The sequence below is a fragment of the Hydra viridissima genome, unplaced genomic scaffold (assembly GCF_058129835.1).
Source record: "Hydra viridissima isolate aposymbiotic clone 2 unplaced genomic scaffold, HvirCarnegie_v1 scaffold_1, whole genome shotgun sequence".
Classification (NCBI taxonomy): domain Eukaryota; kingdom Metazoa; phylum Cnidaria; class Hydrozoa; order Anthoathecata; family Hydridae; genus Hydra; species Hydra viridissima.
In genome coordinates, this window is record NW_028324300.1 from 13957884 (window position 1) to 14018831 (window position 60948).

Genomic DNA, 60948 nt, shown 5'->3' on the forward strand with positions numbered 1-60948 from the left:
ACTAAGGTTTATCCAGGTGGAATTATAAAACGCTCACCTATTAACAACACAAAGGGACCACGCCATATGTAAACTTTTGAGTTATTTTCTGGAAAAATGTTACGTCCCGTCGTCGATGACGTTCTGGTAAGCAATCCAAACAGAAAGAGAAAGAAATGGTCCTGATGATTGTTGAAACAAATTTTCTTCATGCAATTTGAACAATTTTCAATTCATAATTATGTAAATTTATTATTTCGCCGTTTTTACAGTTGTACAAAAGCATTTTTTTCAAATAGTATTAAAAAAAAATTGCATCAATATATAATATATACACATCCACAGACACACAGACACGGAAGCACACGCACACACACATACTGTATTTGATTTTTTTTCTTTCTTTTTTTTGAAGCTATAAGTCAAAAAGTCAAACAATTAATAATTGTAATAAATTTTGTGAAAAAAGCAATACTTTATCTGCTTAAAGAATTTTTGATTTCTGTCTCAGAATACCCTTTGTTCCATTTGTTGGTAATACAAGCTTTTTAAACAACATTTGCTAAACTCATTAAATATGCATAAAAAAAAAAAAGGTAGAGTAGATTTTTTACCCCCCCCCCCCCCGGTTGATAATTGCTATGAAAAGGTAGAAAGTAAGGGTCTGCGTATCGTTTCATTTCCATATCGTTTTCATTTCGGTATGATATCGGGAAAAAAAAATCATTGGAATGACGAGAGTTCCAATATACACCGAGATTTAAACTAACTACAATACCGGTTAAAATTTTTATAACGATATTACGTCGTAATCATTCCGATGACACTTTTTTTTCCGATTTCAAATCGGTATGATAACGATATGGAAATGAAACGATACGCAGACCCTTAGTAGAAAGATTGTCGCTTACATTTAGGGTAAAAAGTAAGGATGGGGGCAAAAAAGGTGTTGAAAATAAAGCTACTCTTTCTGCATATACAAAATGTTGAATCAAATTTAATCAAACTTAAAGAAGATTGTACAAATAAGGTTTAAAGGGATTAACAAAAGGGGTTGTAATTAGCATTAAATCGGATCGGACCATCTTGTAACTATATTCATGTTGAAGCATCACCATTTCCCACTAAAAACCAGTTTGTTGTACCGTTGAAGTGTCAACAATATACTTTCTTTGTGCTCTAACCATGTCAAACATTGTGCCAACAAAAACACAATTTTCGGGAAGCGCTGTTTTTTTGTTTTAATGTAAAGAAAAGTGCAGCTGATGGACTTCAATTTTTATGAGAAGTCTACGGGGAACTCTGTCTCTAGAAGCTCTGTCAATAGAAACATGTGAAGACTGGCTCCGAAGTTTTAAAAGTGGAAAAAATTACAACACTGAAAAAGAACGCGAAGGGAGGCCAGTAAATTTTAAAGATGCTAATTTTGAGGCTGATTATTGGAATAAGATTCATGATAAACTCAAGAGGAGTTCGCTTGAAACTTAGGAGTGACTCAATAATTTATTTCAAACTGTCTTAAGGCCATGGATAAGGTGCAAAAACAAGAAAATTGGGTTTTGTATGGACTAAAGCCAAGAAACGTCGAACGCCGTTTTTTCATTAGCGAACAACCGCTCAAATGGTTAAATCAGAAGGTTTTTTTTGCATTGAACTATGAAGCAGGTACGCACTACCTCGTTGGCAGACATGTTAAAAGCTGCAGCTGCAATTGCTTGCTTTAGAGAGTCCACAGAGTTTTGGCTGAACTTGTTTCAATGTGCCCCATTGATGGTTGTCTGATGGATTCAGATCAGGTGAGTTTTCTTCTCAAGCCAACCCTGTATCAAACTTGATGCAAGGGCAGGTACAGAATCTTGGTAAAAGACATAGGGCCTAATTTAAGAATATCTGTCGATCCAAGGTTTCATCAAATTTCTCAGAAGTTCCAGGTAGGCTTCCTTGATGATATTTTGACCCGTCTGGAAGAAATGGGGTGGCATGACATAGCCTTTGCTTGAAACAGCCATGAAGACATGGACAGAGGCTAAAAACTTTGTTTGCCCTATCACTGGGACATCTTCAGGGTCTTAAGCTAACCATTTGCCAATTCTCCTGTTAACTTTGGCATCCACAGTGAATATTTCCTCATCGCTGAAAAATCAGATTCGAACGGCTTGATTGGTGTTGAAAGAAGAGATCACCTAGAAACTCTCTTAGCTTTCATTTCAGTAAACAACAACTGCCTGACTTTCAGGACTTAGGACTTCTACCTGAGGTCTTCATGGGTGGTTTTTCTCATGGTGTCAGGAACCACGTCCCTTAACTTGATAAGTTTCTTGATGGAGATGCTAGGATTGTTTGTAATGATTCTCCTGTTGCTCCATGTTATTCCTGGAGCCTGACTTAAACTCTTCCAAGCATGTTTCTTACAATCTGCACCATCATAAACTATGCTTTTTGGATACCCAAACCACTTAATAATTTCTTGGACTGAGTGCTCGGCAGGAATTAATTACGCCACTACAATCATATTCTTTCGATATGGTGATGAAAGTTGCCAAAAAACATATATTTTCTTAAAAAGCAACTTTGTTTTTGTTTATATTTGAAATTTTGAGGCCCAGAGCAAAACAAAAAAAAAATTTGCGGAAATTTTGAAAAATTCTGGGTTTAAAACGCCCACTCTGTATTAGAGATTAATACTTTGGTATGGTTTTATGCTAAATAACTGTAGCTTGCCAGTGAATGCATATGTGTATGCATGCGTAAAATTGTAGGTTTGTTTTTATACGAGCCAAACAAATAACAACTTGTATGCAGTATTTTATATAATAGTTATGTAGTAATTTTCAGCCTTATAATCAAGTAAAATAAGATGCCGTCCAAGAGACTCTGATATTTAGGGTCTAAATTTTTTTCCCAAATTTAAAAGTCTATATAAATTTTGCTGTCAATCTGAACGTAATAAAACTGAATTGCAGAAGTTTAAATGTAAAAGTGCCTACAAATACGCGAGCGTGTGATAAACGAAGCTTTGTGAAAATACCTAGATAAACGTTTACAAAAGAGTAACCTCGATACGCTTTGAAAAGGTCTCCCTTGATTAATTAACGTTACCCCTCTGCTAGAGGTCTCTGGCTTTCGGTTTCGGCTTTTTATTCGATTGGCATTATTGTATTATTTTATAACTGATATATAAAGTAAATATAAGAAATATATGAGTCTAAATCAAGAAATATAAAAAAAATTACATAACCTTTTAATTTATTGTAAATGGAAGGGCAAGAGTGTCCAAAACGAAAGTTAAGAGGAGACGCAAAAAAGATATCGGATAAGAATATGAGTATATCAATAAAAGCTGAAAAATCATATTTTAGCTGTTTTTCACAGTTAAAGTTAATGAAAATAAAGTTTTTGCTACCAAAGATGAACTTGTAATGGATAACACAAATACAATTTTCGGATTGATACAATAAGTCAGAACAGAAAATGATACCTACATACGAATTCAACAAGGTTAAAATTACCACGAAAAGATTTCAAAATGATACAGTCATGACGCAAAAGTGCTAGGATTGAAAGAAATAAGTCAGAACAGAAAAATGTTATTAAGCACTTCGTATTGTTAACACAAAAACTGAAATAAAATTGTTGGTGAGGTGGCGAAGGGTTTTTTTATTTTACAACTTTAACTACAATAGTTCAATACAAAGCAAAGTATTTTGTAGTTTATTACAGTGGATCAATATAAAAATTCCATAAAACTCAATGTTAAAAAGTTGTGAGGCTATTTCCATTTAGGAAGGAAGAACGTGATGATAAATGATATGGTCAACTGTATATATTTAAAACCGTGTATGTTAAAACCGTGAAACCATCTTAATAGTGATGTAATGTGTTTATCGTTCAATTTTGCAATAAAAAAGTACAGAGAAATCCAAACTTTTAAACTGCTTTAAACAGAAATTGATTTTATGCAATTCATTTTCATTATTCTCTTTCTGTTCTGACTTCTTACCACACTTCTGGCTCTTACTACACTAAAGGCACAACTTTCAATTCTGACATTTTTCCGTACTAGCATCTTTTCTTGAGACATTTTCCCATTCTAACCTGTGTTAGCATTTATAAGTTTTTTATGGTAACCTCCATTAATAGTCTTCAAAAATTTTATTAGCTGTAAGATGCACTTTTATGTTTCAGAAACCAAAATTAAATCAACTCCATCCTTTTTTTTAAAAAACGTTTAAGTTTTAAATAAAACTAATCATTCTTTTATATTGTAAAATTTGTTTTCGAAATCAAATTACAAAAACAGTCTTATGACTGGAATGTTTGAATCAAATCAATTCAAAAACGATTAAATACAGGGTATGTATTTAATTATATTTACTGGAACATTTGTACGGAAGAACATTAAAATAATAGAACATGTAGTGGGAGTCATGAATGCAATAATAAAAACCATTTTTACTCATCTGAATCTTATCTAATGAAATCTAATGAAGTAGCTATTTGTATATTTTTATTCAAAAACCATATTTTAAAAAATTAAGAAAATTTTTCGAATCTTTATAAATTATCTTGTTAAATTATTAAAAATTATAACTTAATTTGTGTTAGTAAAAAAAATTAGCTAATTGTCTTTTTTGTTTTTTATTGTGTTTAATATTAGGCTGCAGTGAAGATCTTAACAAAAAAATTTTTTTGAGTGTTTTAGTTAGCCTGGGTGTTGGAAAGTTGTGAATGGTTATCATAAATTTTAAGTAAAAATATTATTTGTCTATTGTTTCGTCTTGAGGTGCCCCAAGCCTTTTTAAAATTACAAATATTCAGTTTTTTATTTTAGTTTATTAATTTTTGAAATTGTTACAACTTTTTTTTTAGAATTTTAACTGGCCTGGGTGTTGATACTGTTGATTGTTGAATGTTGATTAGCTGTGAATTAATATCTTAAATGTTATGTTAAATTAATATTTGTATACATTGTTATCTTGAGATGCACGCAAAAGTTTAAAAATTGTGAAAATCTAGCTTTTTTGCTCTTTTTTTTTTTATTTAAAAAATGTAGCGCTCGCTAATATTAATATTTTCTCAGCATTTGTGTTTGTGCCTCCATCTGGTGAATCAATTTGAAGTATTGCATATGGCTGACAACAACATTGAATAAATATTATATATTCTATCAATTATTATAAATATAATACAGTTTTGGAATATCAAAGATCGACAATAAGAAAATGCCGACTCAGACTCGAAATCAGAACATTTGTCCTGTATTTGGCAGAAGTAAACGGATGAGTAAAAGTCTTTTACCAACATACGGGGATATTATTAAACACTTTCAACCAGAACAGCTGCAGCCATAGCGTCAGCTGTTCTGGTTGATTTTGGCATTATTAATGAACAAGATTCGTCTGTGGTAATTGATCCAAGCAAAATTCGTCGAGAAAGACAGAAAAATAGGAAAAGTTTGCAAACTGATGCAATAAAAAAAGTTGAAAGGTTGTATTTCGATGACCGAAAAGACAAAACCAGAAATCAATTTATGAAAGGTGATAAACTTCATCAAGTAACAGAAACAGAAGAGCACATTGTGTTAATAAAAGAACCTGATTCGCAATACCTGGGACATATTAAAACATCAGAAGGAACATCACTAAATTTAACAAACAAGAATGTGGAATTTTTAGATAAAAATGAGATTGATACAAGTGCATTGGTAGCAATAGGTTGTGATGGTACCAATGTTAACACTGGATGTTGTGGTGGCGTTATTAGACTGATTGAAGTACATTTTAAGGAGTCGATGTACTGGTTTGTATGTTTACTACACATGAATGAATAACCGCTCAGGCATCTCATGATACATCTAGATGGCGTTACACAAGGACCAAATTCATTTTCTGGTCCAATCGGACCAGAAAATGAATTTGGTCCATGTGTAAAAGAATGCGACATGCCAGTAGTAACCTTTCAACCCATTGAAGGTAATGTTTTGCCAAACATTGATCCAAACGAACTGAGCACAGATCAGAAGTACCTACTTGAAATATTTCAAGCAATCAATAGTGGCCAATGCAGTAGCAATTTGGGCAACCGTAAACCAGGACCAATTTGCCATTCTTGCTGGTTAACAACCGCCAATTGGATTCTTTGATTGTATATTTCAAAAGAATGTCCAGACAAACACTTGATAGCACTTGTAACATACATAGTCAAAGTGTATGCACCTATATGGTTTGAAATAAAGTCAAAACCGTCATGTACAGATGGGAGTCATCATCTTTTTCAGATGATTCATTATACCAGATACTTGTCTACAACTCTGAAGAGAATTGTTGATCCAGTTATACAAAGAAATTCTTATTTTGGTCATCCTGAAAACTTACTGATAGCAATGGCAACAGAAGAAAGACCACACATTCATCAACTAGCTCTAAGACTTGTGCTTGCGGCATGATCCAGCAACAATGAAACAGATACTGAACTTAGAGTGTTTAAGGTGCCGTTGCTAAACTTCGAAGCACAAGATTACACAGAAATAATCAGTTGGTCATCAAACAAACGCACAGAAACGCCAATGTTTCGATACTTTCCATCCAATCAACTTGAAGAAAACATTCGATCTTTAGAAATGTTACAATTTCAATCATTTCCATGCCACACACAGGCCGTTGAACGGGGGGTTAATCTTGTGACAAAAGCGTGTACTACCGTGTGTGAACCCCAGCGTGACGGTTTCATTTGTGCACGAATAGAATCACGTTCAGCCATGAAAGTGTTCAATACAAAGTCAGATTTTAGTTTAATCAAATACCTGTTTATGACTGTTCGACGTTGGTAACATTAAAATAAAGAATTCAAGAGTTAGGGCAGTAACTAAACAAAAGGACAATTGTTATAGTTCTACCACTGCATTTTTTTAACTTTTAAAATTGTGAAGTTTTAAACTACTATGAAAATGTTGATTTTAAAAGTATTAAGGCTTTAAAACTGTTATTTTCAAACTTAATTTTATAATGATAACTTAATTACATAATGCTATTATGGAAAATGGTGTGAAGAACTACTTGTTGCATGCATATTGCATAATGCATAATTGCATATTGCATATATTCCATATATTGCATACAACGCATACCACGCCATACATTATATACGTATAGCGTCACCTAATATAGTTTATGATAATTTGTAACAAAATTTGTTAAACTTATTTGAAGAAAAAAATAGAAAAATTAGAAAAATACCAATATTTGGTGTATTTAAAGTACTTGGGGGCAACTCAAATTCATACTTTTTACAAACAATATTTGTGCATATCATATCTTGTATGATTTGATAACCTGTTTTAGACACAGGCAATAGCATAACAAAATTTAAATATATATATATATATTTCTTTAAAATATCATATTTTACAAAACAATATTAATTTTAAAAGTTTTTGGGGCACCTCAAGATGATATCCTAAAGAACTAATATCTTAAAACAGTGCTTTTAGTATGAGTACACAACTTTTGCACACCCAGACTAACCAAATCTATGAAAAAATTTTTTTCACTGCAGCCTATTTAATATGTCTTTTTAAAATAAGCTCATTTGTAGAAATTGAATGGGTTCAAGTCAGGGGAGCTCGGAGGTCAAACATCTTTAGGCCAGAACTTAGTGTTGTCTCTAGGCCAGTCTGAAGTTAAGATCTTCTGTTGTTGTGAACCTGGTCAACGATGAAATACTTCTCACCTGAAATGTAGATGACTAGAGTTTTTTTCTTTAAAAAATTTGTTCCTTCAGACAAGGAGTATGAAAAAATATTTTTTATAGCTAAAGGTTTTTGCTCCAAAAAGATCTTTGACAACCCTTTTGAAAGTCATCCCTGACAGATTCATTTCTCCGGGAGATCATTGTCTCGTTAACTTTCTTCTTGATGAATACAATTTATTTATATTCCAATTAAAGTTATTTAGAGGGTGCGCACGTTACGATAGCGCTGTTAAGGTATGATTTTTCATTAAAAAAAAGAATCAAATAATAAAATGGCTGCTTTAAGTAAATGAAATTTGCTTTTAAAAAATAGGATTTAATGAAAATGAAAACCAGAAAACATCGCGTATTGGCGCATAGCATTTTTATAGCATAAAAATTTATATTCAAAATTGGGTACTTTTGAAGTATTGTTATCTTGGGTAGCTCCTTTTATCTCCAAATCTTCATGACGACGTGCAGTTTGAGGCGATGCACATGCAACAGTTTCAGAAGGTTTTAGAATCCAACTGTAGATAATCATTAAAGAAGCGTGTTATTTTGTTTGTTTAAGGAAAACAAGTACCGTTCTTCCTACAAGAATGTCTTAAAACATTTTCAGAGTTTTACAAACTGTGAGATTATCTCAATAGTCTCCGAACGTGCGGTCATCCAGTCACAAAACCCGAAGTCGTTCAATGTGCTTCAACTATGCATGAAATTTCCATCAGTTTTTTAATCTCACACGATTCGCATATGCTCAAAAAAACATTCCCTGAGGAACTTTCCCCCGAAGCGGATAATCTGAATGGAGAATGTCTCTAAAGATAATTTAAATAAAAAGTGTAAGCTTGATGAAACAAAAAAGCAGTTATTCTCTTCATGACAAATCTAATTAAAATATTTTCATTTCTCAAAAAATCTCAACATTAGGACGTTTTTAGGTAACTATAGTGAAAGTAAGTTTTAATTTTCGTACCGACGCAAATATAAACTAACGAACGTTAATGAACGTTAATAAAATTAACGAACGTTAACGAACGGTGAACATTGTGAGACAGCCGAAACACATGGTGGACACACGAACAATTGCATGAAAGATAAACCTGCCATACAATTAAAATTTGAAAATAATTTTGGAATTAACGACTAGAAATTCAATTGCATCTCCACCAATAAAATGATAAAAGTTAAAGTTGTAAAGCTCGGCGACAATTCTTCAACATTCTTTTAATGTAACTTCTGTGATAAATGGTAATATTTGAATTATTAAGGCAACAATTCTGAAAGCATAATCGAGACAATAGACAAAAGTTAATCAAAAGATCACTGGTCGAAATAAACACACTAAACGAACTTGTTGAATAAAATTTACTGTCTTGAACAACGTCCGGTTTAAGAATCATCTGCGGACTTATCAAAAAAGGAAAAACCGAGAAAATCTTAAAGAAGTAGAGCAGTAAAAGAAAAAAAAAGTAGAAAGGGAAGAGAAGGGAAATTCCTTGAGCTTTTGAAAATAGCTTCAATATACACTATCGAAAGAAAGTTTTAGGCAGGTTATGACTTTATCCTTTTTAAGATATTACAACATTGAAACTGTTTTTTTTATTTAAATGAATGTCTTCATGGTTTAGTTCTTGATCGAGGTCTTTAATTCTTGATTCTAGTATATCGGGAATTGTTTAGACCATTTCAGCATATTATAATAAACAACAGGCACCTACTAGATTACACTCGAATTATCTTGTTTATTTATAAAATAAACACTTAAACTTGATTATTCAATTAGAAGATCATAGTTAGTTGAAATTAAAATTTTGTGTTGTAAAAAGTGGGTACAAGAAAGCAGTGGCGGACTAAGTAATCTGGGGCTCCTAGGCTAGTGACATATTAAGGGACCCTTGTCCAAAAATTACCTATCTGACAGAAAAAATGGTAATATTTTGATGTGCGTATGTTTATTTTTTAACATACAGCAAAGGTAGGCCTAGGCCTAGGTTGCTAGGGATATACAGTAAGTTTCAACTCATTCTCACTTTTTTTAGTAAACCGTTTGTTCAGTGAATGAATACAAGTTAAATTTAAACAAATTGACACCTATTTTGTGGATGCCGAAGTTGCTTTTCGAAATTTAGCTTTGGAAAAATTGTTGATGATGTTGGAAAAGTTTAAATTGCGTAGTAGATCACTTTCAATCGTCATGAGTGTCAAAAAATTTAATCTTTCATCAGTCATTGTTGTGCGGATCGCATTTTTCACTCGTCCAAGTGCCGAGAATGATCGCTCACCAGTGCAATTGGCAACCATTAGAGTCAGGTATATCCGGAATACAACATTGACGTTTGGAAACGTTTCACAGACACCTGGGGAAGACGCAACTCCGTAACACTGTACTTCAGTGCAGTAGTTGGTGCCTTTCTACTTCACACGTGGAAACGTTCCACCCTGTGTTGAACTATTTAAGAAATAATTGAACTGAATCATTACTTCACTTAGTGAAGGTAATCAAAGACTGATACAGTAGAATCTCTTCAATTCGAATTTTATGGGGAAAAATAAAAGTCCGAATTAGACAGATTTTCGAATTATAGAAAATTGATTTTTCTTGAACACATTTCACGGTGACTTTGCATTTAATCAAATTATGGAGATTTTTAAAATAACGAGTTCGAATTAGAAAGATTATACTGTATTGGTAAATGCAAAAAGCTAGGCAGTTTAAATTTTAAACGAAACACCGCTGCGGTCAAAGTGTTTTACAACGCAATGAAAAATCCCGGACATGACGTTACTCTCATGTCAGTGATCTCAGCAATCTGCATAGAACTGCAGCGTATAATTAATTACAACCAGCACTGCTTAGAAGGTTAGATAGAGGAGCGAATTTACCCGGGGCTCCGGGCTACAATAGCCCCCTGTAATCGCCAAGGGGCCCCACAACTTAGAAACAAGATAATATTTGCATGATTATTGCATATCATCAAAGCCTGAATCTGACTGATAGATTATAGATGATTGACGCACGGGTATGTCATATGCCAAGGGGTCCGTGCACGGGCCCCCTAAAATCACGGGCCCTTAGACTGCAGCCAAGTTAGCCTAAGGAACAGTCCGCCACTGCAAGAAAGGAATTAAGCATGGTTGAAAGAGAAAGAATTCTCGTTTAACACGAAGAGGGTTAATCCAAATTTCAAAAAAATGTAAATTTCAAAGTGTTGTGCACAAATGACATCACAACAACACGAAGTAACTGGTAACAATGCAATTAAAAAACTCATTGAAAGACCTAAAAAAACGAATAAATTTCAAGAAATAAGAAAAATTTTCCATATCGAAGATACGGTTTGAAAATTTGGACTTTTTTTGCCGACTAAATATCCCAAAACTGCCCTTTTGATTCTATATATTTTAAGGACTCCAAAACAATAAATTTTAAAATCCTGGATTAAAATTTAAGGGAGATATTTAGCTTCAAAATTGCCATTGTAAAAGACAGCATGAACTTTTGGTGTGACAGAAACAGTCAGCTTTAGATAATTGCTCTTAAACTCTTGAATCTTTTTCTAAAAGTCTTGAGAGAGTGAGCTCCAAAACAAGAATTAAAAACTTGGAGAAACAAATCTTGAACATGGCAGATGGATGATGCTTCAAATGCCTTATCAGCCAGTGATATTTTCATTAACGTGAAGTAAAATTAGAAGTAAAAATAATTGATTTCGTTAATGTGAATAAAAATTTAAAATTAGGATATATCTGAAGAACGAAAACTGAAATAGAATTGAATATAAGCATCAAAAAACGAAAATAGGAATAGAATTAGGAATTATTACCGAACGAAAATTATTGAATATTAAAAGAAATTTCGATACACTAATTAGTTTTTTTTGACAATTAATTTACAAATTTTGCATACTTGCTTTAAAATTGGCGCACATGTTTGACCATAACGATGATATTTGGAATGATTATAGAATGTATCAATGGACCACAAAACGTGCTTGTCATTACGTTAAGTATAAATTCAATGCGTTCAATCTTTTGTTGTAAAATAAAATAAACATCTAAAGATTCTTAAGAGTTGCAAATTAATAACAGAATAATGAGTTTATCAAGGTTGTTGGCTGGTAGGAAGCGTGACAGTCTTGTATGGAAATTCTTCGTTTACGATGAAAAAAATGACAAATCCACGTGTCTAGTACAGGACATAATTAATGAGAGCGTATGTGGCGCATCTCTTGCCGGAAAAAATTCCAGTAACTTGGTGGCGCACATTCAGAGAATACATAAAGACACACACAAATGTTACGCGGATGAAAAGAAAAAACGAAATGCAGAAAAAATATTTTTGAAACGTAAAATTGATGACAGCAATTCTATATCTTCCCGAAATAGTGGAAAGACAAAAACTCAGACAATAAGAGAGTGCTTTGAACACCGAATCACCGCGTGGCCAACGGAATCAAATGAATATCAATTGCGTCAGGATAGCGTGATTGAAATGATTGTTAATACCAGCTATCCAATGGTATTGCTAGATCAGCCGTCGTTTTGAAAGATGATAAAAACTTTTGACCCAAAATTTAAATTGCTAGGTTATAATTAACACAACTAAATTTTTAAATTATTGTTTTAAATTCATTCAATGCTAAACAATTTTTAAATGTTTGCCTGTAATTATAGTATCATTAATGTAAGACTATAGTAACTAAAAACACAAACTGATGTGCATTAAATTTTAACTGATTTAAATTTTATATTGCAGGGTCTGCAACATTGAACAAGCGGATAAACGAGCGTTTTCTTCTACAATCTGCACAACTGAAAGACTTGATGAATCGTACACGCAAAGTAACAATTTGTCTTGATGGTTGGACGAAGAAGCGTCTCACAGCATCGTTCCTTGGAATATCTGCTTGTTTCTATGACACCACCATTGATAAAGCACGACATGCTTTCCTAAATTTGATAGAACTCCAACATCCCCACACGGGTGAGATGCTTGCCGAATGTTTAAAGAAATGTCTTGACCAGTGGGGTATTAGAGAAAATCAAGTTATGTTGATTGTTTCAGACAACGGGTCTAATATGATTTAAGCCATCAGGCTCTTACAGGAAGTGTATGCAGCTAAAAAATCTGACGAATCTGAATCTTATGAGTTTGAATCTGACGAGTCTGAACATGAAACTGATGAGGAAGAGATCCAGTCTCAGTCAGAACAAACTGATTTATTTCTGCCAGATCATATTCCATATCGTCGAATGCCCTGTATGGCTCACACACTCCAGCTTCTCATAAAACCAGTTTATGAACATTATAGTGCAACCACCTTAGAAATGAGACAAGTTGTATCAAGAATTAGGAAATCAAGTGTGGCAATTGAGAAACTTATTGACAAGTGTGGGAAGTCTGTGATAACTGACTGCACCTCAAAATGGAACAGTACATATCAGATGATTGACCGGCTGTTTAAAATAAAGACATCGGTGAATGAAGTTCTTATAGAAATTGGTACATATTGTTTTATTATTTATGTTATTAGTGTGTATAAATTATTTTCGGAATTTTATTAAGTCTACAAAATTGCGTCTTACCTTATATAAACTAAAAAAACGAAAATGGTTATAAATTGTAAGAAGTTCATTAGTCATTATCATTAAAAAACAAGACAGGGTATATAGTCTTTAAATTAGGTTTACTAATAACACGGAAATACTTTACCCTACCTTTTAAATCACATTGCAACAGTATGGAAAAAAGAGACGTATATCAATGATAATTATTAGTTATTACAATTGTTATCAGTAAACTTTAATTTCAGACGGTTTACTTAAATTTAAGAATCGACACATTCAAAGCATATGAATGGGTTCGTCTTCAAAACATTTATTCACTTTTGGAACCCTTTGCAGTACAAACAGATATACTTCAGACCGATGCCTAGTCTCTTTCACAGGTTCTACCATCTATACTCAATTTGGAATGCTATTTACAAGAATATCCTACCAGCAAGTCTTTGATAGCGAATCTTCTTGGAGATCTACGTCAACGGTTTCAAACAATTCTGCAGCCGGACTCAGATACGTTTAATCCTCTTCCGTCTGCTGCATATTTGTTAGATCCAACCGTTGCTGTCTTTATCCTCACACCGGAAATGGGCACCTTGCTCCATGCAGCAAAGATTTATATAATAAAAGTTTGTGGAGTAGAACAAGAATTATAAGCTGCTGCTGAGTCAAATGGATCTGAATGTGAATTTGCTGCCATAAAGCGCTTTAAGTTCTTGTCAAATAAAATCTTTACAAAAGAAAGAAAAATTTATAACCAAAACAACCTCACTGTTGCAAGTCAGCTGTCAAGGTATTTGGTAGACATAAGCGGTGATGAAGCGCTGCCAAGTAACGGCCTGCTCTTTTGGAAACAAAACAAAAGCAAGTATAGCAAGATTGCAATTTTGGCTGAAGATTTACTGTCCGCCCCAGCATCACAGGCGTTTGTAGAAAGGATATTTTCACTTTGTGGAATTTTAACTGTTGGTCGCCACAATCGAATGAAAAAATCATTAGAGATGAGAATTTTACGAAACTGAACAAAAACTTGTAATTTAAATTCAACCAGATATTTTCTTTCAATTTCTTATTATAACTCAATTGAATCATTGAATGACTATTTTATGACTATTTTTATCCTTTTTTAGATGTTACTAAGGTGGTTACTATGGTTACTAAGTTAAAAAATTGTTTAAATATTTTTCTTGAAATTTATGTATTACATTATTTCTTGAAATAATGATAGGGGAGACCGGGGCTAGTTTTCAGCAGGGGTAAGTTGACGAATTGCGTTTATCTGCAGAGTCTTTTATCAAAAAGTATCAGAAATCTCAGGGAACTTTCCTAATTGACCATTTCATCTTGGGTTCTACGACTAAAACTAATATAAATATTCCAGTCACAATTGATTTACTATTATCAGTCAGGCTGTTTTAGTAGTTGTCGTTTTTCAGGATCTTTAGGCAGTTTATTGAAAAGCTTTTAGGGTTTATTGGCAAAATTTTCACAGGGGAAGCTGGAAAACAAAAAATATCTTTATAAAATTAATTTTTTTTTAAATTTTTATTTCTAACAATATTGAAAAAATTTATTTTTACAAAAAAAATACTTTTGAATTTTTTTACAAAAAAATTTTTTTAGGGGATTTTGTTAGCAGGAACCAAGGTGGGGTGTTTTTTTGTTACCAGGAACAAAGGTGGGGTGTTGTTTTGGCTTCATATTCAAACTACTAACTGCTACTAGCTCATAGAAATAATAAATAATTTTTATACATTTTTACTCACTAATACGTTAATAATCTTTTTTATAGTTTGCGCCAACTTACCCCGGGGTGGGGCAAGTTTTTCTTTTTTTAAGGCCCAGGAAGGAGCCATAAGATTTTTTTTTTAAATGAATGTAACTAGTACAAGTTACCCAAATTCGTAGACTTCAAGACTACACTTTAATTTTTTCAAAAAAAGTATGTCGTTAGGACTACTAATTGCTGTAAAATTTGATAGAAGTAAAATATGAACTGATTTAGTAACTGAAATAAGAACTAAAATGATTAAAATCATAAGAACTGAACTGAAATTAATTTCATCAGAACTGATTCAAAAGAAGTAAAATTAAAATTAGAAATTAAATCAATGCTACAAGAACGAAGTAAAAATGGAAATTGAAATTATATTTAGAACTTAAATATCACTGTTATCAGCCAGGGTTATCTGCTTCAGAGTATCAATTTTTTCAGCAACTTCATGCAATCACTGCCATTTAAGTGACCACCATTGTATGGCTGTAATGGTATATATATTGAAGTCAACCATTCTTTTGTTTAAGGCAAAACTTGAGCCAAGTGCTTAATAAGATGGTTAACATGCCAAGAAGCAAATGAAGTTCTATTGGAGGAAGTTCTTTTGATTTCTTTAGATCACCACCAGATAAAATAAACTTTTGATGTTACTCTCTGATTTTTCCAAATGTTCTGAGTTAGCCACAGTTGTTCAAATTTGTTGACTCAATGTTGCACCAGCAACAAGGATGCTTGCTTTTGTGAGACTGAATTCCACAGATAATATTTGCAAGCTTCATGTCACATAACAGAATCAATTTGTCAATTAGTTCATTAACTTGCATTAGGTCCAAAATCAGTTTGGTATTGCCAAATGTTTCAGGGGTGTTTTCAGAGATTGCTTCAATTATTTGGTTTTTGACACCAGTGCTTTTACCTGTGCAATTTTCACTTGAAGCCAACTTAATTGATATTTTTAATGGACTTTGTTGTTCTGTTTGGTGTTCAGAAATTAGACTCAAACTAGCTTTGAAAAAGGATCCTCCACCATCAAGGCCCAGTTTCACAATGCCCCAGCTCATCAAATCTTTTGAAACTATAATGTTTTCCTTCAGGGTTTTTAATTTGATACAATAAACAATGTCACGAACCTCATTAGAATCTGAAAATTTTACATTGGTAGCAATGAAAAAATCTATTCGATTAGATCCTGCTAATGCAAATTTCTGTTGAAAATTTGGCTCAAGAAGGCGAACTGGACTTATTTGGTTTAAAAAAGATCCAACCTTTTTGATTTTATTGTTTGAAAGCCCAGTACTCTGCTGAACATCAACCATATTTTTTGCTGTCAAAGGGTTTGGAAAGAGTGAATGAGCTGCAGATGTTCCTTAAGAAAGAAAACTAAATCAGTTACTTCACATATAAATTGTATTGCTCAGAATGTACATAATAATAAAATAACTAACCTTTTCTTATCGGAAGAGGTTTGCCATGAGCTTAACCAAGACGAATTGTTCCGCCCGGAGATGTTTCTTTCGATACAATGATATATGAAGCAACTTGTTCTGCACCCACAGAATCTTTCAATGCAAATTGTTTGCACGGCGAGTCGTATCACTGCAATTGTGAGAAATTCCACGAGCAATGATAGACAAGCATTTTGTGCATCGTTTTTCAACTGACTTTTTTTCTTCTTGCAAAGATTTTGATGCAAGACCCTTTTCAAATGGATGCTTTTCTTTGCCTTTCACCTTCGCAATTTGACAAATAATGCAATTACAACATGTTGTAAGTTTTGTTCATTGCTCCACAACAATGCAATCAAAACTGTTGAGTTGTATTGCATTTAAGACATTAACTCCATCACCCATTTTTTCAGGTTGCAACGGCATGTAACACAAATTCCAAGTGGCACTCTTTCATCCTGAAAATTAACATCGGATGAAATCAAGCAATGAATCTCAGAAATGAAATGTTTTGAAATTTCTCTCTCACTTCTCTTCATACAATTAACACACACTGTCCTTCGGCAATCATCATGGTCTTTGAAAAATGCAGGCATTTTTATTTTTTCTAAATATAGCTAAAAATAACAATGATTTCAATACCTATGCCTTATTATTTTTATTTAGTTTGTATGTTTATATTTTTTAGCGTAACATAAAGAAAGTCATGCTAATATTTTTAACTTTTGTTTACGTTTATATATTAAATATATTAAAATTAATTTTTTACTGTTAAACTGTTTATAGTTTCTCTATCATGGCTATCATAAGTTTAGTGCTACATCTTTTTATTTCATTTATGTGCAAATTCTTTGTGCTGAATTTGTCTCCAAGTAAATAGTTTTGTAATCAGTTATGATTGTCTGAAGAGAGTAGGACAAATATATTTGTCCGGAAGGAATTACTTGTGTAGCAATTACTAATGATTATTTTAAAAAAATATTCTGAATGACTGTCCAAATGGAGTTGGTTGTGTCGCAATCGTTGGAGTATGGTAAAAAAACAATCTGTTTTTGCTAACAAATATTTGTAAAGTATCTAAAAAAATGAAAAAATGCAAAGCTAAATATCTCCCTTGGATTTTAATCCAGGATTTTAAAACTTATTGTTTTGGACCCCCAATATATATAGAATCAACCCTCAAAAGGGCAATTTAGTCGGCAAAAAGTCAAAATTTTCAAACCGTGAAGATGCACCGCTAAAAAAATTAGGTCTGTGTATAATCAGAATAACGATGTTAAGATTAGCACTTTCACTGTCAAGGATCGGCTGAAGAAATTTGGCCTGAATGCGTATAACCCCATTTAAAGCATTATTAAGACCATTTGATAAGATAAAAAGGCTACCTTGTGCTAAAAGATGATATCGGGCAAAAAAAATTTGAATATTGATCATTAGAAGAAAGGAAAAGCGTCTTTTAGATGACTCCAAATTCAAAGTTTTTGGTTAAAAACGTCGTATTTTCATGCGAAGATATGCAGGAGAAAGGTATTCAGAAGAATATTTACTTCAAACAGTAAAATGTGGGGGGCTGATCTGTCACCGTTTGGGGATGTTTTGGTGGAGAAAATGTTGGGATCTTAGACAGAATTAAAGGAATAATGACAAAACAAATTCATAAAGAAATTTTTGAACATCAAGTACTATCGTCTGGTAAAAAAATATTTTCGAATCTGCAAGTTTTTATGCATGATCATGATCCGAAACATCCCAGGAAAATCTGCAAAAGATATTTAGAAGATCTTCAAAGCCAGCAAATACTAAAAATAAAGGAGTGGCTACCACAATTACCAGATCTTAATCCGATAGAGTTACTATGGAAAGAACTTGGCAGGAATGTGCGAGAAGAAAAGTGATCTATAAAAACCCTTTGACACTTATTGCTTGTAAAATGTAATGCAATACAACCTGAAAAACTGCGTAAATTGATTGAGCGTAATGCTGAAGATCTATGCAGCTGTTATAAAGAATAAAGGAAGTTATTTTGAAGAATTAAAAGTTTAATTAAAATGTAAGTTAAAAATGGAAATTATTGTAAAAAAAAATGCTTAATAATATTTAATTCTTGTAAATATAACATTTAGAATAAAAATTTATTTCTTAAAGTTCAGTGCTCTTCTCGAACTTTCTGTCGATAGTGTAAGTAAATATTTCTGGCAAGAGTTTCAAAGCTGTGAGGAGAGGACATTTTTGAAGAAGATTTGATTAAGTGTTACTATTTGTATTCGTGAAGTGAAATGAATATATTTTAGGTTAACTTTCCGAAAACTTATTATTATTGTCATTATTATTATTATTGTTGTTATTACTATCATTATTACTATTATTATTATTATTACCATCATTATCATTTTTATTATTATTATTATTATTATTATTATTATCATTATTATTATTATTATTATCATTATTATTAATACTATTATTGTTATTAATATTATTATTATTATTATTACTATTATTATTATTATTATTATTATTATTATTATTATTATTATTATTATTATTATTATTATTATTATTATTATTATTATTATTATTATTATTATTATTATTATTATTATTATTATTATTATTATTATTATTATTATTATTATTATTATTATTATTATTATTATTATTATTATTATTATTATTATTATTATTATTATTATTATTATCATTATTAAACATATTTCGAATTAGGATTATTCGTTTCGTTATATTTGCATTAAGAATGAAGTTGCAGTTCAGGTGGATTTATAAAATTAAGAACAAATGCTTACAAATCTGTTTAGGTCATCACTTAGGCTTACATATGATTTAACACAGAAATTTCAAATGACGAAAAGATAAATATCTGCGTCAATTTATCCGTTTCTAAATTTTTTAAGATTACCATCTAACTCTTTCTAAGATCACCATATTTGTAAATTTTTTGAATAAAAGTGAAAAAGTGATTTGCAGTAGAAATTTTATTTTGTTAAGATAACCGCCATCTTTACTTCTTACTCACAAAAAAATAAAACTTATAAAAAACTTTTACTATTATTGGTTGATGTTGTTACTTGTATTTGCAATCTTTGTTAATGTCAACAATACTTTCCCTTATTTTAGAAATCAATGCTAGTAAATTTTCCCTCGTCTTTTTTTTAATAAACAGGTTTCTGGATTAGACTGTCTAAATATCTTCTAAAAAGCATTTTTCTCTCAATTAATCGATGAATGAATTTGAGACTTTGTCGCTAAAAATCAAACAAAAAAAAAAAAAAAAAAAGGACTTGCCACCTTTTAGGTACTTAAAATGAATCAGTATTCAAATTGGGTTTTCAATCATGATGCTTTAGACCTTCAATCGGAAAATTTCTGCTACAGCAAAATTTTTTATCATATTTGGTTTCTTGAAATGGTTTTGATTGATTGGTTATTGATTACAACTATTTGTCATCAACACCACTGATGTGGGACGAACTAACCTCACCTTCAAGAAATGATCGTAAATTTTGGTCATTTTCTAAATCCCTTTTTAGCAATTTGGTAGATTCATTTCAAAAATTTTAAATATTGATTCTATTTAAATCTTCGTACTCATTTTTGGAGCTAGCAGTGCTGTTTTCGTCCATGTTTTGAAAAAGTCGTAAGACATTTTAGTACTCTAGCCGCCTAATTCATTTATTTTGAATTGAGCCCCACAAATCCTTTTACATTTCCTTCAGTATCTCCCAAAGTGCAGTCCACGCCTCACAGGTGTCAATTTAATTATTAAGGGGTCTATACAAAAAATACGGTTACATAAACTCTCGGTTTACATAAAGTTTATGTTAAACGTATGAAGACTCTTCAATGAACAATTCAATTTTTGAATATTAAAAATTCTGTATATCATTCATACGATGGCATTTTTTTTTGAGTTTTTTTTTTAATGCCATAAATTTTTACTCTATCTTTTAGTTTTAACAACTTTTCTCGTTTTACAAAGTTTTTTTTTTAATGCTATAAATTTTTACTCTATCTTTTAGTTTTAACAACTTTTCTCGTTTTACAAAGTTTTTTTTTTAATGCTATAAATTTTTACTCTATCTTTTAGTTTTAACAACTTTTCTCGTTTTACAAAGTTTTTTTTTTAATGCTATAAATTTTTACTCTATCTTTTAGTTTTAACAAATTTTCTCGTTTTACAAAGTTGCTCATAACTTTCTCTGTTATTATGTGGTTGCAATTGTTAAACTACCATCGCTATGGTTACTATATTTGTTACCATTATTCCAATATCATCTTTTATCATTGTTTTTCGTACTTTAAATTAACTTTTTAAGCTTTTTAAATTAACTTTTTACGGAAAATCTATTTTTTTTTTATATCCTGTTTCAAATTTCTTTCCCTCCACCAAGCTTTAAATTATAAGGCATACAAGTATTAAGAATCTTAGATCTTCAAAAACGGTAACGATCATTTTGGACAAAATCATAATATTGACACATTTGAGTCTTTAACTCTTTTAATCATGTTTATTATTGTGTTTTCAAAGGTGCCCCTTCGTCAACAGCGAGTTTTGTTGAATTATACTAGTCTTTTTTGATCAATGCATCACTAATGCACAATTCTTAACTAAATTTATCAGGATTAAATTGATTAATGAGAATAAATAAACAAAAGTAAGGTTTAGTCTTAACATTCTTCAGATTAACTCCTTCCAATTCATGTTTTAACAACTTATTTATCTGTAGATTTGCGATACAAAAGCTTTTATCGACGTAAATAGTTTAAGTGGGTAAAGTGTAGGTGGATCAATATACAAATATACCCGAACGGTTGCACCAAAAAGGGGTTGATACCAAAAAGTGGTTGGCACCTAAAAGCGGTTGGCACTAAAGAGCGGTTATTACCAAAAAGAAGTTGGTGCCAAAAAAAATATCTAAATATATTATCGTTACATAGTTTGAGTTACTTTTTTTTAAAATGCTTTATAATATAATCTAAAACGTGCAAAACTATTTATTTTTCTGAGCCAATAGAATGTTATATCAATAATGCTGGTATTTATAAAAAAGCTACTATTGTATTTATATAAATATTTTTACATTTATAATATAAAAATTTTTACTTACTGTATACTTTAAAGCTACAAAAATTATATGTTACGTTTATTTATATGGTATAATTTATAATTAAATGTACAATGTGGGTCAAAACCATTCGTTGAAAATGTTTTTTGGATATTAGTTTGGAAAGAATCATCAGCAACAAACTTCATTTAATGCTCAAAAGATTTTTTCAGTTAAGACAATGCTTTGTATCGAAATTTACTTCGTTACTATTTTTCTTTTTACGAAATTTGAACATATCTTTTACTTTTCTAGTTCAAATAGAGCCATAATTATTTTTAGGAATCGATGAATTGTAAATCTATCTTTTAATTTTTGTTAAAGCAGGTTTTCCTCATGAAAACCTCATTCAAATCTTCTTAACTATATATAAATGATTATAAATATTTATAAATGTTTATAAACCTATTTAAATACTTCGATATATATTATAAAACTTAGCAACTTAGTACTAATAGTTTCTTAAGATTTCGGTGCTCCTCCTGGTACAAGTGTCTTATAAAAAAGTTTTTCATTAAAAAAAAAAAACGGGTAGAATTAATATTATGATTTATAAAAGCATACATAGGCTACAGGCGATAAAAATGCTCATTAAAAAACTCATTAAAATCTTCAAATCTCAAAATACGGGTGTCTATCCTCACGTCATGCATCCTGTTGGTAAATAAAAAAATAATTGTTAAATGAGAAATAAAAGTATATAGCTGCCTGCCTTTTTTTTTTTACATTTCGTAATCAACTCATCTAGTTTTGGATTCGTGCTACTTCCCGGTTTAAGCTTTTTTTCTTTAACAAACATATTCAAAATTTTAGAAAGATTCTTTAAAATGGTTGATTTGTCATTTTTTGAACGAAAAACTTTCAAGAAATATTGATAAAAATATTGATAAGCATTACATTGTTTTTGTATTAATAAGAATTAAATTGATAAGCATTATATTAAATTTGTTGTTGTTTATCATATTACAAGTAGTGATTTTATTCTTTAACTGAAAGTCTCAATAGAAAGAAATAGATTCTCAGCCATAATTTCAACACTCGTCATTTCGATACCAATTTTAAATATATAGTTCAGCAATTCAACGAATGCAGTTTTTGCTCTAATTCAAAGATATTACAGTTCAAGCCAGTCAATCAAAATCACGGCTGTTTTGCGTCATTGTTTCTTATCCTTTTGAAGTTTAAAGAAACTATATTTAAATTACAATTAGCTTATAATTATTTAAACTGCTAGGAATTTTGGGATGCTTTTGCCGGCGGCGTACAGCTTCTGAGCCAGCTTTTTAACTTGTTGAATCTGACAGTCCACTTTTCTTAACGTCCCTTTATTTTAGCATCCTTTCTGAGATTTTTTTACACAACTTCTTTAACTGACACCAAGCTGTGAAAATGAATAGTTAAACACAAAAAAATTGATAGCTAAGCCTTACACAGCTTAACAAAAAGTGCGTTTCATTTTTGTTGTTGTTTTAATCAAGGCCTTATTCTAATACTTTTAAATAATTCGGATCAAATGTAAACAATTAATTTGATTTGAAGAAAATTCCATTGCATAATATTAACCAATATATAAGCTTGTAGAATGATTCAGACGTGACATCTTTATAAAAATATAAATTCGATCAGATTATCTCATTGAACTCGCCGAGAGGAACTAAAATCTAATTGGTTTAATTGCCTTTAAATACCCCGTCCTGTCATATTATTTTAAAAGTTGAACGTAACGTTATTTGAAAGTAAGCCATTTAAAATAATAAAAACGATGTGTTTCCCACCAGTGGATCAACAAAGAGACGATGCCTTGGATTCTGATTTTAACAAATCATTTACTGTTGGTCGCTTTCAAGTGCAAATAAAAGAATTGAGATGTGAAAATCATCCACAAACATCTTCTTTATTTGATAGAAAAGATTTTATGCTAAATGGAAGTCATTTGACAAATGGACCCCATAAAAATACACAGCACAGCAAAATTTCAGACTTTTCTAAAAAATTTACAACTAAAAAACATAGCAACACGCTGCCGATTCATTACGAAGATGAAGAACCATCATCGTCAATGATACATTTTGCATCCTCTGCCCACCCTTTTGCTAGTATTCTTAACGAAATTCAAGGTGACACAACAATTTATCGCGGTGGAACCATTCATAAGTTTAACAGCAAATGAAGAACTTTGAATGAAATAATTTGTATAATCAAGTACATGAAACTGCAATATTTTTTATTTCATAAAGAGAGAAAATCAATTATTTAATTGTAAGAAGTGTTAATACTTTAAAATGCATATTTGTAAATTTTTTGAATAAAAGTGATAAAGTGATTTGCAATAGAGATTTTATTTTGTTAATTTAAAAATTCATCATTGAGTAAATATTTTTATCATAGCATAAAGTTAATAAATCATAATGTAAATATATCTACATTGACATATATTTAGATAATGATTATATATATATATATATATATATATATATATATATATATATATATATATATATATATATATATATATATATATATACAATATAAATATTCCGTATCCTCCAGTCTCATGGCAACAAAACAAAAAAAGCAAAAGATGTTCGAAGAACTGCCGTAAAGAAGGTATTACATATGAAGCTTTTTAATTAGAAAATTTTCATCTAAAAAAAAATTAAACAGTTAAATTAGCGTAAAGAGTTATAGTCATTAAATCGAAGTTAAGCAGGATAAATCATACTTGTCACCAAAGGACACTAAAAAAAGGGTTAGCATGATGGAATCTAAAGATTTGCGTTTAGTCATTGTGCAGTTATTTGTGAAGGAGCTGGGTTTGCAATTGTTTTATTGCATTAGAATCAACTATGGCATGCTTTAAATATATTTGTACCAATAAGATGTGTTGTCACTTGCAGCTAATGTGATAAAGCATTACACTTTATGGCTTTGTAATATAAGCCTGGGGATATATTTTTTAATACATTCTTTATAGAAATAGTGAATTTGCTGGTGATGAAAAACATAACAAGTCAAGAAGCTGCTTTGCCCGACTATTTTCTTATCGAAAATCCTATTTTACAAAGTAATATGAATTTTTTAAATGTAATTATTATAATGTATAATAATTTAAATTGTGCAGTGTTTATCAGTAACAGGATTTATTTATAAGGGTTGGTATAGACTATAAATTCGTACAGAATGGTCTACTCAAAAGTCAGCGCTACAGATTGCTATAATTATATTTTGATATTAAAATGAAGTTTGAAAGGGGGTCTTCATCGTACTGTAAGCTGTTTTTGGGCCCATAAACAGTCCGAAAAAATATTTTAACAACAAACAGACAGTATTGGTCAAATAAAATGATGGAGATGAAGTATTAGAGTACAATTGCATTAGAATATGGTATTAGAATACAAAATTCCAGAAAGTCCAATTACATCACCAATTCCGCAATGAGAAAAATACCATTAATCGTGATTGATTTAAAAGATTCATCAAAAATATTTTTGATGAATTTTTTAAATCAGAAGAGTCATCAAAATATTTTTTTTCCAAGTTACTAGTAATCAGAACAAAAAAAAATACCATACGAACCGAGAGGAAGTAATATATCATCGACTCGATGGAAAAACTCTAATTTGAGTAAAAAGAACTAATTTGAGATGTAATCGAATTAAAGCTTTTTACTATATAATATTTTTTAAGTTGACAAAACAATTATATTATTTTTAGAATAATGATATAATTCAAACTACCACTTTATTTTGTAAGATCAAAACAAAGCACAGTAAAAAAAAAAAAAAAAAAAAAAAAAATTTAATCGATTTTATCTCTTAAACACAGGTCAACAAGCAATTCTAAAAGATAGGCTATACAGCATTGTTTGCTGGTTACTGATATTTTTGTTTACTGATCATTATGTAATTTTTTTTTTTTTACCAACGGCAGGGACTCATTTCCCATAGTTATTACTTCTTTATTAGCTTTTCAATATTTGTTATTTGATCCCAACCTGATCTTGTCAAGCAAAAATGTCAATTTGATTACATGGTTTCACCCGAGAAAAAAAACAAACCTTGACTTCGCTAAACGACTTTATATGTCAGTGTAGTTAACGATGTTCGCTCCTTTTAGTCGTGTAAGGGGCGACGTCGGAAGTTTATAAAGAACGTTGGATTTTCTAATCGTACCACAAATCACTAGCTGTATAAGTGAATAATAACAATTTTCGAAGTGTACTAGAGTGAACAATACTGAAAAAGTTGTGCTTAGAGATCATTTTGTTTATTTTTAAAGATATTCTTCTTTTTCAGGTAAAACAAAATCCGTCATAACCCACTTCGTCATAAAAAATTAATATTTTAATTTTTAACAACTTTTTTCCCGGCAATTTTTATTTTAGTGAATTATTTGCCAAAAAAAGTTATGCTCAAAGGAAATGTTCAGTGGTGTAACCGAACATTGATTAAAGCCAGACATGCCTTAAATCACCCGAGGACACAAATGCTATTTTGAAAACAATCATGTCGAGGACGAAATACAATAAAAATAATAGTAGTAATAACGATAATTATAAAGATAACAATAACAATAATAATATTTATGATAATTACAATAATAATAATGTTAATAATAATAATAATGTTCAATAACAACAATAATGTCAATCCAACACAGGTATATATATAAGAGCCTGAGAGAGACTTAGTTGCAGATTCTGTGTTGAACTTGCCACTCTATTTGTCTTGCATTCAAGATTTCGAAGCACCGGAATTTTGATGTAAAAAAAGATTTTTTTTGCATTCCATTTCCATCATCAAAACCCTTAAATCTCGGGCAGGTACTTGAATGGTTGTTGTACTTTTTAGCTTTACTTTTTTTAAGTGAATAATTGGATGGTATCTTACAAATATGAAGTATTTAGCAAAGTTTAATGCATACCTGAGAATTTCATGATATTTTCCCATGTCTTCTTCGAGATTGCACAATTTTAAACAAATGAATCTTATTTAGGAATTCCTATTTAGCTTCAAAGCTCTTTGCTTCAGATTAAACTGTATTTCCACTTTGATAAATCGGCCCGCCAGTTCTCGAATTTTGACGTTGAATTGGTGAACGTAATCTGTGCCCCTTAAGTTTGTTTCATATTTAAACTTTCTTTTAGCAATTCTTTTAGTTGCCCGCACCCAAAGTTTATACCAACTTGCTCAGGAGTTTCACTATTTATATCATATTTCTATGGATAGTCCATTTGATTTTGGCTGAGATATATCTGGTTTTTAAATAATACAAACGAGAAACATAGAGCTTACATAAAAAAAATTACTTAAAAAGAATAGGTTGTGTTCAAATCACACTGAGCTGTTGCGAAGGAGATTGCAAATAATAATTTGTTCATATCTCTGTTTACATAAATGATTGACTACTCAAAGTAAATCATTTATGAAAACAGAATCAAAGATATTGTAAGAGAGCATTAACTTAACGCATAAATTTTTCAAGCTTGCTCATTGATAAGCTTTACTTATGAGATAAATAAGATAGCCTGATTGGATTGGAAAGGCTCGTGCTTCGTGTATTTCACCAATCGAAAGTGTTAACAATAGTATATTAAAAACAAAACAGCTTTTCACGTTAACCATATAAAAGTAATTAAGGCCACCTGTCATTGAAATTACTTTTATACCAACTAAAAGACTGGAATGTTTGGTGTTTACTCGTTTAAAAAAAAAATTGCCTATTACTATAACTCGCAAAACATAAAGAAAATGACAGCTTTTGAGCAGTGACTTTTCATTTAAAACTTTACCAGAGAAATATTGAAATTTTAAATGTTAAAAGAACTTTGAACATAAAAATGGGAAAAGAAATAGACGGGCACAGATTAACTAAATAAAATAAAAAGTTGAGAGATGCGATGAAATGATGGATGCTCTTTAAATCTCCCTTTAAAATAAAAAAAAATTTTTTTGTCGTTAAAAGGAGTTCCTCTTGATTTTTTAACGAAGTTCATTATAAATATAAAAAATTATTACTATAAATTTTATTATAAATATTATTATAAATATAAAAAATTATTACTATAACAAGTAATTTGACGTTTAAAATTAAATTTTTCAAAAAGTGAAGTTAATTGGTTTGTGCACTGAACGGCTCATATCTTGAGTTTGGTCAAAAATCCCAGAACTCCCCTGTCTAACTCTTTTCCAATTTTGGTACTACCTCTCACATCAAATTGAAAAAAAAAAAAAAAAAAAAAGAAAAAGAAAGGGAAAAAAAAAATAAAATATAAAATTTCAAGATGTTTATACTTTAAAAAATTTCAAGACTTTGATACTTTAAAAAATATTAAGATGTTGATTATTTTTAAATTGGATGAAGGCTGAGAAATTTACTAAAACATCACAAAGAACATTCATGGAATGTTTTATATTTGTAGAACCGTTTGTTTTCTGCTTACCTGACCATAAAAAGAGCCACAAATAAAAAAAGAACATGTTAGAAATGAAACTTTATTTTTAGCATTTTGTCACTGTACACAGATCACTTGGTGCCATTATGAATTGTCAGAATTTGTAAGCACTAAATCAAGATATAAATTACGTAAATAGATATTCATTAAACTTTACAGGATCACAATCAATTTATTTTAAATTTAAGACAGTTATTAAAATCTTAGATTTAAATTAAAGATATTATATATCATATTTGCATGAGACACATATTATATTTGTATTATGGATACTTGATTAATATAGCTGCATTTTCAACCAAATAGTCAGAGAGTCAGACTTAAAACGTCTCTTTAGAATAGAATATAAATTGTATTACCTTTGATATAACAAAATTGAGTAGCGCAATAATTTACAATTTTATTTTCCTAGAGACGGTTCATAGCTTGCAGACGAAGTTTCAGTGTCAGAATTTCTTATTTTTCAAAAATACTACTTTAAGAAATTACAAAGTGTAAAGTTATGATTTATAAAATTAGGTTTTAATATCTTAAAAGCGTTTTAAGAATGTCTTAATATCTGAATGTCAACTATTTAATGATCGCTTGAATTGGCAATACTGAAAAGAATATATAAATATGACAACAGATTATAAGACAGCAGGGGTTGTTATTTTGGATTTTTTCGGTATTTTTCAGATCTTTTGGTACAATTCCATAAATTAAATCTTTCAGTTCAAATCTAATGCATAAAGCACACTCTTTTGTTCATACTGACTGTTTTTTATAATATTTGTGCCAGGTTTTTACAGGATCATTAGCATCTGTGATTAGTAGTAGATGTAATTTGCTTCGAGATATACAACAGGTGTAACCCTTTATTCCAACTAAAGACATTGGTTGAGAGCTCTGCGTTCTGCTTCTCAAACATGGGGATATCAGAAAATTTCGTCGGAAATTCTATTTTTTCATATTTATGTTTGTATTAATGTTTCCTATTTTATAGGACTGTCTGGATGTCGTTCGTGTCTCACTAGATATTATGCTTAAAGCGTTGTCTACTCGAAACAGCGATTTTCCTTTTTTTACATTTATAACCGCTCTTTTTGGGATGCATGACGGCGTCTTTTTGGGATGCATGACGGCGTCTTTTTGGGATGCATGATGGCGTCTTTTTGGGATGCATGACGGCTCTTTTTGGGATGCATGATGGCGTCTTTTTGGGATGCATGATAGCGTCTTTATAAATGAGCTTCTCCCGAAGGGTTGATATTTTCCGGTTGAAAGATCAAGTGGCGCATTAAGATTCAAGCATGAACTTTGTGCAAACTCATACCATGAATGTAGCATGTTTCTACCATAAAGCAACTTATCTTCTATCTTACTTTTAGTTTTTGATGTTAATACATTGATTGTTTGAGTTCTTAGGTAAATAGTTTGGTATATATACAAGACTTCCATTCTTATTATATCAACTTTGATTTTTCTGAATAGCTCTAAATCTAAAAGAATAAAAAACTTTAATTCCATTTCTTTTATTCCATTCCATTTTATTCATTTTGGATAAATATGTAGATTTTATTGACTGCTTTTCGAATCATTTTAGTTATAAACATGTGTAGGTCCTTTTCAAGCTCATTATTTAATGGGATAACTACACAATTGTCTACGCCAAAGCCTAAACCTTAACCTGCATCGAGGTTTGCACCGCGGCCCAAACATTTCTCTGCAACTAGTCCTGCCCCCCGGCCAAAACTAGCCCTACCCTTTGACTCAAACTTGTACCAGCTCCAGGACCATTGTTGCCTATTAATACTGAGTGGGTAGCATTTTTCAATAAACTGTATTGTAAGTATATACAAGAATTTGACCCATTTTTTGTCAACAATAAATCAGAGGCTTTAAAAAATCTTAATCTTTTATGATGTTTTAAGAGATAAGCGCTTGTAGAAGATTCTCATATCTCATCATTATTCGTAAATCCTACAACTACAAACAAGTCTGTAGAATTTTGGAATTTAAAAGACCTCGGTGAGATCTTGGTACAATTGCTTGCAATGGTGTTGCTCTCAACAAGGCAGCCTCTTTACTGCACTTAGCGAGTAGGATCATTTCCTCTTAAAGTAAATCCTTAAGATCAAACAACACTTAAGCTGTTATCGGATCCATAGTTAATGAATATTATAGTAACGCATAGTATATTTCAATGTATATATTTTTTCAGTCTTATTGAAAAAATTAATTTAAGTTATAGAAAGTTTGTATTGTGTTAATTAAGTGTCATTTGGTTTACATTAAAGTGTTTTTCTCTCTAAATAAAAATTATCAAGATTACATTAAAGGAAAGTTTCGTTTACATTCTGCAATTATTTATCATTTAAAAGTCCATGCGGAAAAAATGTTTAGCCATTGCTATCAAAAGGGAAAGTTGCTAACACGATGCTGAAACGGCCGTAGTCATGGTACATCATCCACAGCCACATGCGAATGGCACCAAAATTCTAAGTTATCTACAATATATACTTGAACGAAAAAAAGTGCAGCCACGAACGAAGAACGCGAATGAAGAGGCACTAACATAGAAATTAAACACATTATCAATCACTGCCAAAAACTGAACAACTGTTCTAAAGTCAAAACTGCCCATAGCAGCCACAAACAAAGAACACGTAGCACAATGCAGAGAACAAATATGAATTATATCAACATAAAACTTTATTTTGTGTCTGAACCTGTCTCGCAGAGCCTAATATTGAGTAAATTTTCGGATGGATATAAAAATTCTTGCATCACAGGTGGTAGAGGATGATCAAAATCAAGCAAATATTTCTCAATAAATTTGATAATATTGTAACACGCATAATTTTATGAAAATTTTAAATCAAGACTACAATCTGTTAGTAAACAAATATACAATTAGCGCCTGCTTTAATTCATTAAAATCTATTTGATCAATTGCTGAAATAACATCCTTAATGGCCATCGACACATAGCTCCATGTTTTGGTATTTATTAAAAAAAGGCCATAAGTAGTCACATAAGTTTTGTGACTAAGATATCGAAGCCAAAAGTAGATTTATACGGTAGCTTTCTAAATACGTATCTACTTGTAAAAATGTTTACAAAATGTTGAAAATCATTTGAACGATATAGAAGGTTAAATGACATTTCATATCATCATATGATGATATGAAATCGCCGATTCGCTTGATCCATAACTCACAATATTGCGAATATCGCCGATTGCTTGATCCATAACTCACAATATTGTGAGTTATGGATCAAGCAATCGGCGAAATACTTTTAGCTAACTTCCTTGAGGTTTATAACTGTAGAATATATATTGAGATGCAGCTTGTTTATTTTTAAAACATTTTAAAAAAGTATTGCAGATTTGAGTTGTCAATCTTTAATATGAACATATAAAAAATGCAGGCTAACACGGCTTGAAAAAATGTAGGCTTACGCGTTTTACAAGTTTTTTGGCCTTCTGAAATCATTTAAAATGTTTATTTTCCTAGAGACCGTTCAAAGTTTGCAAAAGAAGTTTCAGTGTCAAAATGTTTTATTTTTCAGATTTGTAATTAAAGCCTACATTAAAAAATTGTAAAATGTAAAGTTATGATTTATGAATGTTGAGTTTTAATATCTTAAGCGTGTTTTAAAAATGTCTTAAAATCTGAATGCAAACTATTTAATCATCGTTTGAATTGGCAATAATGAAAAGAATATAAAAACATGACAACAGATTATAAGACAGCGGGGGTTGTTATTTTGGAATTTTTCGGTATTTTTCAGATCTTTTGGTACAATTCCATATATAAAATCTTTCAGTTCAAATTTAATGCGTCAACTTCCTTTTATTATCGATGGACACTTTTCTTCGAAGAATGTAAAGACAACATCTATCTGACCCAAGCTCCATGTATGACTTCTATGTTTCTCGATTATAATGTGAGGTATGAAAAGATCTAAAAAGGGGTTTTAACAGTTCAAAATTGGGACTCGGGACTTTAATGTTTAAAGACGCACAAAACTAAACTTGTACGTAAACTTTAACGAGAATTGCACACATGCTTGTAAATACACATCAATCTTTCGTAGTTAATTTAAATTCATTACAAAATACGATTATTTTCAAGCTGTACATTCTTATCAACTTTGCATGATGAATGGCGCTTGTAAGAGCGTTTAGAATTATTACGGGAATTCTGTCAACTGCCACATTTTTTTCGATCACGAAAGTAAGGAGCTTTCCGTCCCAATTAAATACAATGACATTGAAATCATATTCTTTGAATCTTTCATTAAGATCCTCTGTGTTTTTTCTATTGTACTTTTTCGTATATTTTCATCTCAAGAATAAATCGATACTTTAATATCAGCACGTTTTAAACACCATTTTCGTATCAAATTTTTAATATCAAATTCAAAAGCTGTCACTATACATGCATTAGTCGAACGCAGCAACGAGCATTGTTAACAAAAGTTCATGTCTTCCCCGTTTCTTCGTGGATTTCGAAGCTCCATGCTGTTTCATGTTGTTTCCAAATATTGTTTTTCCATTTTTTGTTCTTTTTCCTATAAAATAAAAACTTCCTGTATTAGCGAATATGCGGCGCAACAAAAAAATATGAGATGTCATACCAAAAACACGAAAGTTTCATAAACCTTTTGCATCAATTAGTTTAATTCAACTTCTTTTTAACCATACATAGAAAATAGACTTCTTTGTATGGCATCCACTTATATGTTATTCATGTCTTGAGACCACTATTGATAAAAAAAAAAAAACTTGCCGCGGGAACTCTTTTTCAAACAAAGGTTCTGAAAGTAAGTATTCCTAAGCTGAAGAATACATCTAATTTGTATGAAAATTCCCATATAGTTTAAGAAAGGGACGAGAAATCGAATGGAATGTGGACCGTTTTAATGCCTATACATAATTGTTTAGTTCTAATCGTTTTAAAACTTTAGAATTGGTTTGTTACAGAAAAATACTTTTTTTTTTATAGGTCCATGTGGAAATGGCAAGTATAGCCTTTCCTCTATATAAAAGAAGTATTTATTTATGTTGGTGTATTATGTGTGAGTGTGTTAGTGAGTCTGTGTGTATGTGTGTGTGTGTGTGTGTGTGTGTGTGTGTGTGTGTGTGTGTGTGTGTGTGTGTGTGTGTGTGTGTGTGTGTGTGTGTGTGTGTGTGTGTGTGTGTGTGTGTGTGTGTGTGTGTGTAAAATCTTTGTTTGTGTGTTTGTATTTATAAAGAAGACCCTTATAGTAAAGATCTTTATAAAAGTTTATTGAACAATTTATGATTAGAATAAAATTACACAGATTTTTTAAAATTTTTTTACAGTTTAACATAATGAATCATAAAAAAAGAAAAACTGAAAGCCAGACTACGGGTAAAGTTAATAAAAAGAAATGCGAGCAGCTGTTAATGCAGTTTTTGATGGCCACACAGTTTATCGTGTATCAGTCTGCAAACCTAACTTTGCAACAATCTCTCAATCCCTCATTTTTTATTTTTCTTAAATAACTCATCCCTCCATTTTTTATTTTTCCAAAAGTTCATTTCAAAGGAAGCATGAAAAATGGCAGTGCACATTTAAATGAATTGTTATTTCTACACAAAGATATTATAAAGAAGTAATTTCGTACTTTAACAACTGAGGAAAAATTGAGCCTCAGTAAACAAATAAAATTTTTGTGTGATTGATTTCTCTTTTTTTTTGCATTAATTTTTTTCTGTTATTGATTTTTTTTTCTGCTAATAAGAGGAATAAATTTGTCGTAAAATTTTTAAAAAAATTAAATGATTTTTAATTTAGACACTGATTAGTAATAGTAATATAGTAATATATATTTGTTACAACAAAAATAATAATAATTGACAAAATACAAATAATAGATTGTCAGATTACAGTTAGTTTTTGTGAAGCTCATATTGCAACTTTTTCTAAGGAAAGCTGCGAGCTGTAGTAACATTAAAGCTTATCGAGGTTCGCTTTAAAACTGTTGACAGTTGGAGAACTAATTACTTTATCTGGTAACATGTTCCATTCCTTGGCAATGCGGTTGTTAAAAAAGTGGAAACGAGCTAAATTGTTGCTGTACTTCTCACGGTGATGAATTTCTCTGTGATTTGCTCTTGGTGGAATTGTGATGAGGGGAAAGTGCCAGTTGACTATGTCGATGTTATTAGTAAGTTTATATTTTTGAATGAGGTCACCTCTTTTACGACGTTCAACTAGAGAAGATAGGCCAAGATGTAAACATCTGGACATGTAGTCTAACTTTTTCAGTTTGTCTGGTACTTTTGTTGTTCTACGCTGTATTAACTCAATAGTTTGTTCATCTTTCACCAAATGGGGGTTCCAGGCCGGAATCTCAAACTCAAGTAAAGGACGAATGTAGGTGCAATAGAGTTGTTTCCATAAAGTAGCATCACGAAATTGGAAAGTGTGTTTTAGGATGCCTAGCATTTGATTTGCTTTGCATGAGGCAATGATGGATTGGGTTTCTACTTTAAGATCATTGGTAATTTGAATTCCCAAGTCACGCTCAGAGGTGGTTGCTTCCAAAGTAGTTCGAGTCGTTATTGAACAAGGGCCTAATTCCTCCATTGAGTACTTGAAAGGAATTAATTTTTTTGACCGAAGTGCATAACCTTGCATTTCTTTGCATTTAACTCCATGAGCCAAGATTAAGTCCAATGAACAATTTGGTCAATATCTGATTGGAGTTGAAGTTGAGCAGCAAGTGAGTTGACAATGCTTAGGATTTTAGTGTCATCAGCGTAGATCTTACAACTGTTTTCTTTGCTTATTACATCCGGCAGATCATTGATGAAAATGACAAATAAAATTGGACCCAAGACTGATCCTTGTGGAACTCCACTTGTCACAGGTAACCAATTCGATTAAGTGTCACCAAGGATGACTCTTTGAAACCTGTTGAGTAGGAAATCTTTTATCCAATTGAGAAGATTGCCTTCAATTCCGTACATTTTTAATTTGTAAAGCATTCGTTGATGTGGGACTTTGTCAAAAGCTTTAGCAAAATCCAGAAATATGACGTCAACTGAATGATTGAATGACTTAAAAACAGTTTTTACACTTTAACGGTATAAATTTGGATTCGGATCAAGTATAAAAAAATAGGATCAAGGGTGCATATATGTAGGATCAAAGGAGCATATTGGTAAGCACCCTCGATCCCAATTGAGTGTCGTAAATTTTTATAATTTTTAACTTATTTTAAATATTTTATTCAGTAAATGATCATTAAATAATAATAAAGAATTAAGTTTGCTATCATGTAATGTCACTTCAGAGGTTGAAGTGAAAACATATATTCATTAAATTGGGTGGATAGATTTTTAGGATCATGGGTGTATACTTTCCCCTTTTCTTATTAACAACAGTCTAATTTTATAACTTACAATATAATTTTATTAAAACACTGAGGTGTTTAAATTTGGAAACGAGAAACGTTAAGGAAAATCAAAAAATTGCATTACTTAATGGTACATAATTGTAACATGTTCCAAATATCCAATTGGTCTATTTTTTCATTTATTTAAATCAATTTAGGGTTTATCCTAGAGAAAAAAAAACAAAAAAATTTTTTCCCTAAAAGAATAAGGACCATCCTATATATATATATATATATATATATATATATATATATATATATATATATATATATATATATATATATATATATATATATATATATATATATATATATATATATATATCGTAGGGTGGTCCTTATTTTCAAAAGTTCATATTTTTTCAAAATTATTTGTAATTTTGTTCAGTTACACCAAAACATTAAAGATACAAAACTTCAGCTCAATCCGATAATATTAACACGTGCCGCATTGGCCTTAAAGTTTCATGCATCTGACTGTCTAACATGCTATGACGAGTCGGCGCAACTAACCACCAAGTGCATTCTGAATTCGCTACAAGCGCGACTACAAGTCTCTTCAAGTCAATTTTGTTTTTACATATTATTTGTTCAATGCAACATTCGTTTTAGTTTCGTACATGAAGTGCATAAGAAAAGACGTGCTATATAAGTAATTGATAAAAGTGCTAAAATGTCCACTTTTCGGAAAAATATTTATCTAGTTGGAGTGATGAAAAATCAAATCTGCTGTAGTAAATTACCATGTAAACGAGATGTTTTGAGTGTACTTTTTTATAACATGAGAGTGGTAAATTTAAATCTTAATGACAGCAGTGCTTTAGTTATTGATGAAGTGGTCGTTTTTTGGAAAAAAGCAAGAATCCCATTCAAAACAGCTCAAACTGTATTTCGAAATTAAAATCTTTGTACGATAATGTCGGAAATTTAGAAAAACCTAAAAATAGAGATACTGAACGGCAGAGAGAAAAAGAAAATGATTTTAAAGAAGATTTAGACAACCTTTTCGATATTGCCACCTTAAATGCGTTAAATGAGATTAAAGTCGCCGAAGATAGAGAATTTTTAATTAAGCAAAAGGAAAAAGGTAGAGTAGATTGTATGTTGGGAGTAGATATCAAACTATTACGTAAGGAAAAGCGGAAAGAAGAACGCACAGCTGCAGAGTTGAAAAGAAAAGAAGATTTGTTGGAAAATTCTAGTTGTTCGATTGCATATTTTGAAATGGAAGATAAAGAAAACGAAGATTCACAGAAAAAAGTGATAAATCAAGACAACAGTGAAGATGACACATTTTTAATATCGGAATCTGAACAGGGTCCACCTTCAAACAAGAGAGGACGAAAGACGTTAATGACATCTCGCCTGGCCGCTGCCTTGGACAAATGTAAAGTGAGTGACAGGGATGCAATGCATATTATTTCTGCCGTCCTAGAAGCTCTTAATATAGATACCACCGAGTTTGTTCTCAATAGATCTTCTATCAAAAGAAATAGAGATATTTTGCGGAAAATAAAATATTCATCAATAAAATCGGTAGGAAATGATGCAAATTTTATTGAAGTGCATTGGGATTCCAAATTATTGCCTGATATCACAAAAAATGAGAAAATTGATCGGCTTCCTGTGATCGCGGTTGGCTTAGATTTTGAACAATTATTAGGAGTACCTGGAATTGCATCATCAGGAGGATCGGAAGTTTGCTCTGCTGTGTATCGCTGATGAATGGAGTTTAACCGAAAAAATTCAAGCCTTTTGTTTTGATACAACAGCATCAAACACTGGACGTATAAAAGGAGCTGCAGTTCTGCTTCAACAAAGGTTAGGGCGAGATATTTTGTGGCTTCCATGCCGACACCATAAATTTGAGGTCGTTTTGGCTGGTGTATTCACGAGGACAAAAGCAATTGTAGCATCCGGCCCTGAAATTGCTCAATTCAAAGCACTGAAAGAAAACTGGAAGAACATTGATAAAATGAAATTTTTAGATTATACCAGCGATGAATCCGTTTATAATGCACTGAAAGATGTAGCGCCCGAAATTATTTATTTTGTGAAACAGAAACTTGCAGAAGAGCAAGCACGTGATGACTACAAAGGGTTTTTGCAATTGACGCTCATTTTTTTGGGAGATAAAACAAATGTGAGTTTTAGGGCCTCCGGAGCATATCATTTAGCGAGATGGATGTCTAAAGCGATTTATTGTTTAAAACTTTTTTTATTTCGCGATCAAATGAAAATGAGAAAGAATAATTCAAAACTGAATGCAGAAATTTGCGTTTTCGTTGTATACTGTTATGTAGAGGCCTGGTTTTCAGCAACGAATACTACAGGAGCTCCCCTAAATGATATATATTTTTTGAGAAAATTGGTTAAATTTAAAAATATTAATGAAAACATTGCAACCATTGCAATAACAAAATTTATAAACCATTTATGGTATCTAAGTGAAGAGTGTTCTGCCATGGCAATATTTGAAGATAGAATTGAGAGAGTTGAAAAAATTAGAATGGCTCAAAAAATTATGAAATGTGCAAGTAAAAACATAGAGACTGTGAATGAAAAAGAAGAAGAAAATGAAGAGACAGAAGTCATTGAGAAAAAACTATCGTTGCAAATCCGAGTTGTCCAAAATTTTGTTCAAAAAGATCTACCAACAGAATTATTGTCCGCCAATTCACTTCAGTTATTTAAACGATTCGGTATTTGTGTTGAATTTCTTCAGGACGATCCGCTGATTTGGGAAAACAGAGAGGATTATCGCACAGGAAAAAATATCATTTCAACCTTAAAATGTACAAACGATATTGCAGAAAGTGGAGTGAAGTTGATTGAGGATTACAATGAAAAAATGACGAAAAATGAGCATCAAAAACAATATTGATACAGGTATGTATAAACAAATTTAATTTTTTGTTATTTTTTTCTTGAACACATTCTATAGGCTAGAAAACACATTCAATATTATTTTTATTTTATTCAGGTTGTTCAGGAGTACCGGACAGAGTTCCCAGTCGCCACAAAAGGAGGCTTACTTTAATCCAAAATATGTATCTGAAGTGGATGTATCATTTCAATAAATAAAAAATATAGTATTAGGATAAACTATATCTTTATTTTACGTTTTCATTTTAATTAGTATGTTTTTATACTAAAATTAAAAAAAAGAAGCGTAACTTTTTGTTTACAGTCGAGCGTACATTGTCGTTCTTATAGGTAACTGCCTTACATTGAATCTCACAACTTCAGCGTCGATGCGGCACGTGTTAATATTAACCGATTGAGCTGAATTTTGGTATATTTTCATGTCTTATATAAAGGCAAATAATTTCAAAACAATTCAAAAAAAAAATTTTTTTCCTTACAAATAAGGACCACCCTAATATATTTATATATATATATATATATATATATATATATATATATATATATATATATATATATATATATATATATATATATATATATATATATATATATACTATAGCGGCATAAAGTAAGTATACACCATTGAGTTTTGCATACATTTATTATTTTAAGCAATTAAAAACACTGTAAATTGTTGCAAACACAGTTTTTATTTATCAGAATCATCAAAAACAACACTCTGTATCAAGAACATGCAGTTTGATCAATATTTAGTATGGTAACCTCGCGCTTTAATAACATGTTTCATACGGTTTGGCACTGACTCAAACAGGCGAGTAATTGTAACATCATCAATATTGTTCCATGCGTCTTGCAAAATCAACCAAAGACTATCCAAGTTAGATGGCCTCTTTCCTTCAATGTTCTTTGCCATAACGCTCCATAAATTTTCAATCGGATTCATGTCCGGGCTCTGAGCAGGCCAATCAAGTACTGCCACCTGATTACGCCGAATAAAATCTGTGACAGTCTTGGCCTTGTGGCATGGTTCATTGTCATGCTGAAAGAAGAACGAGTTTAGTTGCCCAAACAGTGCACTAGCAGAAGGAAACATTGTGTTTTGTAGTACATCAATGTACTGGTGTTGGTTCATACTTCCAGTACATCGATAAAGGTGCCCAAGCCCATAGCCAGACATACACCCCCAAATCATTAAACTCTTTCCTCCATGCTTGACAGTTGGCGCAATACAGTTTTTACTGAATTTTTCACCAACTCTTCTTCGCACAATTACTCGTTTGGAACTAAGGAACAACTCGAAAGAACTTTCATCACTGAACAGGACATGTTTCCAATCATCTACTGTCAAGTCTTTGTGTGCTTTGGCAAATGCCAATCGTCGACGAACGTTTGTAGCTGAAAGCAGTGGCTTCTTTGCAGCCACACATCCACGAAGACCTGCTTTCAGAAGGCGCTGACGTACAGTTCGAGTTGCCAGAGTAACCCCATGTTCTTCAGAAAGTTTTCGACCGAGTTGAGGGGCAGTGAGTCTACGATCCTGCAAGGACATTCGAACTAACACTCTGTCAGTGTGTGGAGTTGTTTTCTTTGGTCTTCCAGATCGCCTCTTATCAGCTGTTGAACCAGTTTCAATATGTTTATCTATTATTTTCTTAATACCCATTGGTGTTGCTTTAAGTTCTCTGGCTATTTTTCTTAAACTTGCACCTGTTTCTGCCAAGAACACTGCGCGAAGTCTTTCTTCTGTTGTCAGTCGACTAAATTTGGGCATACCTTCAAATATAAAAATGAATAATTACACAAAATATATCAGACAAATGGCCAAATATGAATAATGAAAAACCAAAGACATTAATTAATCAGTATTAGCTTAAACTAACAAATTGTAACTAAAAATTCTCTAAAACCCAACATGTATCTCAACAATGGATAATAATAATTTATTAATAACTTGGCCTAAAGTCAAAACTGGTCAGAACCATTTTGAAAGTTTTTAGGACAATAAAAAAGTTATTTGTTAATTGTTATTAAAAACTTAATTATAATAACAATACTATAACATTGTAAAACAATTACTAACCTTTTCTTCAAAATTTGCACAATTAAACAATACAAAGTTAACTCTTTAAAGTTTAATTTTTACTACACAACATGAGTCACACTTGCTATTGTAAACAGGAAGTGCAAAGAATATTGATTAAGTAAATTCACAGAATGCAATAATTGCTTCTATTATGTTTCTAAAAATAAGAAATACCACATTAAACTATTATTTTTACGATTTGGGTAGGGTGTATACTTACTTTCTGCCGCAATAGTATATATATACATGTATATATATATATATATATATATATATATATATATATATATATATATATATATATATATATATATATATATATATATATAGAGAGAGAGAGAGAGAGAGAGAGAGAGAGAGAGAGCACGTTAACATTTTGAAGGTTTACCTGTAACATGGGCTCGAGCGTTATGATGTGGAAATTTGAAATTTTGAGTGCCTGTTTTAGGTTTTTGTTTATTTATTTCGTATATTAGAGGTTTCAAACAATTTCTTATATAATATTCGCTAGTAATTGTTTCTCCCTTTTCAACATAACCCAAATGAACAACACTTGTTGTTTTGAAGAAGATGTAGAACATGTTTTTCGTCTGAAACCTGTCGCATCTTACTATAGTTCTTGGACTTTCACCTTCAACGACCCAACTAGCGTTAGCCGACTCGTGTCCAACTTGTCTCAAAAAAATCACGACTCATAACCCTGTAATATTATCACATAGTCTTCATGGGCCGTTTCTGAAAAGGGCTAAATTTTCCTTACATGCCTCAACTCTATTCTTGCGACTTTGATCGGTTAACTCGTCGGGTATCCAACGTGACGTTAATTTTCTTTTTTTAAGTGAGTTGTGAATGTTTTTGTTGATTGTAAAAAGATTAATCGATGTCAGGGATTTCAATTATATCATGTGTTGCATGCGGATTTTCTTCAATAATGGCTGGCACACGTTCAATATTCTCAGCTATACACGTGTTTTGAGGGTGCCCTGAGTGAGGATCATCTTCGAAACTCTCTCTCTCTACCATCTTTAAATAAAGTAGACCACTTGGCAACTGTACTATATTTTGGAGCTTGTTCACCATGAACTTAAACTAATTCATCGGTTATGGCTTGTGCTGGAACTCCAAGTAGAGCACGGGTTTTAACATATGCTCAATATTCAAATTTTTCCATTTTAAAATTATTTTTTTTAAACTTATATTATAAAATTTTAAAAAAACTAATAAAAACATTTTTTAAACACTTTTGTGATTTAATAAAGAAGTAAAGTTTAAAACTAAATTGTAGTCAATAACAATATATGTCGACAAAACCTCAAAACTTTTAAATTGATTACATTTTGTCGTAAAAATATAGTTCCTAAAAATGAACAAGCATTGAAAATATGCTACTATAGTTTCCATTTCATTTAAAACTCCCAAAAGACGCTTATAAATGTGAACTATATCAGCGTTTAACGAATTATTTGAGGCTTTTGAAAATTTAAGTGTTAAAAGTGAAATGTTATTTAAGAAGTCTTAAATTTGCAAGTTCAAAAAAAACTTTGCATGAGAAAATTTGCATTCTTAGTATTTAGTCTCAACAGATTTCTTTTTTTTACCTTTTTTTACAAAGAATTTAAAAAAACAATTCTTGTTTCCGTTTAGTGAACTCTTAGATAGAGCATGTCCAAATGCCTTTTGCAAAAATCTTCTTAGTTTTACAAGCTTTGAGAGCTTCTCTTGTGTAGGTGATTACACAACGTTCCACGAGTTTGTTGAAGCATGTTAATTAATGAATAATTCGTATTTTACTAACATATTTATATAACATTTATTAAATAAATTTTATATAAATCGTCTTTGAGAGGTTTCACCAAAGAAATTTTGCAACTGGACAGGGGAGTTTTTGGGGTTTCCACTTTGTTCAAGATATACTTCCCATTTTTGTAATAGTTAGGAGATGCTTATATTTTAAAGTTCTGTGATGGGATGAAAATTTATTACCAAATATCATAATAAACTTTCATTAAAGAAATGCCTTTGATAGTTTATTTTTGAACCGTTAGTAAGCCTGTATTTCTGACCATTAAAAAACCTAAAAAGAGAAAAGGATTTGTAGCATAAAACGAATCCTTGTATTAAGGTTTTTTTTACAGTTTACGATCAAAAAGAACATATAATTTACTATACTTATGGACCTAATGGTGTGATAATATACAATATTATTTTCCAGAGACGGTTCATAGTTTGCAAACAGAGTTCTCAGTATGAAAACTTTCTATTTTTCAAAAGTCTAATTAAAATCAATATTAAGAAATTATGAAATATAAAGTTATAATTTATAACAATTAAGATTTATTATCTTAAAATTGCTTTAAGGAGGTCTTAATAATTTAATGTCAACTATAAAATGATTGTTTGAATTGCCAGTAATGAAAGGAATATACAAGCATGAAAACAGATTATAAGACAGCAGGGGTTGTTGTTGTGGCTTTTCTTAAAATTTTTCAGTTCTTTCTGTACAATTCCATACATTAAATCTGTTCGTTCAAACTTAATGCGTCAACAACCAATTCGTATCGACAAGCACGTTTCCTGGAAGTATGCAAAGAACTTAACTTGACCCAAACCCTATTTATTACTTCTAAGTTTTTCAATTATAATGAGAGGTGTGATAAGATCTGAAAAGTGCTTTTAATAGTTGAAAAATGGGATTCCGGGTTTTAACGTTTATAGACGCACAAAATCAAACTAGTACGTAGACTTTAACAAGAAAATGCACAAATGCTAATTGGTACATTTCAATCTTTTGTTGCTGATTTATATTTATTATGAAATGTAAATACTTGAAAACTGCTTATAGCTTTTCTCATCCACTTTTCAGTGATGAATGGCTCCGGGAAGTAGAAGATCATTCCTCCGTAAGTAGAGTCACCAAGAAGAATCTAAATTAATTCGCAAGGCTCAAAACTCAGAGGTGTAAAACAACTCTTTGCAAAATCCAGGAAATATCTTGCATATTGGTACTTAATACTTCATTCATTATGGTTCGTTAAGTCTGAGTATAAATTTCCATTCTTCAATATGAGACCAAATTTGTTGAAATCGTTTTAAGATGGGTACATATTATTCAAATGATAAAAGTGTTTTTTATTGAGAAAGCTTCTAAGAATATTTTCAAAAATATGCCCACTTGTAAATATAGAAAATCACATTTTAGCTGCTTTTACAAAATAAAACAAGCGGAATTTATTCGACCTGTGTTTGACGCTGTTGTGTCATAGCTTAGGACTTTTATAACGGTTTATAATCATTCTTAAAGGTTAATATGAGATTTGGGAAACAAATCTTGTTAGCAAAAGAATATTATTCATGCTAGTGAGTGCATTGTTTATTATAATTGGTATATTTCCATGTGCAAAAGTTTTCTGCCGCTTTGTTCTACAAGAAAGCTTATTAGTCCAAATGTTCTATAATAGACTTAATATGATGCCAATGTTACTATTATTGTTAATATTATGATGCTAATATTACCACACACTTTGCAGCGATTACGGCCGCGTAACTATGTAACTTGAATAATCCAAGCAGGTGGATTTTTCTCCCATTTTTCTTTTAATTATCTGAACAAATCTACATGATATGAATATCTATGCTTTCAAACTATATGACCTATTATTTCCCCAAAAGTGTTTTGTTGGGTTAAAGTCCAGCATCAGAGAAACGAGGCATATGAGAGCATTTGAGATGTTCAATTAAAAACTCTTATGTTTCTCTAAAATATGTTTAAAAATTTTATTTACTGCAAGACCGAACTTTTACTGAATTTAACTAGCTAAATTTAGAAGTATTTAAAATATACATTAAATATACAATAAATATACAATAAATATACAATAAGTATACAATAAGTATACAATAAGTATACAATAAGTATACAATAAGTATACAATAAGTATACAATAAGTATACAATAAGTACACAATAAATATACAATAAATATACAATAAATAAGTATACAATAAATAAGTATACAATACTACTAAATATACAATAAGTATACAATAAGTATACAATAAATATACAATAAGTATACAATAAGTATACAATAAATAAGTATACAATAAGTATAACTATACAATAAATATACAATAAATAAGTATACAATAAATAAGTATACAATACTACTAAATATACAATAAGTATACAATAAGTGTACAATAAATATACAATAAGTATACAATAAGTATACAATAAATAAGTATACAATAAGTATAACTATACAATAAATATACAATAAATATACAATAAATATACAATAAATATACAATAAATATACAATAAATATACAATAAATATACAATAAATATACAATAAATATACAATAAATATACAATAAATATACAATAAATATACAATAAATATACAATAAATATACAATAAATATACAATTTTTTAAAAGAACTTCAATGTTTTCTTGCTTCATTCAATTTTTTTAAATGGATTATTGGTTAATGAAAAATAAATTTTTCCTTTTTGAAAAAATTTTTAAGAAAAGAAATAAAGGACCAGGAACTCAATAATTACTTGTTGAAGGAAACATTGAGGTTGTTGAAGACATTGTATATTTATTGTATATTTTAAATACTAATTTTAGCGAGTTAAATTCAGTATTCCTTTATGTTCTTATTTTAGAATGCATATAAAGTGCATATATTCTTGATGAACTGAAAGAAGAGAATAAAGTTTTAAGGGCATAACTGCAAGATCTACAACTTGCGTTCAAGCTAAATATTTTGCCCCTAGACAATTTAGAAATGTTAAATGCTCGAAAAATTTCTCTAATGCGTCTTTTAGAAATATTTTTACTCGTTCTGCAGCATAAACATTTCTAGGCCACTGAATGCAGGATGCTCCACTTTTTTCTTCGCCACTGAATGAAAGTATATAAAGTATGAACGGGATGAATGAGATTAAATCAATGATCTCAAAATAATTTCTAAATAGATTTAAAATAAAACTTGATTCAAACTTCTCATTTTCAAGTTACAACCAGTTCTTTAAAATAAAAATTTTTTTTATTAGAAATAGTTTTTATCTTTCAATCAAAATATGTTCATTTTCACCTTAGTAAAACGTACAAAAAAAGGGGCCTTCTAAATAAATTTGTTGTCTTTTTATTATTATCTACTTATATTGTTATTGTATATTTATGTATTGTGTGTTTGTCGCTTCATTTGTTTACATCGTTTTTTATAACGTGTAATTCAATTAGATTTCATTCTCTTTCGTGATGCTCAGAAATTTATCATCGCAATCTTATTAACGCTTTAATCTTCAAAAAGCAATATCTATTTTAAAAAAATAATTTTCATTTTAAAAATGAATTCAAATGAGTTGCATGAGGACTATTTGCACCAAGCAAATTTAAGAGACGATGTCTTGAGCAAAACTGGAAAGAACTCATTTAAAGTTGGTCGATTTCAAGTTCAAATAGAATTAAATAAGACAAAACTTGAAAATCCGCCACCTTTTTTCGAAAGAAAGGGTAGTTATATGATCGTGGACGGATGTAGTTCGTTGAAAAAAACTTTTCAACCAAACAAGAGCATTCCCAAAAGAAAGTTTTCCGATTATTCAAGATACTTTTTTGAAAAATCGAGCTCAAGTAATAGACGTTACACGCTGCCAACCCAAATGGAAAACAAAGAAGTAAAGATCAGTCTGAGCGATTCCCACCCATATGCAAGTATTCTTAATGATATTCAGGGCGATACCAAGATATATCACAAAGGAATTACAAGGTCTATAAGTACTAACTGCTAGAAAAACACCATTTGTCTATTCACGCTTATAAAATATAATTATCAAACGTTTTAGATTTTAGTTTATAATCATAAACTATGTATATATAAATTTCAATTTTATATAAATATTTTTCATGGAGTATACTGGTTATATGACTTATTTCATATGCAATATTTTTTTGTATTTTTGTCAACTCTTTCAGATATTTGTTACAACTATTATTGACAAACAAAACAAATGTAAATATTTATGTATCAACAAATATATTTCTTAATAAAAAAAGGTTTCTTTCTTAAATGGAAAATGGTGATTTCAAAATACAAAAATTCGCACGTCTTTGGTAAGTGGATTTCATTAATTTTTTTTTTTATTCGAAACTAGCCGTTAATATCATAGAATCTGCATCTATTATAGTCTATTATAGAGAAGAGTCTGAAGAGAACTTGCCACTAAGGAATGTTTTTTAGAGACAATGCTGTCTCCCACTAGTAATTATTTACAGGAAATAAAAAAAGCGTAGAAAAATCGTAGCATTAGGGTGGAGACAAAACATTTCTCTAATACATCTGTTTGAGTCCTTAATAAAATAATTGAAATATTAAAATTGATGACGAAGAGATGCGACGACGAAGAGATACGACAATAGAATATCTTTTAAAGAAGTAGCTGTGCATCAGTTTCTTCAATTAAAATTATTTTAATATCCAGCAAAATTAAATTAAGGATATTTCAAGTAAGACTCAAAAAGGCTTATTCTTATTTAAAATTCAAAAGTATTCATACTTTTACATTGTTCTGCTAATATAAATGATTTTAAGCCCGACCTTTAAGGATTTTCTTTCCGACCTAATCTAATCATTATTCACTCATCTAATCTTATTTATCCGCCAAAATTGATATGAATCAACAGATTTTTCTAACTTATATAAAAACGAAAACATGTTTTTAAAAGCCTTCTTTTAAAAAAAATAACTTAGAGGCTTATTACAAGTTCTTCATTCAATATTTTTAAATGGAATATTGGTTCAAGGAAAAACTTCCTTTTTAACAAAAATTTTAAGAGATGAAAAAAGGAACTAGAACTCAAGTGAAGTGGACATTTCGTTTTTAATATCATCGTTGTACAAACTGTAAAAAGCAACTAATACTCTAAATTAAAGTTATGAAATAAATAACTCCTCAAAGTCACTAATGCTCATGTAAAAGCAAGCACCAATAAGCAAATTGAAAATATTAAGTGTTAAAGTTTTGCTCCTAGCTTCTGTTGCGATACAAACCAACTTTATCGATCTTGAAGATGTTTCATAAAGTTGGCCAGTAATATAAAATGACTTTCCTAAATTTTTAAAAAATTTAGAGAAAAATTATGTGCGTGTCTGTATATATATATATATATATATATATATATATATATATATATATATATATATATATATATATATATATATATATATATATATATAAATATATTAGGGTGGTCCTTATTTGTAAGGAAAAAAATTTTTTTTTTGAATTGTTTTGAAATTATTTGCCTTTATATAAGACATGAAAATATACCAAAATTCAGCTCAATCGGTTAATATTAACACGTGCCGCATCGACGCTGAAGTTGTGAGATTCAATGTAAGGCAGTTACCTATAAGAACGACAATGTACGCTCGACTGTAAACAAAAAGTTACGCTTCTTTTTTTTAATTTTAGTATAAAAACATACTAATTAAAATGAAAACGTAAAATAAAGATATAGTTTATCCTAATACTATATTTTTTATTTATTGAAATGATACATCCACTTCAGATACATATTTTGGATTAAAGTAAGCCTCCTTTTGTGGCGACTGGGAACTCTGTCCGGTACTCCTGAACAACCTGAATAAAATAAAAATAATATTGAATGTGTTTTCTAGCCTATAGAATGTGTTCAAGAAAAAAATAACAAAAAATTAAATTTGTTTATACATACCTGTATCAATATTGTTTTTGATGCTCATTTTTCGTCATTTTTTCATTGTAATCCTCAATCAACTTCACTCCACTTTCTGCAATATCGTTTGTACATTTTAAGGTTGAAATGATATTTTTTCCTGTGCGATAATCCTCTCTGTTTTCCCAAATCAGCGGATCGTCCTGAAGAAATTCAACACAAATACCGAATCGTTTAAATAACTGAAGTGAATTGGCGGACAATAATTCTGTTGGTAGATCTTTTTGAACAAAATTTTGGACAACTCGGATTTGCAACGATAGTTTTTTCTCAATGACTTCTGTCTCTTCATTTTCTTCTTCTTTTTCATTCACAGTCTCTATGTTTTTACTTGCACATTTCATAATTTTTTGAGCCATTCTAATTTTTTCAACTCTCTCAATTCTATCTTCAAATATTGCCATGGCAGAACACTCTTCACTTAGATACCATAAATGGTTTATAAATTTTGTTATTGCAATGGTTGCAATGTTTTCATTAATATTTTTAAATTTAACCAATTTTCTCAAAAAATATATATCATTTAGGGGAGCTCCTGTAGTATTCGTTGCTGAAAACCAGGCCTCTACATAACAGTATACAACGAAAACGCAAATTTCTGCATTCAGTTTTGAATTATTCTTTCTCATTTTCATTTGATCGCGAAATAAAAAAAGTTTTAAACAATAAATCGCTTTAGACATCCATCTCGCTAAATGATATGCTCCGGAGGCCCTAAAACTCACATTTGTTTTATCTCCCAAAAAAATGAGCGTCAATTGCAAAAACCCTTTGTAGTCATCACGTGCTTGCTCTTCTGCAAGTTTCTGTTTCACAAAATAAATAATTTCGGGCGCTACATCTTTCAGTGCATTATAAACGGATTCATCGCTGGTATAATCTAAAAATTTCATTTTATCAATGTTCTTCCAGTTTTCTTTCAGTGCTTTGAATTGAGCAATTTCAGGGCCGGATGCTACAATTGCTTTTGTCCTCGTGAATACACCAGCCAAAACGACCTCAAATTTATGGTGTCGGCATGGAAGCCACAAAATATCTCGCCCTAACCTTTGTTGAAGCAGAACTGCAGCTCCTTTTATACGTCCAGTGTTTGATGCTGTTGTATCAAAACAAAAGGCTTGAATTTTTTCGGTTAAACTCCATTCATCAGCGATACACAGCAGAGCAAACTTCCGATCCTCCTGATGATGCAATTCCAGGTACTCCTAATAATTGTTCAAAATCTAAGCCAACCGCGATCACAGGAAGCCGATCAATTTTCTCATTTTTTGTGATATCAGGCAATAATTTGGAATCCCAATGCACTTCAATAAAATTTGCATCATTTCCTACCGATTTTATTGATGAATATTTTATTTTCCGCAAAATATCTCTATTTCTTTTGATAGAAGATCTATTGAGAACAAACTCGGTGGTATCTATATTAAGAGCTTCTAGGACGGCAGAAATAATATGCATTGCATCCCTGTCACTCACTTTACATTTGTCCAAGGCAGCGGCCAGGCGAGATGTCATTAACGTCTTTCGTCCTCTCTTGTTTGAAGGTGGACCCTGTTCAGATTCCGATATTAAAAATGTGTCATCTTCACTGTTGTCTTGATTTATCACTTTTTTCTGTGAATCTTCGTTTTCTTTATCTTCCATTTCAAAATATGCAATCGAACAACTAGAATTTTCCAACAAATCTTCTTTTCTTTTCAACTCTGCAGCTGTGCGTTCTTCTTTCCGCTTTTCCTTACGTAATAGTTTGATATCTACTCCCAACATACAATCTACTCTACCTTTTTCCTTTTGCTTAATTAAAAATTCTCTATCTTCGGCGACTTTAATCTCATTTAACGCATTTAAGGTGGCAATATCGAAAAGGTTGTCTAAATCTTCTTTAAAATCATTTTCTTTTTCTCTCTGCCGTTCAGTATCTCTATTTTTAGGTTTTTCTAAATTTCTGACATTATGTAGAATTGAACAAATAATGTGTAAAAACAAAATTGACTCGGTGGTAAGTTGCGCCGACTCATCATAGCATGTTAGACAGTCAGATGCATGAAACTTTAAGGCCAATGCGGCACGTGTTAATATTATCGGATTGAGCTGAAGTTTTGTATCTTTAATGTTTTGGTGTGGCTGAACAAAATTACAAATAATTTTGAAAAAATATGAACTTTAGAAAATAAGGACCACCCTAATATATATACATACAAGCATACATACATACATAGATGCATACATACATACATAGATGCATACATACATACATACATACATACATACATACATACATACATACATACATACATACATACATACATACATACATACATACATACATACATACATACATACATACATACATACATACATACATACATACATACATACATACATACATACATACATACATACATACATACATACATACATACATACATACATACATACATACATACATACATACATACATACATACATACATACATACATACATACATACATACATACATACATACATACATACATACATACATACATACATACATACATACATACATACATACATACATACATACATACATACATACATACATACATACATACATACATACATACATACATACATACATACATACATACATACATACATACATACATACATACATACATACATACATACATACATACATACATACATACATACATACATACATACATCCATACATACATACATACATACATACATACATACATACATACATACATACATACATACATACATACATACATACATACATACATACATACATACATACATATACACTGCCGCTCAAGGAAGTAAGGACAATTGAGATTTTTTCAAAAAAGCAATATTAGTATGTAATTACATTATAGAATTTTTAATTTATATTAATAAAAATTATACTTTTTATACATTTTCAATATAAAATATATTATTAGTCAGTTTTATGTAATAAAAATTTACAAAAACCATTACAATAATTAAATTTTCTTTTTGTCAAAAAAACCACCCATTGTTTTAATAACTGCTTTAACTAATTTCGGCATTCTTTCAATTACTTTTCTGTTTCTTTCTGAATATTATTCCATTCTTGTTCTACAATGTTTCATAAATGAGATTTTGATGTTGGACATACAGTTCTAATTTTTCTATCCAGTTCATCCCATAGTAACTCAATGAGGTTGAGGTCTGGGCTTTAGGGAGGCCAGGTCCTTACACGTAATACATTTTCAGCTTTTATTGATTCTAAATAATTTCTACATAACAATGCAGTATGTTTAGGGTCATTATCATGCATCAGAATAAAATTATCGCCAATGAATCGAAATCCCGAAGGGATCGCACTTGATTTCAGGATATCTCTATAATGATCTTTTCTCATTATACCATCGCTTTTACGCAAATCTCCCACTCCATCCAGAAAGAAACAACCCCAAACTATCATTGAGCCTTTACCATGTTTTACTGTTGAAACCAGACATTGAGTTAGCATTTTTTCTTTGGCAGATCTTCTAACGTAAACTCATCGCCTACTTCCAAAAACTTCAAATTTTGACTCATCGATCCAGAGTACTTGTTTCCATTCATCCATCGTCCAATTTTTGTGGAATTGTGCCCATTGGAATCTCTTCTGCCAATTACCTTTTTTGTAGATATGGCTTTCGGATAGCAACACAACCATGCAAACTAGCTTTTTGCAATCCTTATTTGATTGAACTGGCAGAAACTTTTTTTTCTGGATCACAGTTGAAAATAGCTGTTATTTGTGGAGCAGTTAACATATTTTTCCTTCTTCTTCTATCTGAACAGAAAAAAAATCTCCATTTTGAATTTTAAAGGGGTAGTTTACCACCGATTAAAAAATTATCCGAAGGCTTACGAGTTTTATTTTAAATCGTTGGAAATGAACCCCAGCAGCGAGTTTACTAATGCAAACTTAAAAAAGCTTCTGAAAGTATGGAAGTTAACATAACTTTAATTTGCGCGATTTAGTATTTGTGATCCTTCTATCCTCTTTTGATACTAAAGACTAAACGATTGCGTCTTTTGCTCATTACGTCAGAATTCGTTCTACCGTAAATTTAATTCGTTTTTAAAAGGTTTTTTTACGTTTTTAATTTGTAATTTATAGCTGATGATTGCCACAAGGCACGAAACTTTAGAGACTATTAAAATGTTGTTTTTCTCCATTTAAATAACAGATATATATATATAGCTCTATTATTATAATATTGAGCACTCTTTTATGCACAAGAGCTTTGTATTATTTTGATATAATACATAACCAATCAACATTACAAATCAATACATACATAAACATTTATATATATATATATATATATATATATATATATATATATATATATATATATATATATATATATATATATATATATATATATATATATATACTTTATGTAACAATATTTTTAACGCTTCTCGCAACGCACCTCAAAATTATGCAATAAAATTACTAATGCAAACAAATATGTGCGATTATGCCATTATTGGCGCAATATTGTCAATATTGGCACAATATAATATTGGCGCATTATAATAAGCCAATAAAGTGCAACGTTGGAATGCCAAAATTGGCGCGATATTGGAATGCTATTATATTGTTTGCTACTCGAGTAATCTATTTTCGATTCACTTCTGTAGTTAGAACTGTTCAAAATAAAGATAAATTTTTACCAAATCTTGCATTTTTAAAATCTGTATAGAAAGACCACTTGAACCCATTGACCCAGAAAGAATTGATAGAACTGACTTTCCTTTTAATGCATTTGAAAGTAAGGCTCTTTTCTAAGGCTCGTTCCTGTTTTTAAAACACTGAAGTTTTCTCCGCAACTTCAATAGTTGTATGTATGAGAAAACCTTTCTTTTTATAATGTAATAGCATTTACTACAAAGTTTGACAAGACCAGAAGAGAGTAGCAAGTAATGTGAGGTTTTGGATCTGTCTAGTCTTTGAGCTTTCTGACCAAATAATTACCTAACATTAATCAGGAAGATTGCTTTTTTTTTTTTCATTTTGAGTTGGTCTCAATATTGTCCGTTAGGGAAGGTACTTTTTCACTTCTATATGTTTAAAAATAAGTTAAAAAATCTTTGATATTTTTTTTTGAAAATACAAACCAATCTTTTTATTACTATAGCTTGATGGTTATTTGTGGTTTAATGTCATTCCTATTAAGATCAGCAAAGTAAGCCTGGTTTTTTATTTTGTTTACTTAATGAAGTAATAAAGTTGGCTCTACATTCTATACTTGCTACATTCTACATCTGCTATGCCCTCTCGGCTACTCTACGTTATAAAAAGGAGCATAACTACAAATGCAGAAACGATTCTCCATAACTTGAATTGCAGCTAAAAAGTTTACCTCTGGACAACCAAGAAATGTAAAATTTTCAAAATAAAATCCTCTATTGCGAAATATTTTTACTCATTCCGCAATGTAAGTTTTTTTTAGGCCACTGAATGTGGGTTGTTCCACTATTTGTTACTGCTGCTGTTGTTGTTGTTATCCGATGATTTAAGATTTTAAATTTTATAAGCCTACTGGTGAATCATATACATTAGTCTTTCCTCCAAGACGTGAGGGATGATCTGATGTACACCTTGAATTATTTTGAAAAGATCCTAATTATCAGGTTCTTTGTGCAAACTACCTGGGGACTGTGCACCAAGTTCTTATGCACAGTCTGCGCCATGTTGAAAATGAGCATATTAATTTATGTTATTTGAAATGAAAAATTGTTTTAGATATGCTTTACTGGGTAACAAAAAACAACTGGGTGAAATATTTTTTAATGTAAAATTACTATATTAAAGGAACTGAACAAAACCACAACGGATATTGATGATATATTTCATTAGTAACAACATATTCAAGTGGTTCCGAAGAGGCCACCTTTGCATGTATGCAAAACCTTAAGCTTGTATTGAATTTTTTAGCAATAGGTTGCAGGTCTTCGAGTAACTATTGGTCCGTTTCCCGAAGTAGAGAATGCTTGAGGGTTCCAAAAGTTGTACGCAATTTCGCAGAGGCTTTGTTTTTCGAATCGAGAATACGCTGTAGCACAATAAATGAGATCTGGCGAGTGTAAAACGGAGATTTTCTTTTAATAAACAATGTGGTTCCAGTTGACATAAAGTGCTTAACTACGCTTTAATAAGTCGTTTTTTAGAGCCTTTATAAAGTAGGATAAAACATTTTCAGTAGCTTTTCATTTTTACATTACCTTCAGAATAAAAATGCTGATCTTGATCAAGTTGCTGATTTAATAGTTAACAATTTATCAAAGAAGTTCTATGTCTAAAAAACTTGGATGATAATGGATTAAGAGAACACTAAAGAGAAATGGTCGCTTAATATTTGAAATGAAGTTATTGGATTAAATCAATAATCTAAAAGGCTTTGCTAATACACAAAATAAAACATTTCTCATTTTCAAGCAATAACTATTCCTTTTTTTTTATTAGAAATGGTAATATCATTTTACTTAATTTACAACGCTTTAAGGAAAAGCATAAAAAAATAATGGCTTTCTAAATAAAACTTAAACTTCTTATATTTACTTCTGAGCTTATATTTATTTATTTACATGTTAATAAATGTTTTTTTCATATTTATTATAAGTTTTTTAAATGTTTATATTATTATTATTTATTTTTTTTCATATCTTTTCATATATCTACATAGTGGTTTATAGTATTGTTATATATTTATGTATTATAGTTATGCATTTTTTAATGTTATTATAAATTTATTTACGTATTTATGTTTTTTATTGCATATTTATGTGATACGTATATGTCACGTCGTTGGTTTATGTGGTTTTTTTTATAACTATTTTTATATCATTCAATAAGATTTTATGTTTTTTCGTGCTGTGCAGAAATTTTAATAATTGCAATCTAATTAGTGTTTTAATTTTCAAAAGAGAAATTACTGTTTTGAAAAAATAACTCTCATATTAAAAATGAATTCAAATGAGTTGCATGAGGACTATTTACACCAAGTAAATTTAAAAGACGATGTCTTGAGCATAGTTGGAAAGAACTCATTTAAAGTTGGTCGATTTCAAGTTCAAAAAAAAGCAAATAAGGCAAAAACTGAAAATCCGCCACCTTTTTTCGAAAGAAAGGGTAGTTATATGATCGCGAATGAATATGATTCGTTAAAAAAAACTTCACAAACAAAAAAGGGTTACCACCAAAGAAAATTTTCTGATATTTCAAGAAAAATCTTCTTTGAAACATGGAGCCCTAAAAATAGAAGTCATACGCTGCCAACCCAAAATGAAAACGAAGAAGTAAAGATCAGTCTGAGCGATTCCCACCCATATGCAAGTATTCTTAATGATATTCAGGGCGATACCAAGATATATCACAAAGGAATTACAAGGTCTGTAAGTACTAACTGCTAGAAAAACACCATTTGTCTATTCACGCTTATAAAATATAATTATCAAACGTTTTAGATTTTAGTTTATAATCATAAACTATGTATATATAAATTTCAATTTTATATAAATATTTTTCTTGGAGTATACTGGTTATATGACTTATTTCATATGCAATATTTTTTTGTATTTTTGTCAACTCTTTCAGATATTTGTTACAACCATTATTGACAAACAAAACAAATGTAAATATTTATGTATCAAAAAAATATATTTCTTAAAAAAAAAGGTTTCTTTCTTAAATGGAAAATGGTGATTTCAGAATACAAAAAAATAATAATAATAATAAACTAAGTTCGCGCGTCCTTGGCAAGTGAATTTCAGTAATTTTTTTAAAATTTTTTGAAAGAAACCGTTACTCTCATAGAATTTACATCTATTATAGTCTTTTATAGAGAAGAGTCTGGAGAGAACTTGCTACTGAGGAACGATTTCTAGAGACAATATCTCCCACTAGCAATTATTAATAGGAAATAAAAACGCGAAGAAGAATCGTACAATTCATGTGGAGACAAAACATTTCTCTAATGCGTCCATATAAGTCTTTAACAATAAGTTAATGGAAGTGTTAATATTGATGCCGAAAAGATAAGAAGAGAAACGATAATATTGGGCTGTTTTTATTTTGATGTCACAGTTTAATATCTTTTTTAAAGAAGTAGTTGTGCATCAGTTTCTTCGATTAAAAGTAAAGTGCAGATATTTCGAGTACTACTCAAAACGGTGCATTTTTATTTAAAACTCAAACATATAATATTTTTACATTGTTCTGCAAATACAGATGATTTTAAACCCGACTTTTAATGATCTTTTTCCGTCCTAATCTAATCATTATTTACTCATCTAATCTTCTTTATCCCCAAAAAATGATGTGGATCAATGGACTTTCGTAACGTTTAAAAAAACAAAAACACGCTTTTAAAAAACAAACTTCTTTTATAAAATTAAAAAAAAAAATTAGCGGCTTTATGCAAGTTCGTTATTACAATGTTCCTTATTAAAATTTTTCCTTCGTACTCATTCCTAAGTTCCTCATTCAATTTTTTTAAACGGGATATTCGTTTATGGAAAATAAATGCTTCTTTTTTGATAAAAATTTTAAAAGAAGAAAACATGAGGAGGAACTCAAACAAAATACGCATTTCAATTTCAAAATAACGTCTGTGCTAATTGCAAAAAGAAACTGACATTCTAGAAAATGTTTATAATAAAAAAGCAACGGAAAGTCACTAACTATTCATGTAAAAGCAAGCACTAATAAGCAAATTTAAAACATCGGAAATTTTTATTCTAAGGTTCTGTTGCTCCAGTCTTTTTTTCGCTCGATATTCGCTGGGTGGAGAAGAGGTTTCCTTCTCGTAGCTCTACCATTGTAGCCCAGCTTGTAAAAACACCTGAAAGCTGCACTTTGACTGACATCAGTCTGTGCTGCTATGTCAGAGGCCATGAAGCGTGGATCCATTACACCGTTTCTTTTGAGAAGAGGCAAGGTTATTAAAAGATTTTCAGATATTTTGTGTTGACTCAGACCACCTTCATATTGAGCCAGGATGCGTTCTGGTAGAAGTTCGGATAGGTCTGATGCTCCTTTGGTTTGTGACATATTGCATCATTGTTATATGCAACTTTAGTCAAACAATCTTAATTAATTTCACAATATAATTAAATGTAAATATTACTAACCGTGAATTAAATGCAGAAATATTTATTTCGACTACCTAGTTATATTGGTCTGTATATGTGCGTGTGTATGTCAAACTAAAAATTTTTTTGAAAATGACATTAGGACTTTTTTTTTTATGGCTTGGGATAAGTTAAGCAAAACTCAACCAAAAAAAATTACAAAAAAAATTTTTTTGTGTAAAAATCAACTTGAAAAATGTAAAAAAATACGATAAAAACTACATCTTTACAATAAAAAATTAACAAAACTTTACATTTTTAATTCTCTATATTAGAAAAATTTATGAATTGTAGAACACAGTTACTTAGTACTTTGTATTTGCTTTGTGTTAATGGTGGATTTATTTATGTGCCTGCGATATTAAAAAGTTGCAACTTTTGTTGAATTTTTCTTGTGGTTTTTTAGTATAATTATTTTTGTTTTACAGTGAATAATAAATAAAATATTGTGTTATGGAGAATTCAAAATTGAAACAAACTAGACATAATTCTACAACTAACTGAACTAAATATTTTGGAGTAGAAAAAGAATGGCAGGAAATTGAAGTTCCAATACCGAGAAATGTACTTAGGAAAGGTCTACATATTTAAGAAAATATGCTTCTTTCTGACGATCTTGCTAGGTGAATTTTTTGACACAATATTGATAAGTGCATTTAGAATTTATACTTAGTGGGGCACAAGACGTCCGATGACATACATTAGACATCTGGACGTCCACTGGGTGTTTTTGGACGTCCAGTGACCACTGGGTGGGAAATATTACAATATTAAGTATTTCTAACAAACAATTTTATAACAGTTTAAATTTTATTTTTTTTCTGTAGGAGATGTTATTTATCTGTAAAAGAAATCTCTGTGGTATTGGCACAATTGGTATTGAAACAATGGTCTCAATTCAATGCTTTGTTTAAGATTCCCGGCGTCATATCTCAAAAAACGCTATCAGAAAAAAATTTAACTGCCTGGAATAAGTTTTAAGACATTTCTAATTGAAAAAAAAAAACAAATGAGAAAATTGTCAAATTGTGGGAAGGTAAGCTAGACAAATTGTTGGATATAACAAAATGTAAGTGCAAAATATTAATTTGTTCAGATAAAAACTCTCCATGTAAGGAGGTTAAAAAGTGTGCTACAGAAGTCCACATTTTGTGCATTTCGTCAGGTTAGAAATATTTTGTTCTATCTCTAATTTTAAACGTCGGGAGAAAATGAATTGTTAATTTTACTAAGTAATGATTACTTTTAAAATATATTTTATTTTTAAAAATTTTTTTCCAAATAGTTTTTTTTAAATATAAATCATTTAAAGAATAAGTTATTATTTCTTAAAAAAATAACAATAAAATTTATAAGTAATTTTTACTTATAGAAAAAAATCAAAAACTTTCTTTCAAAGTTTAAAATGGGAGATAGAACAAAATAATTCTAACCTGACGATTTGTCTCAAGATTTTAAGGTGCTACTTGATTTATTATGGCTCAGATCTCAAAGAGATAAAGTCGGTAAAAAGTCAGGCTACCAAATGAATCAAATAGACTAGGTAGGAACAGAAAGACAAGTTAAGGCAGGAAAAAGAAAAATATCAGATATTGCATCTTTAGAAAAAAGAAAAATTTCGAATAACAAAGCTCATATTAATACAACAGGTTCAAACAGAAAAAATTAAAGATGAAATTCATGAATCAGTGGGACATGGCTTTAATCAAAAAAACTTCACCTGAAAATATTAGGGATGCAAATAAAATATCTTCTGATGACAGCTCCAGTAATATCAAACAAAAAACTTTCCCACTTGTTACCATTAAACAGAATTAAATGAAGATCGTCAATACAGCACTACCATCTCTTCGATTTGACATATCACCTGCTGCTACATCTGCAATTGTATCTGCTTTCCTTCAAGACTTGATCAGATCTAATTACTTGACTCCAAAAATGACTAACTTGGCAAGTGATCCTAAAAAAATTTGGAGAGCCAGACAAGAGCTTACGGATAAAACTAGAGTTTTATCAGAAAAGCTAATTGTTGAAGTACCTATCAAAAGCGTATTTGTAGATGGAGGAAAAGATCCCACTCTAATTTTGATGGAAGATTCAATTGCTAAAACGTTTTGTCAAAGAATAGAAAAGCAGGAAAACAAAAGTGTTGCTTCTGAACCAGATGGAAGTTATTTGACCCATTACATACCTTCAAAGTGTCTAAACAAACCAGCTAAAGAAACTGCAATCGGACTTTATAACTGGATTGTTCCTAGAGGAATTGATCAAACTAAATTGTGATTGGATCAGATTCCACAAATTCAATGGCTGGGTCTGGTAACGATGGCGGATTGTTGACTCATCTGGAGAAACTTATTGGAAGAAAATATTTTTGGTCAATTTATATGTAAATTTTACATTTCTAGGTTGTTCGGAGGTAAACTTTTTAGCTGGAATTTAAGTTATGGAGAATCGTTTCTGCATTTGTAGCTATGCTCCTTTTTATAACGTAGAGTAGCCGAGAGGGCATAGCAGATGTAGAATATAGCAAGTATAGAATGCAGAACCAACTTTATTTCTAAATTAAATGGACAAAGTAAAAAACCGGGCTTACTTTGCTAATCTTAAATGGAATGACATTAAACCACAAATAACCATCAAATGAGCTACCTTTAAAACACCTATTTGCAACTCTTGATTTCATTGTTTTCGCGCTCCATTTAGTCATATAATCCAGCCACATCATCAAAAATAGTAGGCACACTTCTATCAAATTTATCTTTGCCAATTTTAATGTTCTCCTTTTCTATAACAGGCTCAACCTGCGTCAAATAATTGGAAGATTCTCCTAAAATAAATATATTTTACCAAATATTTAAAAAAAAAAAACTTATAAAAATTTAGATAAAAAGAAGGCGGTCAGATACTTGTCTGACAGTCTGTAAATAGAATGAGATAAAAGCAACTATTCAGTATAATTACTTTACAATATTACCTTGATAATTTTAAATTTTCAAGATTATTAGCTATCTATTTATATTGTCATACTACCTTTTAATTTTGAAACAAGAATGTCAAATTAATTACGACCTTTTCTTCTTTAAGCTCCTGAAGCAATTTTTAGTTTACAAAAATATTTTGTTGCTATTACACGATTATAATTTTTTTATATTTAATAATTCATTAAAAATAGTTCAAATTAAAAATGATCATCATGATAAATGTCGCATCAATTCTTAGAAGCTATATGAATGGACAAAACCTTTGAAGTAAATCTATTTTCTAACCATGCAGCTTTCTCGCAGCGAACACAACGTTTCAATTTTACATTTTCTCTTATGCTAAAAAACTCTCCTCTACATAAGTTTGGAGAAGGCCAATCCGAACTAGGAATTTTTTTCAAATTAAAAAAATTTTTGATAAAATTTCCTCGGTGCTTTAAATTGTTGTCTTGTTGGAAAATCAAACCACGAGACATTTTTTCCTTTCCATTTGGCAGCATAACATTTTTGATTATGTCTAAATATACATTTTGATCAATTACGTCTTCGATACGATGATGTGAACCAA

The 60948-nt window shown here is 30.4% G+C and overlaps 1 protein-coding gene and 2 pseudogenes across 1 annotated transcript; 2 read left to right on the forward strand and 1 right to left on the reverse strand.

The window, feature by feature from the left end:
* Window positions 1–11364: 11364 nt before the first annotated feature.
* On the forward strand, window positions 11365–13218 carry LOC149893462 (uncharacterized). The gene is made up of 2 exons (XM_090077052.1): window positions 11365–12299; window positions 12470–13218. The coding sequence occupies exons 1-2, from the start codon at window positions 12263–12265 to the stop codon at window positions 12799–12801; spliced, it is 369 nt and encodes a 122-aa protein (XP_089933178.1). The 5' UTR covers window positions 11365–12262; the 3' UTR covers window positions 12802–13218.
* A 24244-nt stretch (window positions 13219–37462) lies between these two features.
* LOC149893463 (uncharacterized) lies at window positions 37463–38722 on the forward strand (annotated as a pseudogene).
* Window positions 38723–47863: 9141 nt separating this feature from the next.
* Window positions 47864–49123, reverse strand: LOC149893464 (uncharacterized; annotated as a pseudogene).
* Between the last annotated feature and the right edge of the window lie 11825 nt (window positions 49124–60948).

Bases quoted from the DNA above. Each gene is read 5' to 3' on its own strand.
- LOC149893462 (XM_090077052.1), top strand. From the start codon at position 12,263: ATGATAAAAACTTTTGACCCAAAATTTAAATTGCTAG. The intron at 12,300-12,469 runs GTTATAATTAAC...TTTATATTGCAG, and splicing joins CCCAAAATTTAAATTGCTAG to GGTCTGCAACATTGAACAAG.